The 72,089-nt window shown below is 42.7% G+C and overlaps 1 protein-coding gene across 1 annotated transcript; it reads right to left on the reverse strand.

The window, feature by feature from the left end:
• Positions 1–19,849: 19,849 nt before the first annotated feature.
• Positions 19,850–20,704, reverse strand: LOC126188525 (uncharacterized). Its single transcript, XM_049930161.1, has 2 exons — positions 20,625–20,704; positions 19,850–20,483 (listed from the first exon to the last, which is right to left on the reverse strand). Exons 1-2 carry the CDS (start codon positions 20,702–20,704, stop codon positions 19,850–19,852), a joined length of 714 nt encoding a protein of 237 aa, XP_049786118.1.
• Between the last annotated feature and the right edge of the window lie 51,385 nt (positions 20,705–72,089).

A 72,089-nucleotide genomic window follows, 5' to 3' on the forward strand; every position in this document is an offset into this window, starting at 1 on the left:
AACACTTACAAAATGAAACATATCTACTAAAGAGACTGCTACACTAAGCTTGTCCGTCCTCTTTTGGAGTACTTCATCGTAGTCTGGGATTCTTCCTAGATAGAATTGCCGGAGTACATGAGGAAGTTCATAGAAGAGCAGGTCTTTTTGTATTATCGTGAAGTAGGGGAGATAGTATCACTGTCATGATTCAGAATTTGGCGTGGACATAACTAAAACAAAGGCGTTTTTCGTTGCGGCGTAATCTTGTCACGAAATTTCAATCACCAGCTTTCTCCTCCGAATGCAAAAATATTTTTTTTGAACCCGACATACAGTGAGAGGAACGGGGTCCATATAACAAAATAACGGAAATGAGAACTCACACGGAAAGATATAGGTGTTCGTTTTTTTCCGCGAAGTGTTCGGTATTCGAATAATAGAGAGTTATTGTGAAGGTGGTTCGATGAAGTCTCTGCCAGGCACATTAGTGTGATTTGCAGAGTATGGATGTAAATAACATCCTCATATCCTGTAGTAAGTATGAGAGTAGGAAATCTGAAACAGTAACAAATGCTGCTAAGAAAATGACTGTATTGTAGATAACTGAGACCCACTAATGTATAAGGTGGTGGGCTATTACGTATTAATATTATTACTTGAATAAAGAATTAAAAAAAAAAGTATGCATGTGGATGCAGATGTACCACCACCACCACGGCAAACAGTGAATTGGAATACCATCTGTCTGAGCAGCATCGCGCATCACAAGTGCAGTGGAGGCGCTGATGGTCAAAGACCAGCATATCACAATCGTGACATCAGTTGAAAACTAGAACGTGTGTCATGGATCAGTTTTCTATGACATTTTCAACATGATAAAAGTCGCCGACCACAGTGTTCAGCGACTGCTCACATTTATTCAGAAGTGAGGCAACAGCGGAATTGTTGGAGTTGCAGCATGCCTAACCGACGACGTTTTTAGCCACCTAATCGCCATGGACGAGTGCTGGGTGTGCCACGCTATGGCACCGTAACAGAGGAGCAAAGCAAGCGGTGGATACATGCGGATTCAACGCCGTCTAAAACGTTGAAGAACGACACGTAATCTGGTAAGGTAATGTTGCTTGGTTTTGGGAATGTCATGGTGTGTTATTAACAGATAACGTTCGCAAGGGTCAAACGGTCAAAGGAGCGCCCAACCACCACCTCCTAACGAGATCGCACGAGGCTATCAGGACAAAGCGTCCTGGCAAGCTATCGCAGATGGTGTTCTGTCTCACGAGAATACCCCTTTTGATTTTGCACAGGCAACAGTGACACGGCTATTTCTTTGGGCCGTCGGTTTTTTCTGACCTCCTTAATCTCCTGACATTATACCCTGTTACTTTTCTCCCTTTCCTCAGGTAAAGGAACCATTGCGTAGTAGGCACTTCCACAATGACGAAGAGGTTATTTTCGAGGGCGAACGTTTCACGAGGACGCACAATGCAGGACTCTACAACAAATGTCTCTTCTAAGTACTCTATCGATGGGAAACGTGTCACAGTGAAGGGTGAAAATGTAAAGAACGAGTAACACCACCTCCATTTTTCGTGATCGTAACTTGATTTTTCCAGGTGATAATTAAAATTTTTTGACTACTCCCCATCGCGACTGCGACTGGTCCTGAGCCACGCCGACGTATTGCAGGGAATGCTACGGGTTCACACTTCCATCTCATACAGCTAGTCCAGAATTGTGCACTGTGACTAGAGCACTACCTACCGAGGAACCTCACCATGGCGCAACTGCAGAAAGTCACAGGCGACCCCTTACTCGGGCATCGTTATTAGGATAGCGCACGACTTGTTACGTAAAGAAGCGGTGGCCCCTAGACCGTCTTATCCAGGCACTTGAACTCAACAATTCATCGTAATGTCAAATCCCGATGAGACTGTAATGAGCACCTGATGAATAAACAACCAAATGTAGTCCACAAACCACCAACTAAACAAAATGGAAGGAAAAACTGGAAGGTTGCGTATTTCACCAAAACCGAATGTACGGAAAAAGATTCAGTAAAAATTCCACTCCACTCTCAAAAAATATAGCGTTGCCAGAAAGCGTTAAATGTTCGGGCTGGTGAACGACATCCTGAGTTGTTCTTGAGGATAAATGGGCCGTGGACGGATACGTAACCAGAATGCTGCACGGAGCCAACAAAAAAATTTACTCGAAAGCTCCGGAGAATACGTTTTCTACGTAGAGGTGACTTGCTATATACAAGCTGGTGGATTAAGTATTGATTATAGATGACACTGTTCTCTAATACTGTCACCAAGTGTCTGTAAATAGCGCTCAGAATTTCTACCAACAGTTCAATTGCTCGACGACAGAAATCCATTCCTTAGTCCCGGAGTCGTTTTCTTATCGTTGTGTTAACAGCCTCATTATTGGGAAATCTCTCTCCCTGCAGATGTTCTTTCAGCTTTCGGAAAAGATGGGAATCACATATGCGTGAGCTGGACTGTGTGGCGGATGCTTCCAGACTTCCCTTCGAAAACGGTGAAGCGAAGCTTGTGTCTTGCGCTCCCTGTAGAGTGTTGTATTATCATGCACGAGAGCAATACCTTTGCTTAATTTTCACACCTCTTGCTCTTTCAGGCGTTGTGAAGCAGTGTTCATGTTGCACAACAAGAATCGGCATTAATGGTTGTGCCTTTGTCATAAACTCTTCACAATCGAATAAAACGGTGGCCATGATGTCCTCCGCTGACGGCGTAACATAGTATTTCTTCCACGGAGGCGACGGGGTGTGTCTTCATACGATAACGCTCTTTTTGTTGCAAGTTTCAAATGATGGAGCCATCTCTCATCGTCCTTAGTGATGTCCGTAATGATGTGACCTTCCACAGAGTAACGCTGAAGGAAGTCAAGAGACGCAATAAAGTTTGCGTCTTTGTGTGCAAGTGAGAGTGATCGCAGAACCGCTTCTTGAAATGTGCATCTGCTGAGTCATGTCCGTGATAGTCACCCTGCGACTACTGTGAATCAGTTCATGGTCGATGTCTACGGCCTTCCTTTCATCTCAACATCACTCGCGTCCGTGCGGCCTCGCTCAAATTGTTGGCACCGTTTCACTACGGCTGGATGCTACAATGCGTTTGAGGAGATAAATGTGTGTGCAGTGTAGACGCTTAGCCCACAAAAATTGTACCATCCCCCCTACTTCACCTGTAGCGTAAATTTCAGTTGTCGCGACATTTCTCACACCCACTGATGCTGTTGCCACCGGTGTCGCAACAGAACTGTCCTGCCAGTGAACGTGTACTCTGTTCTGACATTTCATCACTCTTGTTGGGCAATAGACTTAACGTGGAACGACATGAGAAACTTTTTGAAATCCATACGTAATAGATAATTAGTACTACGTTCGTAAAGTGTTGAGAATAATTTTTCCTGTATTTTCGCGATGTTTTCAAGATTAGTATAAATGGGGTTGGACAAAAATTAGAAACACCGCCAGAATCGCTTACTTGAACATAAATGCAGATGCCAGCCAAGCCTGTAGATGGCACTGTTGTCTTTGATAACTAGCGGCACCTGCGCAGTGCCCACAATAGATTGCTAGTGTCCGTCGGGGTCAGAACAGTAGTGTCCTGCGTAGTTGTCCGTGCATTAAGTCGGAGCTAAGTGAACACGAACGTGGGCACATCGTAGGTGTTCGTATGATGGGCGCTTCCCTAACCAACGAACCGAATTGTTTGGTGTTTGAGGAGGCACCGTGTCGAAGGTTTATACCGCATACAGGGAAAGCGAGGAAACATCATCCACTACGTCACAACGCGGACGGAAGTGCGTGTTGAGTGATGGTGACAGACGGTAATTAAAGAGGATTGTGACGAAAAATAAGAGGATGGCAGCTGCAAAATCTCTACAGAACTGAATGTCACACTCGCGAACCCTGTCAGCATCAAAACAACACGAAGTTCCATAAGCAGAGAATTGCGAGGTGAGCTGCCCGTAATAGAAAAACGTGGAGCCGAAGCCAATAAACGTGGACTATGGAGCAATGTAAGAAAGTCATTTAGTCACCTCACTCTTGTTTCACACTCTTTACAACTTCTGGCCAAGTTTACGTACGGTGTACGCCGTCCTAAACCTCCGATGTAGACTGATCGCTGTCAAGAGAAACTTGGCAGTGGTTCGGGTCATGATCTGGACAGCCACGTCGTGGTACTTCTTGGGCTCCATGTGTGCTCTGCAAGGCCGCGTTACTGCCAAGGACTGTTTCAGCATTTTGGGTGATCAAGTCAATCTCATTGCACAATAATTGTTCCCCAGTGGTGCTATCGTAAAATGGCATGAAGCCTACCATTAGAGTGAAGTTGACCGTAAAGTTCAAAAAACGTTTCACGTTAAATACACTACTGGCCATTAAAATTGCTACACCAAGAAGAAATGCAGATGACAAACGAGTATTCATTGGACAAATGTATTATACTAGAACTGACATGTGATTACATTTTCACGCAATTTGGGTGCATAGATCCTGAGAAATCAGTACCCAGAAAAATCACCTCTGGCCGTAATAACGGCCTTGATACGCCTGGGCATTGAGTCAAACAGAGCCTGGATGGCGTGTACAGGTACAGCTGTCCATGCAGCTTCAACACGATTCCACAGTTCATCAAGAGTAGTGACTGGCGTATTGTGACGAGCCGGTTGCTCGGCCACCATTGACCAGACGTTTTCAATTGGTGAGAGATCTGGAGAATGTGCTGGCCAGGGCATCGAACATTTCCTGTATCCAGAAACGCCCGTACAAGACCTGCAACATGCGGTCGTGCATTATCCTACTGAAATGTAGGGTTTCGCTGGGATCGAATGAAGGGTAGAGCCACGGGTCGTAACACATCTGAAATGTAACGTCCACTGTTCAAAGTGCCGTCAATGCGAACAAGAGGTGACCGAGACGTGAAACCAGTGGCACCCCATACCATCACGTCGGGTGATACACCAGTATGGCGATGACGAATACACGCTTCCAATGTGCGTTCACCACGATGTCGCCAAACGTGGATGCGACCATCATGATGCTGTAATAGAACCTGGATTCATCCGAAAAAATGACGTTTTGCCATTCGTGCACCCAGGTTCGTCATTGAGTACACCATCGCACGCGCTCCTGTCTGTGGTGCAGCGTCAAGGTTAACCGCAGCCATGGTCTCCAAGCTGATAGTCCATGCTGCTGCAAATGTCGTCGAACTGTTCGTGTAGATGGTTGTTGTCTTGCAAACGTCCCCATCTGTTGACTCAGGGATCGAGACGTGGCTGCACGATCCGTTACAGCGATGCGGATAAGATGCCTGTCATCTAGACTGCTAGTGATACGAGGCCGTTGGGATCCACCACGGCGTTCCGTAGTATTACCCTCCTGAATCCACCGATTCCATATGTCGTGATACGATGAACCGCAATCGCGATAGGCTACAATCCGAAAGTCGGCAACGTGATGGTACACATTTCTCCTCCTTACACGAGGCATCACAACAACGTTTCACCAGGCAACGCCGTTCAACTGCTGTTTGTATATGAGAAATCGGTTGGAAACCTTCATGTGAGCACGTTGTTGCTGTCGCCACCGGTGCCAACCTAGTGTGAATGCCCTGAAAAGCTAATCATTTGTATATCACGGCATTTTCTTCCTGTCGGTTAAATTTCGCGTCTGTAGCACGTCATGTTCGTGGTGTAGCAATTTTAATGGCCTACAGTGTAACTACATATTGGTGATGAAAATTCTTTTAGTTTCGTTTTTATATTTACTGTTAGAATGTCCTTAATTCCATCGTAATACTAAACGTTTTCAGAGAGACTTCTTTTTTTAACTTTTTAATGAGATAAATCTTTTATTCATGTGACTGACACAAAACAGTTTATGTGTCTGGGTCTTACGTATGTCATGGTTTAACCCTTCACAACGACTACCAGTGCAATAACTATACTCAATCTACTATACTTACCTATTTATCGACACGTAAACAAAACTATAAATTCTGGGTGGAGTCAATGTGAGGATAACCGCCCTTTCTCGAGCTGTGCTTTTGTGAACAGACATTTGTGAATGCATCTGAATGTGACAAAGTCAATGCGTCAACAGTTTTCTGTAAGAGTCTGGCGGTGGTGTGAGAAAATCATTGTTGCAATTGCCTGTATGTTAATTTATGAATTTGTCACCTTGGCCACTACTACGTTTCTTGTATCGTACAGTTGAGATCGTAAGGGTTGTCAATATGAAACTGCCGCGTCTGTACAAAAGTAAATCAGGTGAATAGAGGAAATGTAGCCTGGATGCTTTAGAACTGTGTCTCACAGAAATTTTTAGTGTAAAAGTAAGCTTTAATAACGCTAGTCGAGTGTATAAAATTCCAAAAGGAAACTTAGTGAACATGATTCGCGGTCGTTTTGGTAAACACTAGGTGGTCAGCCAGTTTTGGTGGTAAAGAAGACGAATATGTGTCCCTCTTCGGCATTTCATAAAGCAAAATAGTGATCACATTTTTTTGTCCTTAAACTTTCTTTGTGTGCTACACTGAAATTAATATTAAAATTTAATTATTACGTCAGATTTATCTTTCAGTTAATAATAAAGTTTCAGAACCAAAGCTCCCCTAGAGTCACAAACAATCCACGATTATCAAACAATTGCCTTTAGATAATGCACTGTTTGTTTAAAGATAATCGATTACTCCTCTTACCCGCACACAAGTGTATTTATAAGCAACGAGAAATTGTTGTACCACTGCGAGGCATTCCGAAACTGAAATCAATTCTCTGAAGTTAGTATTTTTGGGGTCACTAATTCCAACAAACACGGAGAAGTAGATATCTGCGTTTCTTAGTTCCTTCATCAATCTCACATCTTCTCCTTTTCTTTTACCGTCCAGCTTGTCACACATGATTTCATTCTTTCTTCTGAATTACTATTAGTTTATCGTTATTTTATCCCATTCGTCTCATATGGGTAAGGAGGGGGGTGGCTGTGAGCGGTACAGTCAAACTGCTCTTCTGTCTAAGGATTTATACATAGGCAAAGACGAAAACAATAAATTGAAAGGTGAAATATTTACAAATGATTAAAAAATTTGTAAAAGGATAAATTTAAGAAACGGCTTCTGTAATAAAAATTTAATCTTCTTCATTTGAAAAAATTTAAACAGGAAAAAGAAAAGAAAAATAAAATCAATAAGACTGTTTTAAAAATGTTGTAGGAACGACGATCTAAAATAAAGAGCACTACAGTTTCACCACAAGCTGAAAGATCTCTACATGGTAAAAACTGTTTTTTGAGGGGAAGGAGTATTTAGTAGGGTAGGAGGGTGTAGGTATACATAAACAGGTCCATGGGTAGTAAGTATGGAGACAGTGTTGAAGTGAATGTTACGAAGAGAGGAGTAGTTAGGTGTGCGGTTAGGTTCATAATATGAAGGGGAAAAGGGATGAGGAGAAATGGAGATGGAAGGTGAAAATTGGGAGCCATGGGGAGCACTGGCGAGGTGGGATATGTGGGGTGAAATTATAATTAGTAGGATGGGGAAATATGAAGACAGATTTCGTTGTCTGGGAGAGGAAGACGATTGAAATTTCGTTGGGAGAGGACGTGGAGAGTGTATAGTTATGGGGTTGATGGTATGTGTCATTACAGGCGTGGAAGCGTACCAGAACCGAAAATTAGAGAGGACACAATAGGATTACTACAATCGAGCTTGCGCGTCATGTAGGTTGTCCGGAGGTGTTCAGTGTGAGTGAGTAGCGGTGAGAATTCGATAAGGTGGTTAGAGATCTGTGTGGATGATGGTAAATAAATGCGGAAAGTGCAGCGGAGTGCATGGCAGCCAAGGATTTAGATGGACTTGTGGAACTCAGAGGTAGCGGACATCTGCGTATGTCAGAGTTAGGCGAATCAAGATTTCGTAGATGTAGAAGATAGTGGATGGGAGTAATCCTCAAGTTCGGCCAGCTAGTAATTTTCGTCGTTCCTTGGACTATCTGTACAACGTGTCTACGGCTTGTCTACATAGAGAAAAATTCTGTATTTATGCTTACGGTTAGAGCGCTTTAGCAAGAGAAGGCAGTGTATAGCTAGATTTTTCTCTACAGTATACAGATGCTTTAAGAGCGTGTGTGTTAAAATGTTTCGTACAGCAGGCAACATTGCTGCGCCGGACGTGTTAAAAGAGAGCGAGAAATAGTTTAAACAACGTTACGGTGAAAGAAAATTAGAATTACTGATAATATGTTGTAATTTTTTGACGTAAGGACAAGAGCCTTACGACAAAGCACGATACCACTTTCAACAATCTGAGTACTAATGTTTACGGAAACCACTACCCGAAAAAAGTAAAAGAAATCGGCTGAAACATGATCTAACGCTGAAAAAAGTACATGATGATACTTGTAAAATTATGTCTACTATGAGGCTGTTGTGTTTTAAGGCACCTTTTAGTCGCAGCTCATATAAAATGGTCATTTATAATTGGAAATCGCTACTCACACCTTCCTATTGTCTCTCCACAAAAACTTCATATTATTGTTTATAAAGCTGTTAAGTGAGAAATCCATGACCCAGAAAAAAGTCGAAATACATTCTGAAGAATGCAGATCTAGCTGATAATAATCGTTTCATCTCCATCGACAGTTGTACGGAAATCGTACAGCAAATATCTTGTCCACTGCCTCTGTTTGTTGCTTCACGAGGTATTTAGGCAAAATTCAGGTGTCATCTATTTTGTGTCTTGTAAAGCGAATTATAGTTTTTAGTTACGTGTTACAAACAATGAATAACATTCACTTACTGCTGCTTCTTGTACCAGGCTGTTGACAGAAAAGTACGTTGCAGGGTAAAACCCTCGACAATTAATGTGAATGTTTTCCGGGATTACTAAATCGCTGACTAGGCTTTGAGCATTTGTCTCGAGTTCTGTGCACTAAAATTTAACAAAAACAGAGAAATTCACGGTGACGAACCCTCGTTATGGAGGAATATCTGTTTCTGGAAGAATGGGACAGACTGATGATGACAGTGAGCCTCTGTGTTCGATAATTCGTCCAAACGCATGAAACAGAACCACGTCTTTTTGCAAGTTTCATCTTCTTGTTACGTAGCATGAGTCTGGATACCGGAAGTTATTACCAATTATCGACACCTAAAATCAGCACAATAAATTACTGATACCTAAAAATGACAGAAAAAGGAAATATATCAGAAATATGTATACTTTTATTCGATCCCAAAAAACTGTAAATAAGAATTTTTTTGAAAAGAAAGTATTCCTGGCCTATTCACAAAGCTAAACAATTTCCTCTTAAAAGCAGTTACGGCGGATCATATACATTAATTTAAAATTAACACAGGAATAAACGAAACGAAATGATCGTACAGTAAAACTGGCCGGGATACCGCGTCTTGGGCTGTTCGGCCGCCTGGTGCAAGCCATATCGCCAACTTGCGCGTCGATGAAGGTGAGGTGAAGTTGTGAGGACTGCAGAAACTTATGTACAATCACACGAAGTGAATATTATCTGACGTACACTGGTCTGTTTCCAGATACTGTAATAATCGTAATCAGACACAGCGCACTCTGAAACGACTGTTCAGATGAATGGGACGTGTAATTCTGCAATATAGTGTTATTAAGACCATGTGTAGAAAATGATTAAGCGAAACGAACAAAAATTAAATCAGTGAATAACACGAGAGGCAGGAAGAGCCGCAAGTCCTTAGTACCACTACTATGCGCTAATCAAATACAAACTAAAAATGTGTTGCAATTTTCATAGAATGATGGAAACAATAATTGACACTTTAAAATATTAAGTATGGTTATCTTATATCGCATGGAACAGAGCTACACGTGGGGGAAACAATTTACTGTTGACGCAAAATTTGGCTAACCGCTTACTTTAATGCATAATAGTCCATACTTCTGATTGGATGACATAAGTATATTTGTGATTTAGTCGTTAATTACAAAAAAAGAACAGTTTGCGATTTTTCAGCAGTGTTTTATTTGTTTCGAGCTTTCATATGAAAGACATACTGAAATATACGATTCAAAATGGAATTCACTGTTAATAACAAAAATTGCGTATGTTTTTACATCTTATTACATATCGCAAACTTTTTGGTAAAGGCATTTTATCACAGCAGTTTAATTCATTTATTTATAACAAAAGGTTAAACAAAACTAAAATATTTGGTGACCATTTACCGCCGATAGCATCCAATCTGACAAATTTCCGGCAGCTATGGGCGATTTTGTTGTACACATTTACGCCCTTTATGGATTTAGATTTCGAGTTACAGATATGAACAGCGTTCACCAAATACGTACGTCAGCTCCTTCACAGTCCTCAGTCCTTTCATTAGTAAGTACGCTCCAAAAAACCATCGCATTTTAGTTTCGAATTTATGAGAATGATGTGCGTAAAACGAAGGTCTGATTCGGACAGTTTTAGCGAAGTAGGTTAGTGGAATGACATTTTAATTTTGATACACTAAAAACGACTTCGAATTAGGATACCTATTTTTTTACAGAAATAATTTTACTTTTGTTAGTTGAATTGAGTTCACGAAGTAGTTATACACTCGAAACTGTAAGTATAATGAATATCCCACAGCAGAAATTCACGTATATTTGATAGAAGAAAGGAAGAGAAGGAAGTTACCTTTTAAAGGGAGGGAGAGTGGAGGATACATCGACAACGAAATAGATTTCGCTAGTGATAAGGAAAATTATATACGGAAAAAGGTTGTTCTGTGCGTTCCATTTCTAAATTTCAGGAATATTTTGCTGTTTTTGCTACTTCTCTGTGGCATCATTTCGTTTGACTACGCAAAATACCGACTACAGTTAACAGTCAACGAAAAAATGTAAACAAAAATACTGGACGAAAATCAGTCCCGGCTTTGAAAACAGGAAATATATGTGAGAAGGAATATAACATCATTTACAAATGGAATGAAAAGTAACGATGCATTCCTGACATTTACCGACCTACCTGATGAACCGGAACTCTGCAACGATCCGCCGGAGACCAAGTGTTCCTAGTACCAAAACACTCAGAAAACATCCCTGAACAACTTCTGTAATTTTGTTGGTAGAGTTCGGGTGCATCATTTAGAGACAGTTGTAGAATACAGAAAGCTGACGAAAGCAAAGTGCAACAAATGAAAGTGCAAATAGAAGGCTGAGAAAAACATGTTGTTACTGATATTTGGTAAAGTTCCATCATACTCCAAAGCTTTTTTAAATTTGTATATCGAATAATCAAAGAACGTGATCATAAAATTTCAAATGGTTCAAATGGCTCTGAGCACTATGGGACTTAACGTCTATGGTCATCAGTCTCCTATAACTTAGAACTACTTAAACCTAACTAAACTAAGGACATCACACGCATCCATGCCCGAGGCAGGATTCGAACCTGCGACCGTAGCAGTCGCGCGGCTCCGGACTGAGCGCCTAGAACCGCTAGACCACCGCGGCCGGCTATAAAATTTCAGATCAGTACAGAAGCGAATAGGGACGATATGCCAATGGTAAGGTTAGACATCGATCTTGTGCCTGGCAGTAACGGCTAGAAGTAACAGCCACTCAAAATTACAAATAATTTTTATATAGAATAAAGAAAACACAAAAACAGGCATTGAGAAACATGCAGAGTAGGTTACCGATTTGACAAACGTCGAAACTGGGAAAGACCGATGTAGAGGTAAATGAATTCTGTGACATAGGAAAAATATGATTATGAAAATATGAAGATTAGATGGGTAGATCACATAACTAATGAAGAGGTATTGAATAGAATTGGGGAGAAGAGGAGTTTGTGGCACAACTTGACGAGAAGAAGGGACCGGTTGGTAGGACGTGTTCTGATGCATCAAGGGATCACAAATTTAGCATTGGAGGGCAGTGTGGAGGGTAAAAATCGTAGAGGGAGACCAAGAGATGAATACACTAAGCAGATTCAGAAGGATGTAGGTTGCAGTAAGTACTGGGAGATGAAGCAGCTTGCACAGGATAGAGTAGCATGGAGAGCTGCATCAAACCAGTCTCAGGACTGAAGACAACAACAACAACAACAACAGCAACAACAACAAGGAAAAATAAATGCCCATAGCTGTCGAAGGGCGAGTATTTCACAGAGTTACGTTGGCAAAGAGAGCTTTGTTAACTAACATTTACTAATATAGGGTGACGGTACTAAAACTGTACTTATGCAGTAAAACGGAGTAGAATAGTGAAACATCAGATATTGGGAAAACGAGAGAAGAGAACAACAACAAAAAATTATTATGTTGATACGGACGAGTATTAGATATTAAGTGGTCAGGCAAAGCAGGAAACGAAAAGTTAAAGAAGAGAATAGGCAAGGAAAGCACTTGTCAATGACTTACCAAAAATAGGGATAAGTCATTTAGGAATATTCACCGTGGCACTGGATAGTGCGCTAGAATGGGAGAAAATGCATTAAAGTTAGACGTGGGAATGGTTCAGAGGCGGGTTGCCATATTTATTACCGGCAGATGCGAACAACATGTAAGTGTTACGGAGATGCTTTGGGAACTCAAATGGGAATCCTGGAGGGAAACCGACGGTCTCTTCAAAGAACACTACTGAAAAAATTTAGAGAACTGGTATTTGAAAATGGGCTCTGAGCACTATGGGAGTTAACTACTGAGGTCATCAGTCCCCTAGAACTTAGAACTACTTAAACCTAACTAACCTAAGGACATCACACACATCCATGCCCGAGGCAGGATTCGAACCTGCGACCGTAGCGGTCACGCGGTTCCAAACTGACGCGCTTAGAACCGCGCGGCCACACCGGCCGGCACTGGTATTTGAAGTTGACTGCCGAGTGTTTCTACTGCCGCCAACAGACAATGCGTGTAAGGATCACGAACATAAGATACGAGAAATTAGGGTTCATACGGTGTCGTATGGATAGTAGTTTTTCCTTCGCTCTATTTGCAAATGGAACAGGAAAGGAAATGACCAGTAGTGGTGCATGGTACCCTTGGCCACGCACCGTACGGTGTGTCTATGTAGATGTACAGTAAATGCAGAACGTAGAATCACGCACGAATTAGTATATGAATGGCAAATTGTCGAGTACGTTTGGTGTGTCAGTCATGTACAGATGTGAGATTTATCAGAATACACGATGAGTCAGAGGACGACAGCAAATTAGCTAAACACTCGTCACTTATAAAAGTTCAGAAGTCTATAAAATATTGTATGGATTGAAATGAGAAAACCTTGTATGTTGTGACTGTTGCAAGGAACCGTACACCAGCACATTCTCACAGAGATGAAAAAAAAATGACCTTCGGGTTTAGTGACAATAGGAAATTTTAGTACTTGTTGCAGAATAGCTAGTCGCAAACGCCTGAATTTGATTATTATCCGACAGATCAAGGCCTTCGGTTTACTTTACGAAGATAGATACTGTTTCTGCACCAACTACGTCGCAACAAAGGAAGATTTGATTTCTTCCTAACGTATCATCCATCACCTTGAAGTAAGTGGCGTTAAGTAGGATTCTTTAGTGGCAATAGGGAATATTAGTACTTGTTTTAAAACAGACAGTCGCAGCCGCCAGAAATTATTAGCCAACAAATCAAGGGTTTGGGTTTACCCCTCGGACAGGGGCAGATAACGTTTCTGCACCAACAACGTCACAGCAAAGGAAGATCTGACTTCTTCCTACTGCATCGTCCAACAACTTGAAGTGAATCGTGGTTGCGTAGAATTTGGATTCGCAAGTTCTACGAAAATAGTGAATGTTAAGAAACAGATAAGGAGATGAAACGGCGACCCACAGAGACTGTATGGGCACACTGCGCGACCCACTACAAAGACCTCATAGTCTGCATAATGGGCAAGACAACCATTGCGATACATTTCGTACCATTAGAATTAAATGAAAGAAAGTAATTTGGAATTTAATTTAATCTGAGACTTTTCGAAATAAATATGTTATTATGTTATGTAACAGGTCACGGTTGCAAAATGTTGGCACGAATTATTTACAGAAGACTGTAAAAACTGGTAGAAGCCGACATCAGGGAAAATCGCGAAAAAATGTAGGAACAAGCGACTCAGTACTGATCCTATTGCTTATCCCAGGAGATAAGTTTTAAGAAGGCAAACCTACGTCTGTAGCACTTATACATATACACAAAGTTTTTGACAATGTTGACTAGACGACATGTTTAGAAATTTTGGCGGTAGCAACAATAAAATACAGAAACCAAAAGGTTATTTACTACAACTTGCACATCAACCACACTGCAGTTATGAGTCGAAAGACATGAAAAGGAAGACGCAATTGAGAAGTGAGTGAGAGACGGTTTAAGGCATGTCGCTGATGTTATTAAGTCTGTAACAATAAAGAAAACCAAGGAGAAATTTGGAACGCAAATTATAGTTCAGGAAGAAGAAATAAAAACTTTAAAGTTTCCCGATGACATTTGTAATTCTGTGGGAGACGGCAAGACTTGGCAGAACAAATGAACAGAATGGATGATGTCTTGAAAAGAGATTGTAAAATAAAAATCAATAAAATTAAAACAAGGGTAATGGAGTGTAATCAATTGAACCGGGCGACACTGAAGGAACTAGATTAGGAAAATGAGAAACTGAAAGTAGTTGATGAGTTTTGTTACTGAGGCAGTAAAATGACTGATGATGGCCAAAGTAGAGAGAATATAAAATTCCGACTGGCAGTAGCGAGGAAAGCGTCTCTGAAAAAGGAATTTGTTAACATCCTATATAAATCTTTTCTGAAAGTATTTGTGTCAAGCGTAGTTTTGTGCGGAAGTGAAAGATCGGCGACGAGTAGTTCAGGCAAGAAGAGAATAGAATGTTTCGAAGTGTGGTGCTATGGAAGACTGCTGAAGATTAGATGGGACAATCGAGTAACAGATAGGGAAGTGTTCAACCGAACTGAGGAGAAAAAAAGATTTATAGCACAACTTGACTAAAAGGAGAAACCGGTTCAGAGAACACATCCCCAGGTGTCAAGGAACTGTCAGATTGGTAACGGAAAGAAATGAGTGTACATGTAGGGGAGAGGGGCAGTAAAAATAGTAGAGGTTAGACTAAGACTCGTATGCAGTAAGCAGGTTAAAAATAATGTAGGTTACGGCAGACACGCAGAGATGAAGAGGCGTGCACAAGATAGATTACGGAGGAGAGCTGCATCAAACCGATCTTCGGAGTGAAAACAACAACGGCAACGGAAACATAATTAACGCATTTTTCCTTCTCTTTCTGACATTTAACTGACCGACTTAGCACTTATACTATTTGCATTTGCTTCTAGGTAGCAAACCAAAGATATAATATCAAATAAGTAAATAAATAGTCACAGACAGAAGTGAATTGAAGTCTGCAAAGGAAATTCGCCTATGGCTCAGAAAAAGATTCAGTTCTGTTGATGTACGAGATGTAACAGCTGTTAGCCACTTCCTTCTTGACACAAGAGAATAGAGCAAAAAATGGTCAAACTATGTCAACAAGAAAGTACACTCACTTTCAGTCTGTCGATCGCTGCTTTTTCATCTGAAAATTGCAGGTTTCAGGCACTGTCGTCTATCTTCACATCATTTTCGTAGCTGCACAGCAGCCCATCCTGCAGAAACACGAGGGTCCTGTCATTCATACCATGTGTAGTATTCATGAAAGTGATAGTGTTTCTGTAACAGGGGCTGCTATTTAATTACGAAATTGATGTGAAGATAAACTACAGTGCCTGAAACCGTTAATCTTGAGATGACAAAACGTCCAGTTTTGAAAAAAATATATATGAATAATATGATTAATACAAGGTGCACTGACACAAAATAACAGTGATGTGTTCAGAGCGACGCCACGGGAAATGACTGGAACGTGTTATAGCAAGCACTGGAAACATTCACATTACGCAGCGCAAGTCAATATCAAGCGATAAGGTCTGGTCTGACGAGAACAGGGTAATCTCAACAGTAGCAGAAAATGGTTCGACAGGTTTAGCATTCGTTACGAATAGGAAGGCAGGACAGAGAGTGAGTTACTGTGAACAGTTCAGTAATAGGGCCTCGCGGGATTAGCCGAGAGGTCTGGGGCGCTGCAGTCATGGACTGTGCGGCTGATCCCGGCCGAGGTTCGAGTCCTCCCTCGGGCATGGGTGTGTGTGTTTGTCCTTCGGATAATTTAGGTTAAGTAGTGTGTAAGCTTAGGGACTGATGACCTTAGCAGTTAAGTCCCATAAGATTTCACACACATTTGAACATTTTTCAGTAATAGGGTTGTTTTCATTAGAATAGAAAGCAAACCAACACCGACATCCATAGTTCATGTATATATGCCAACGACGCAAGCAGAAAACGAAGACAAAGAGAAAGTATATGAGGATATTGAACGAGTAATTCAGTACGTAAAGGGAGATGAAAATCTAATAGTCATGGAGGACGGGAATGCGATTGTAGGGGAAGGAGCAGAAGAAAGGGTTACGGGAGAATATGGGCTTGGAACTAGGAATGAGAGAAGGAAAAGACTAAATGAGTTCTCCAATAAATTTCACCTAGTAATAGTGAATACGCTGTTCAAAAATCACAAGGGATGGAGGTATACTTGGAAAAGGCCGGGAGACATAAGAAGATTCCAGTTAGATTACAACATCAAGAAGATTCCAGTTAGATTACAACATGACCAGCCAGAAAGTCCTAAATCAGATATTGGATTGTAAGGCGTACCAAGGAGACGCTATAAACTCAGATCATAATGTAGTAGTGATGAAGAGTACGCTGAAGTTTAAGAGATTAATCAGGAAGAGCCAATACACAAGGAAGTGGGATACTGAAGTACTAAGGAATAACGAGATACTCTTGAAGTTCCCTAAGGCTGTAGATACTGCGATAATGAATAGCTGAGTAGGCAGTTCAGATGAAAAAGAATGGACATCTCTAAAAAGGGCGATTACAGAAGTTGGAGAGAAAGACGTAGGTAGAAGAAAGGTAACTGCGAAGAAACCATGGGCAACAAAAGAAATACTTCAGTTGATCGATGAAAGAAGGAAGTACAAAAACGTTCAGAGCCATTCAAGAATGTAGCAGTACAAGTCATTTAGGAATGAAACAGGAGGTGCAGGGAAGCTAAGGCGAAATGGTTGCATGCAAAATGTGAAGATATCGAAAAGAAATGATTATCGGAAGGACTCACTTACCGTGTAGAAAAGTCAAAACAACCTTCGTTGAAATTAAAAGCAACGGTGGTAACGTGAAGAGTGCAACGTGAATTCCACTGTTAAGTGCAGAGGACAGAGCATGTGGGTGCAAAAACAGTACAATGAGGGTCCCTATGAGGCGGAGGGCTTGTCTGACGACTAGATAAAAGAAGAAACAGGGGTCGATTTAGGAGAGATAGGGGATCCAGTATTACAATCAGAATTTAGGGGAGCTTTCGAAGGCTTCAAAAGAAATAAACATAGCAGGTGGGACGAATAACGTTCCATTAGAATTTGTAAAATCATTCGAGCAAGTGGCAAGGAAGCGACTGTTCACATTGGTGTGTAGAATGCATGAGACTGACGATATACCATCAGATTTCGGAAAAACATCATCCACAAAATTCCCAAGATTTCAAGAACCGACAAGTGCGGGAATTACCTCACAATCAGCTTAACAGCTCATGCATCCAAATTGCTGATAAGAATAATACACAGAAGAATGGAAAAGAAAACTGAGGATCTCTTAAATGACGATCAGTTTGGCTTTCAGAAAGGTAAAGGCACCAGAGAGGCAATAATGACGTTGCGGTTGATAATGGAAGCGAGACTAAAGAAAAATCAAGACACGTTCATAGGATTTGTCGACATGAAAAAGCGTTAGATAGTGTTAAGTAGTGCATTACGTCCGAAATTATGAGAAATATAGGGGTAAGCTATAGGGAGAGAAGGGTAGTATGCAGCATGTACCAGAACTAAGAAGGAACAGTAAGAGTGGAAGATCAAGAACGAAGTGCACGGATTAAAAAGGCTGTAAGGCAGGGATGCAGGCTCTCCCCCCTGCTGTTCAATCTACACGTAGAAGAAGCAATAATGGAAATAAAAGAAAGGTTCAAGAGCGGGATTAAAATTCGAGGTGAAAGAATATCAATGTTAAGAGTCGTTGCCGACATTACTATACTCAGTCAAAGTGAAGAAAAATTACAGGTTCGGTTGACTGGAATGAACAGTCTAACGAGTATAGGATATGGATTGAGAGTAAATCGAAGAATGACAAAAGTAATGAGAAGTAGCCGAAGCGAGAAGAACGACAGACTTAACATTATAATTGGTTATCACGAAGTAGATGAAGTTGAGGAACTCTGCTACCTAGGCAGCAAAATAACGCTTGATGGACGGAGCGGGGAGGACATCAAAAGCAGAATAGCACTGGCCAAAAGAGCATTTCTGGCCAAGAGAAGTGTACTGGTATCAAACATTGTCTTTCATATAAGGAATAAATTTCTGAGAATGTTCGTTTGGAGAACAGCATTCTATGGCAGTGACACTGTGGGAAAACCGGGACAAAAGAGAGTAGAAGCATTTGAGGTGTGAGGATGAGAGGTGGTCTGTTAAGTCATCAGGGAATAATCACCGTGGTACTATATGGAGCTGTAGAGGGTAAAAACTACAGATGAAAACAGAGATTGGCATACATCCAGCGAATAATTGAGGACGTAGGTTGCAAGTGCTACTCTGAGATGGAGAGGTTGGCACTAGAGAGAAGAAGACTGATGACTCACCAAAAAAAAGTGAATAGTGACGAGAAACATAACAACGAATACATGCTTATTGTGAACGAGTATTGTGTGGAAAACAAAAAGGAAGCCTATCGTTTGGATTCTGATGTTCAGAATGTGACCACGTTTGGGATCTACAAACAGACTAGTCTGAGCATCTAGTTTTGGTGGTACATAAAACTTTACTATGCAATTTTTGAGGCAAGGAATTGATGTGATTGAAAAGGAAAAGATTTGAAGTCATTAAGATATTCAACACGGTTTATTAACATCGCTGTGGAAAACTATGTAAAAAAAAGATTTAAAAAGTTTAAAATTCTGTCCATACAAAACGTAGTGTCTCAATAAAAATAATTGTAACTACAAAAAAATGTGTTTGCTAGATATATGCCAGACAGCAAAAGTAATGCAACGAAAATGTAAAATCGTAGTGTGTTTAACTCATCGTCAACGAATACATCTATGTGAAAATGTTTGTACCTGCCGTCAGGCGCCAAGAAAAAGCGATTGTCAATAGCAAGCAAAAAGTTAAATGAATCCTGGCTCGAATGGAATGTACCGAGGAATTCGCCTTCCCGTAAAATCGAACTCTTAAAACAGCCAAAATTCCGTTAACCATACCTTTGAAAGCCTTGGCAGTTTTCTCGACTGAAGTGCCACACATTTGAATGGTCGCCAACGGATGCGAGGGAGAGTCGGGTTTGGGAGGTGATTGCTGGTTTAATTCGTATCAGCTGTCAGCGGAAAATTCAGCCCAACAAACCGATATGAAGTTATTACGTCTACGCCTTTTGCAACTGTAAGAGGGTCCACTCCACATTACTGCGTTAAAATTCCGCGACGTTTCGACGAGTGTCACTCTCGTCATTCTCTGGCGCCAGAAGTGAAGGTGATGAGAATGACACTCATCGAAACGTCGCCACCTGGACGGAGTTCCAGGAAGATTTCATCAGTGAAAATGTGATTTCCGCAGTGGTGAGGCTGAACCACACAGTCAATCCGTTTGTGCCGGACAATAAAGTATTTTCATAAACGGAAGTGTTGAGAGAGTAGAGTCACGAATCACTGAGGCAGCTAGCAGAGTCGCAGTCGGGTGCCAGGGACGGCAGGTAGATGTGCAGCTGGCGGCGGCGTGGGTTGCAGCAGCGCTCTTCCGACTCCTCCTCCAGGTCCACCTCCAGCGACGGTGGCGGCGTGGGCGACGCGGGCGGCGTCGGAGAAACTGGTGGCGGAGGCGGTGGCTGGCGGCAGCGTGAGCCCCAGGGTGCCAGCGCGCGCCCCGACACCGCAGAGGGCGGCAGCGGCGGCGGCTCCAGTTCCAGGCTCGCCGCGCGCAGGATACGCCGCGGAGGCCGGAGGCGGCCGGTGGGGTGGGCCGCCGCCGGGGGCGGAGGTGTCGGGGGCGGCGTCGGGCCGCGCGACAGCTCCAGCCAGCCTAGCACGCGCTCCGACAGCGGGCCCAGCAGCTCGTCCGCCGCCGGCCCGTCCTCGCAGCAGTCGCTGCCGCTGCTGGTCGACGGAGGCGGCAGGCAGGGATAGCCGCAGCACCCCAGCCGCTGCGGCGCCGCCTCCCGCCGGCTGTGCGGCTTCCTGCGCTGTCGCAGACGCCGGCGCACCGGGGGCGAAACGTCCGCAGTTCTGCCGGCGACGGGATCGGCGTCGACGACTCTTCCCGTGGGCAAGCTCAGCCTGCGGACGCAGGGTGAGGGCTCCACGGTGCCTACGGTGGGCGAGCAGCGCACGGCGGCCTTCCGCGGCTGCGGGGGCGGGGGCGGAGGTCGGCGGTAGCGGCGGCTGTGGGGGGCGGCCGCCGCGGGGTCGTCCGCGGACAGGATGGCGTGCCGCGCGCCGCGCACCCACACCGTGCGAACCACCAGCGGCCGCTGCGACGACGCCCAGTGCGTCGGCATCACTGACGCTGCTCACGTTCCTCTCCACATGCTGCACGTCCAGAACTGAGGCAGGAGCAGGAAATGTCACGAGTAGTTCGTAGCAGACTAAACGATAACAGTAGAGCGAGGTACTGCGACTGGTCGCCGGAGGAGCGGGTGGTTAGCAAAGACGCGTGCGCGGCGCCCGCTGCTACTGGAAGCGGCTGCCGGCCGGTGCCCGCTGCCCGCCACGCGCTGCCGCCACTGCGCATGCGCGCGTCTGCCTCTTCTCAGCTCTGCGAACTTCGACGTCACCGCCGCTGGGGTTTGTAGCAGCTGTCAGTGTACAATGTGGAGATTTGACGGACATAGTTTCTCAGGTATCCTCGGCGTGACTGTCTAATAATGTGCTCCTTATCTACATCTACATGGTTACTCTGCAATTCACACTTAAGTGCCTGGCAGAGGGCTCATCGAACCATTTTCATACTACTTCTCTACCATTCCACTCTCGAATGACGCGTGGGAAAAAGGAACACCTAAATCCTTCCGTTCGAGCTCTGAGTTCTCTTATTTTTTTATGATGATCATTTCTCCCTACGTAGGTGCGTGTCAACAAAATATTTTCGCATTCGGAAGTGAAAGTTGGTGATTCAAAACTCGTAAATCGATCTCGCTGCAACTCCAACTCACATATCATATCAGTGACATACTCACCCCTATTGCGCGATAACACGAAACGGACTGCCCCTCTTTGCACTCTTTCGATGTCCTCCGCCAATCCTACCTGGTAAGCATCCCACACCGCGCAGCAATATTCCAGCAGAGAACGTACAAGTGTAATGTAGGCTCTCTGTTTAGTGGGTTCGTCGCATCTTCTAAGTGTTCTGCCAACAAAGCGCAATCTTTGTTTCGCCTTCCCCACAATATTATCCGTGTGGTCTTTCCAATTTAAGTTGCTCGTAATTGTCATTCCTAGGCATTTTGTCCAATTGACAGCCCTTAGATTTGTGCGACTTATCGTACACCCAAAATTGTACCCACCCCTATTGCGCGATAACACATAACGGACTGCGGATTTCTTTTAGTACCCATGTGGATGACCTCGCACTTTCTTTGCTTAGTGCCAATTGCCACTTTTCGCACCATACAGAAATTCTCTCTAGAACATTTTGTAATTGGAACTGATCGTCTGATGATTTTGTTAGACGGTAAATTACACCATCATCTGCAAACAATCTAAGGGGGCTGCTCAGATTATCATCTAGATCATTTATGTAAATCAGGAACAGCAGAGGGCCTATAACACTACCTTGTGGAACGCCAGATACCACTTCTGTTCTACTCGATGATTTACCGTCTATCATTACAAACTGTGACCTCTCTGAGAGGAAATCACGAATCCAGCCGCACAACTGAGACGATACTCCATATGCACGCAATTTGATTAATATTCGCTTGTGAGGAACGGCATCAAAAGCCTTCCGAAAATCTAGGAACACGGAATCGATCTGAGATCCCTTGTCGACAGCATTCATTACTACATGGGAATAAACAGCTAGCTGTGTTGCACAAGAACGATATTTTCTGAATCAGTGTTGGTTATATATCAATAAGTCGTTTTCTTCAAGGTGATTCATAATGTTCGAGTATAGTATATGCTCCAAAATTCTGCTGCAAATTGAAGTCAGTGATATGGGTCTTTAATTCAATGGGTTACTCCTATTTACATTCTTGAATATTGGTGTGACCTGTGCTAATTTCGAGTCTTTAGGAAGAGACCTTTCGTCAAGTGAGCGGTTGTATATGATTGCTAAGAAAGGCGCTATTGTGTCTGCATACTCTGAAAGGAACCTGATTGGTATACCACCTGGACCGGAAGACTTACCTTTGTTAAATAATTTGTGTTGTTTCGCAACACCTAAGATATCTACTTTCATGTTACTCATGTTAACAACTGGTCTGGTTTAGAATTCGGGAATATTTACTTCATTTTCTTTCGTGAAGGAATTGCGGAAAACTGTATTTAGTAACTCCACTTTAGTTGTTGATTCAATTTTATGCACATTGGTTCTGCCAAGCCAGTTTTTTCATGTGCTCGAGACACATCACCAGTCACAAACAAACTACATGGTCCACAGAGCTCAAACTAAGTCATCAAGGCTGGATATACGCATAAGCCAGGCAGTCCGGGCTTAGGGGGTAGAGAGGAAAGGGGTGGCCGATAGACCTCGATCGGAGCAAGCATTTTCGGCATACCTGATAATAAATAATAATGGTTCAAATGGCTCTGAGCACTATGGGACTTTACATCTGTGGTCATCAGTCCCCTAGAACTTAGAACTACTTAAACCTGTAGCCCTGTGTTCACTAATGCCTACATCTGTTTTGATGCTCGTTATTAGCTCAGTAGCCCATGTAGCTAATCATTTCGTGTATTGTATAAATTCACATCGTCATCGTTTAGCCAGTTAACTGTAAATCAGTGTCAGAAATGTGCTGTCAAGAAGATTATGGAACGTCCTCTCCTCAACTTTGTCAAAGTGAACTAGTGAGAAGGGGGATGGGATCATAAAAACGGTTCAAATGGCTCTGAGCACTTAACTTCTGAGGTCATCAGTCCCCTATAACTTAGAACTACTTAAACCTAACTAACCTAAGGACATCACACACATCCATGCCCGAGGCAGGATTCGAACCTGCGACCGTAGCGGTCACGCGGTCCCTGACTGAAGCGCCTAGAACCGCACGGCCATACCGGCCGGCCATAAATAATAATAATGACAGTAATGATAATGATAAGGATAACAGTTGTATGTAATATGAAAATCAGGAACACTGTCGCTAGCACAGCGTTTGGACTGTTGTTCATTTTGGTTATACAGCGACTGTTAATGCCGCTGGTCATAAGTGCTTTATAGTTATGGTGCGCATCGACTCGTGTGCAACTTGAAATTGCTTTGGTTTTCAGTTGTCATCAATGCACATGTCTCCAACTAGACTTTTTTCTATTTTTAAAGTCGCGGTGACTGGCGTGAATGAACAAAATGGTGCAAAAAATAGGAAAGAAACTATTCAACGAAATAAAGATTAATGTTGTTCAAGCTAAAATGTTCAGCGTAGATTTTTGTAAGCGTGATTCTGGACTACTCGACCGGATTTAGGAATGAATTGAAATTTCATCACCATTTAACGAAAGCACTGGTGACGGTGAAATGTGTTTCAACAGACATGCTAAGAGTCAGGAGGGGAAGCTACATAGTCCTTAGCGTTGATGCTGAAGAGGGATTAAAGAAGGGAACTTGTGATGACAGCATGGTGCAGAAAGGGGGGGGGTGGAGGAGGAGGAGTATGGGGAAGAGAAGAAGGGGCGTTGCCGTCAGTAAATCCGACCCTGACTCTGCAGTGCCGTGCAAAATTATATGCACACTCCTGACACGAAAACCTTACATTTGCGTTAAGCTTGGTGAGTTATCAGCATGAGCAAGCCGCGTCTACCCACACGTCAGGCAAGGTACCACCCCGCGCACATATGTCTCGCGAAATAATCACGACGAGGAAATCAGGTTAAGAGTTGGTACGGAGTGTCAGTCGTTCTTTCCACGTATCACTCGCGAATGGAAAAGCGAACAGGTAATAAGGTGGTCGTACCAGAAGTACCCTCCAACGCAACGTAAAGTAGCTAAGGGAGTACAGATGCAGACTGGCCGACTGAGTGATTTAACGGGAACATTTCAATTAATGAATTCATCATTCTATAGAAATGATTTTTCAAATAATTTAAAAAAATTATGTTGCCCATAAATCTAGATAATTTAAAATAATGATAATGCATTTTATAAAGTCAACTATAGCGGCTATTTCTTAATGATTACCGGTTTCTTTTAGCTACTTTCAATCAATAGTAGTTGCAGAGCAACCAGTCAGTTTCAGCACCTGTACACGGCGGTCACAAATCACCTTGGTAACGGTGTGTATAGTAGCGCCAGTTCATTGGTTGCTCCGTAAATCATATGACTCACTTTACTCTACAAGCCAAGGGAATATCATGTCTTTATATTGCTTGTTACTAACAGTCTGGTGGCATGTGTTACCACATGTGGATAAACCGAAAGACATTGATTCCCTCCGAAGAACTGCCGAGTTAGCCGCCAACGACGACTTCGGGCAAACGTATCAGTAATTTCAAGAGAGCTGAGTAGAAATGTGTATCTACACCATAACAATTTAGATTGATAATAGGTTAAAAATTTACATTCCTTTGTTACTCCAATGACTACCCTTGTTTTCTGGAACTTGATTTGCCACTCCACACGTATATACTACTCCCAAGTGGTCTTAAAGTCTATATGACACTCAAAATTTTCAACTGATTTACACAGAGAGACAAAACAACAGTTGTCTAACCCGCTGTTGCCCGCACCGAAACTGAGTTTATTGTGCGGTTTCTCTCCCTTTCGTTCTAGTAAAGACAGTCAGCAGCCTGAAACAGTCGTGGGAGACCCTTTACTATTTCTTTGTCAGACACAATTTCTGCAACCCTCACGATATTCTCCCGCCGTACACTTTAGAAAAGAGTTGCCGTAGGTCACTGAGATACTCAATTCACCTGTCAATCACACATTGCGATATTTATGTTCATGAAATTCGCGCTACTCGCTAGACTGAATGAAGTTTCGCACGTACCACATATTAGGTTTTTTACTCCGTCGTTGCGTGTGTGGCAAGCCGCTGCACAACGTGAAGAGCCATACGCTGGACATCGTCAGTTTATTATTCCACAGCTCGTTGTTGTTTTCTCAGATTGCTGCATTTCCAACGTTAATTTGCTTATATTTTTGTCGCTTCATCAGTTCCAAAAAGAAGTCATGTCAATTCTATAACAATTCACACTTTCCACTTCCCTTAATGTCTGGTCTGTCGCTTAGTAGTCTTGTTTTTATGAAACTACATCTACATGACTATTCTCCAAATCATAGTTAAGTGCCTGGTAGAGGATTCATCGAACCACCTTCACACTAATTCCCCATTATTCTAGTCTGTAACAGAGAGCGGAAAGAACCAACACTTATGTCTTTCCGTGCGAGTTCTCATTTTCCTTATTTTATTATGACGATCGTTTCTCCCTATATAGGTCGACGTCAACTAAATACTTTCACATTCGGAGGAGAAAGTTGGTGATTGAAACTTCGTGAAAAGATCCCGCCGCAACAAAAATCGCCATTGCGTTAATGATCTCCACGCCAAATCCTGTATCACGTCCATGACACTCTGTCCCTTATTTCTGTTGCATATTCTAAGCGTCCTGTCAATAAAACGCAGCTTTGGTTCTTCCGCACAACGTTTTCTATACGTTATTTCGAATTAAAGGTGTCCGTAATTGCACTTTCTGGGTATTTAGTAGTATTTACAGCCTTTATGGATTGATTGTGTAATCGAAGTTAAAGAATTCGTTTTAACACTCATGTGGATGACCTCACGCTTTTCATCATTTAGGTTCAATTGCCAATTTTCGCACCAAACATATATCTTATGTAAATCGTTTTGCAGTTTGTTCCGAACTTCTGATGACTTTACTAGATGATGGACGACAGCATCATCTGCAAATAACCAAAGACGGCTGCTCAGATTGTCTCCTAAATCGTTTGTATAGCTACGGAACCGCAGAAGGCCTATAACACTACCTAGGGGAATGCGAGAAATCACTTCTGTTTTACTCGATGACTTTCCGTCAGTTACTTCAAATGGTTCAAATGGCTCTGAGCACTATGGGGCTTAACGTCTATGGTCATCAGTCCCCTAGAACTTAGAACTACTTAAACCTAACTAACCTAAGTACATCACACAAGACCCAGTCATCACGAGGCAGAGAAAATCCCTGACCTCGCCGGGAATCGAACCCGGGAACCCGGGCGTGGGAAGCGAGAACGCTACCGCACTACCACGAGCTGCGGACCCGTTAGTTACTACCAACTATGATTGCTCTCACAGGAAATCACGAATCCATTCGCATAATTGAGACTATATTCCATAAGCACGCAATTTGATTATTAGCCGCTTGTGAGGTACGGTGTCAAAAGCCATTTGGAAATGTAGAAACACGGAACCAGTTTTAAATCCCTTTCGATAGCCCTCAGCACTTCGTGCGACTAAAGAGCTAATTGTGTTTCACAAGAACGATGTTTCCTAATCCGTGTGCCGGCCGCGGTGGCCGTGCGGTTCTGGCGCTGCAGTCCGAAACCGCGGGACTGCTAGGTCGCAGGTTCGAATCCTGCCTCGGGCATGGGTGTGTGTGATGTCCTTAGGTTAGTTAGGTTCAAGTAGTTCTAGGTTCTAGGGGACTTATGACCTAAGATGTTGAGTCCCATAGTGCTCAGAGCCATTTGAACCATTTTTGAACCTAATCCGTGTTGACTGTATGTCAATAGACCGTTCTCTTCGACATAATTCATAAATTTCGAACACAATATAGGTTTCAAAATTCTACAGCATTTCGACGTTAATGATATGGGCGTCTAATTTATTGGGTTACTCCTGTTGCTTGTGTTGAACATTGGTGTGGCCTGAGCAGCTTTCCAATCTTTGGGTACGGATCTTTCGTCGAGCTACCGGCTGTATATGATTGTTAAGTATGGAGCTATTGCATAAGCATACTCTGAAAGAAACCAAGTTGGTATTCAGTATGGACCGGAAGACTTGCATTTGTTAAGTGATTTAAGCTGCTTCACTACTCCGAGGCTATCTGCTTCTAAGTTACTCATGTTGGCAGCTGTCCTTGATTCGAATTCTGGAACGTTTGCTTCGCCTTCTTTGGTGAAGGTATTTCGGAAGGCCGAGTTTAGTAACTCTGCTGTGGTAGTCCTGTCATCGATACTGTTTCCATTGCTATAGCGCATTGAAAGCATTGATTGTGTCATAACAGTAGCGTACTTTACATACGACCGGAATCTCTCTGGAATTTCTCGCAGGCACCGAGGCAAATCTTCGTTGGGGAAAATATTATAAGCATCTCGCGTTGAAGCCCGAGCAAAATTTCGAGCTTCTGTAAAAGGTCGCCTGTCTTGTGAATACTAGGTTCTTTCAGATTTGGCATCCTTTTTTCATTGTTTATGCAATGGTTTTCGACCTTTTTTTAGTACCATGGGGAATCAGCTCCGTCTTCTGTTAGTTTATTTGATATAAGTCTCTCAGTTGCTGTCCATAGTATTTCTTTGAATTCAAGCGACATCTGCTCTACACTTATATTGTTAATTTGGAAGGCGTAAATCGAATTTTTATCTGCTTTTTTGAGTATATGTATTTTTCGTTTATTTTAGTTGGATTTGGGAGTTATGGTATTCAGGCCGGTGTCTTCACCAGACTGCGAGGTCGCAAGCTGAAGCAGTGCTATTTTTATGATTATTTAGATGTCGACAAGACGAAGAGAAAAGAAAAAATTGGAATATTTCTACCAGTTAATTTTATCTCATTTCAAAATCGATATATAAGATCAAGTTATGGGATCTCCTTTTAATAGATTAGTCAAACGTATGCTTAAGTTATAGAACAAGCCGTGTAACGATAATACTACAGAACATTTATAGTAATATCAAAGAATATGCAATCCTGGGTGCAGCATCTTCATACCCCCATGACGTTTTCACTATTCAACCGCTATATCATTAGCCTAAAGAAGACTATACTATCTGAAGCACAACGATTGACCGTCACTTTTGCTACTGACAGTTCCAGAAATAAATAATAGTGCAAAACGTTCTTTCATTTCGTAACAATGTATATTTTCATTATACAAACAATAATGATTTCTAGAACTGTACTGTCTAAGGTGTTTCACACTGTTTATGTAGAAGAAACTTGGAAAAGAACTACGACATTCCGCTGTTATTGTTAGTAAAATATATAATTTATTGCATTCATTTGCAGCTGAGTTGTTAGAACGCAGGTAACTTGTATTCGTCCCTCCTCACCTAGCCGGCCGGTGTGGCCGAGCGGTTCTAGGCGCTTCAGTTCGGAACCGTGCGACCGCTATGGTGGCGGGTTCGAATCCTGCCTGGGGCATGGATATGTGAGCTGTCCTTACATTAGTTAGATTTACGTAGTTCTAAGTTCTAGGGGACTGATGACCTCGGACGTTAAGTCCCATAGTGCTCAGAGCCATTTGAGCCATTTGAACCTCTTCACCTACATTAAAAGTTTTCCTTACAAAAGGTAAATTTCTCATAATGACCTTCTCATATCACTCTGGATCTCACTACGGTGTTATTCTGCGCGATTCTTCGTAACCAGGTGCCACTGGCATCGGTATTTGTTTTTCAGGAAAGGGAAAGAACAAGTACCGAATCTTGTAATCTGTTTGCGGTAATCACACAGAAGAAAAAAATGTGCTCTGCTGGAATTTTACAGTAGCCGCTTATTATGCCTTTGCCCTTACATTCCGGCCCCGAACTGAGCTCCACAGTACTAGGTATTTTCTATCGTTCCCAGTTACTACATTACTTGAAACAACAGATCAAACGACACCAACACTTCTACTTTTAATACTTCGCAGTAACGGAAAATGTTAGTGGTAGTCTGTACATCTATAGTCCGCTTTCCTCCGGGGAGAATGCAAGCAAACACAAGCGCATTGGCAGACAATTCACCGATATTCGCAACCATTCGCTTGTATCTGTGAACAAGCGGTTACGCTAGAGGGTACGGAAGAGAACACGACGTAATGAACAGAGCTATGAGCGCTGCTTTATTGTTTTTTGGTGCTAATAATTAGCACACAGAATACGACACTGTATATAAGGGGCAGTCAAATGAAAACGAGACATATGAAAAATAATAAGTAAACTGTTTATTGTTTCAAAAGTAAACGCCATAGCCGTTAACACATTTTGCCCACTGTGAGGCAACACTTATGAGCGTGCCCACAGGTTGCGTAGGTTGTTTAGAACGCTGCAGAGGTTTCCCTAGGAAGCCCTTACTCATCCTCCATACAGTCCATCTCTCCCAATGCGATTTTCATAGTTTTGGAGCCCTGAAGAAAGACATTCGTGATCATTGATTTACGACGGACGAAGAAATGCACATCTGGGTGCAATCACGGTTCCATAGGCAACTGCAAGCATTTTCCCATGAAGGCACTGACCGTCTTGTCTCACAATGGGATAAGCGTATTAAACCCTACTGGGGTTACTTTTGAAATAATAAAGAATTCACTTACTTTTTTTTATCTGCCTCGTTTTCATTTGACTCCCCTTGAAGTTATAGCCACAGTGCAAAACTTTGACATTCAGAGACGATTATTTTGCATGGGCAGTGCACAGGTTTTGACGAAGTCAGAAAATGGAGTAGGACAGGAAGAATTTAGGTGTCTCAGGTCATGCGTAAACGTGGAATACATGGAGGTAATTCACTTAACACTGAATTTCAGCTCCAACTTTTCATAGATATATTCCAGTTCTTTGCATACACATCGGTTGACGCATATCGGTAGATTCTCGTTATAACTGAGGAGGAGATTTAAAAGTTTAAGACCAATTACGCACAACCAACGTAACCTGAACAAAGGCTAGCATTTACTCCGGTTATTTGCAACTGGAGACAATTACGTTAGTTATTGTTTCGCATTTCAGTGTCTGCTACACATCAGATACTTTCTTATGTTTGCAGTGACATATGAGAAGAACTTCAAGGGTTTTATTTAAGCACGTGGAGGAAAAATAATGTGGATAAAATATAATTAATGAACTGTCAAATTAGGTACGACCTGTCACATTGGCCACTTGATAAAATCGGCTATATACGAATTGTTGGTTCGGGTCAGATAGTATGGCCCTGCGTAAACCGTTTTTAATTATCATCAAACGTCTCTGACACAGCAGTGATACATCAGCCATATAATTACAGATATTATGAACGTAGTCAATGAGAATGATCATGTCTTTAGTATATTTTTAATTTCAATCGTCATAATAGGTATATTTTCTCACTTTCTTACTTTCAAGGAAATTTATTGTACCTTTCACTTTTAGAAAAAAGAATTACGAAGCTTGTACTTATTCACTCCACTCCCTGCCTGATGCCAGAAGTTAAATAATTTATCCTCTTACTCATGCTCTCATTAGGATCTTTGAGTGCTTCAAAAATTTTCAACCAATCATACTTATTTTCCTTCGGTATTTGTGATATGGATCTCTTGGATCCCACAAGCACCTATGATCTATGTATTCTTCTGTCAGCTTCATTACACATACCACACCATCGCGAACGCAACTGATTTCAATAAGAACGGAAGTAGACGAGATAGTACAGGAAACATCTGTGTACTGCTACAGCCGAAGCGGAGACGACAAGAACTTTCGTTTGACCGTTCGCTAAGGGATCGAGGACCAACAGTACTAGAGTGTACAAAAGTGAATGCGATCGAACATGACCGAATACCGTTTGTTCACGTGCGCCTAGCGTTTACACCAGAGAAAAGCGTAATTCGCTGTCGCACGTTCGCTTCTGTCCACTTCCTCTCAAGCGGGCCTTGTCAGCGAAAATGTGTTTTCGATTGCATAGTTATAATCCACATCGAGCGATAAACGATCAGATAGTTAGGTCTTCTAAATCCCTAGTTAAGTAATGGACACCAGATTCTAGGACTTGGATAGTTCCTTTTGCTTTCCTGTTCCTCACAATCCATTTTACAATTCCTGATAGTGAAAAAAGTATATCACCCCCTACCTGCTTCTGAATGTAATTAAACAAAGTTAATTTATTTTTTTTCGGAAAGCCATTCGTCTCTCACTAAATGTGTTAGTGTGTGGCAGCTTATAAAGTGCCACGGGGAACTGTGACTGTTTTGATAACTTCTTGTTACAAGGAAAATTGTCAACATACTCGCACAAAGCACAGAACTCTAACCTCCCACCGCAGACGACGGAAGTCATGTAGTATCCAGACGTGCGTGCCTCCCGCGTATGACGTACACATGAGCTCGGCCAGGGCGGCAGCAGGAAAACGCCCGTCGTTAGAGTTTGTCCACAGCACCATTAACCTCCCACCGTTAATCTAGAGTTGGCAACTTCGCAGCGCTGCGCCTCTGCTGTAGCCCCTAATTTGCGATACTAGGGCGTTGTGGTCCCCTAGGCTTGAGGAACAGCAGAATGTGCTGAGTCAGAGTTTAGGGCTGACAGTCAATACTCGCCATATAACAAACGGTGTCTCCTTGGTCTGTAAAGACATACTGTGGCGAAAAATCAAAAATATCCTAAATGAGTGAAATTTTATTGACATACTAGCTCTGTACCCGTCTTTGCGTGGTTATTATTTATCCGAGTCTTAAACTGGATTGAACAAGAAGTAAAATTATCTTCAGTTCGTTTTCGATTAGTTTCACCCGTCATCCTCTACGCTCGCACTTCTTCGCTATGGTCGCTAAGCAGACTCTGCCTCTGTTCCCTCGGTGGCTCAGATGGATATAGCCTCTGTCACGTAAGCAGGAGACCCCGGGTTCGAGTCCCGGCCGGGACACACATTATCACCTGTCCCCGTTGATATATATCAACGCCCGTCAGCAGCTGAAGGTATTAATACATAATTCTAATTTCGTTCTAGACGGCTGCAGGTCACCAATGGTGTCTGTTCTTATGTCCGAAAGAACAGACACCATATCCACATAAGTATATCTTATTTTCTAGATTGAAAGTCATATACGTATCAAGTTCGATTCATATCACTCAAAGCATTCAAGGTCTTTGTTGCCGACCGAGTGACCGAGCAGTTCTAGGCGCTTCAGTCTGGAACCGCACTGCTGCAACGGTCGCAGTTTCGAATCCTGCCTCGGGCATGGATGTGTGTTGTGATGTGCTTAGGTTAGTTCGGTTTAATTAGGGGACTGATGACCTCAGATGTTAAGTCTCACAGTGCTTAGAGCCATTTAAGGTCTTTGCTTACATGTCCTCTCCACGTCTATACATAGGGATGCCATGAGCGTCTTACCAGTAGAGTATTTTTTCTAGATTTTAAGGCATATGTGTACCAAGATGGCTTGAACATTCTCTGTTCATTCGCTAGATGTACTTACATGGTAACATCTTCCCTCTCACAACCCCTTCTCTTAGCCGCAACACCTCTACTAGGGGCCATAGTCTCGACCTTTTCTTTTTTTCAGATGTTGGGTCAAATATGTGCCTACATTGGTTTAAGTTAGTATAAATGTACCAGAACTCAGACTTCCACGTCGTCCTTTCCTATTGCGACATCTACATCTACTTCTACATCTACATGGATACGCTGCAAATCTCACTTAAATGCCTGCTAGTGCATTCACTGAAACACCTCCACAATAATTCTCTACCATTCCACTCTCGAACAGCTTGCGGAAGAAACGAACACCTATATACTTCCGTGCGAGTTCTCATTTCCCTTATTTTAATATGATGATCGTTTCTTCCTATATAGGTCGGCGTCAGCAAAATACACTCCTGGAAATGGAAAAAAGAACACATTGACACCGGTGTGTCAGACCCACCATACTTGCTCCGGACACTGCGAGAGGGCTGTACAAGCAATGATCACACGCACGGCACAGCGGACACACCAGGAACCGCGGTGTTGGCCGTCGAATGGCGCTAGCTGCGCAGCATTTGTGCACCGCCGCTGTCAGTGTCAGCCAGTTTGCCGTGGCATACGGAGCTCCATCGCAGTCTTTAACACTGGTAGCATGCCGCGACAGCGTGGACGTGAACCGTATGTGCAGTTGACGGACTTTGAGCGAGGGCGTATAGTGGGCATGCGGGAGGCCGGGTGGACGTACCGCCGAATTGCTCAACACGTCGGGCGTGAGGTCTCCACAGTACATCGATGTTGTCGCCAGTGGTCGGCGGAAGGTGCACGTGGCCGTCGACCTGGGACCGGACCGCAGCGACGCACGGATGCACGCCCAGCTCGTAGGATCCTACGCAGTGCCGTAGGGGACCGCACCGCCACTTCCCAGCAAATTAGGGACACTGTTGCTCCTGGGGTATCGGCGAGGACCATTCGCAACCGTCTCCATGAAGCTGGGCTACGGTCCCGCACACCGTTAGGCCGTCTTCCGCTCACGCCCCAACATCGTGCAGCCCGCCTCCAGTGGTGTCGCGACAGGCGTGAATGGAGGGACGAATGGAGACGTGTCGTCTTCAGCGATGAGAGTCGCTTCTGCCTTGGTGCCAATGATGGTCGTATGCGCGTTTGGCGCCGTGCAGGTGAGCGCCACAATCAGGATTGCATACGACCGAGGCACACAGGGCCAACACCCGGCATCATGGTGTGGGGAGCGATCTCCTACACTGGCCGTACACCACTGGTGATCATCGAGGGGACACTGAATAGTGCACGGTACATCCAAACCGTCATCGAACCCATCGTTCTACCATTCCTAGACCGGCAAGGGAACTTGCTGTTCCAACAGGACAATGCACGTCCGCATGTATCCCGTGCTACCCAACGTGCTCTAGAAGGTGTAAGTCAACTACCCTGGCCAGAAAGATCTCCGGATCTGTCCCCCATTGAGCATGTTTGGGACTGGATGAAGCGTCGTGTCTCGTGGTCTGCACGTCCAGCACGAACACTGGTCCAACTGAGGCGCCAGGTGGAAATGGCATGGCAAGCCGTTCCACAGGACTACATCCAGCATCTCTACGATCGTCTCCATGGGAGAATAGCAGCCTGCATTGCTGCGAAAGGTGGATATACACTGTACTAGTGCCGACATTGTGCATGCTCTGTTGCCTGTGTCTATGTGCCTGTGGTTCTGTCAGTGTGATCATGTGATGTATCTGACCCCAGGAATGTGTCAATAAAGTTTCCCCTTCCTGGGACAATGAATTCACGGTGTTCTTATTTCAATTTCCAGGAGTGTATTTTCGCATTCGGAGGAGAAATCTGCTGATTGAAATTTCGTGAGAAGATCCCACTGCAACGAGAAACGCCTTTGTTTTAATGATTCCATCTCTACCCTGTATCATGTCAGTGCCAGTCTCACCTCTATTTCACTATAATACAAAACGTGGTGCTCTTCTTTGAGCTCTCTCGATGTACTCTGTTAATCCTATCTGGTATGGATCCGAGACCTCCCAGCAGTACTCTAAAAGAGGACGGACAAACTTATTGTAGGCAGCCTCTTTAGTGAAGCTGTTGCATCTTCCGAGTCTTCTGCTAATAAAACGCAGTCTTTGGTTCGCTTTCCCCACAACATTTTCTATGTGTTCTTTCCAAGTTAAGTTGTTCGTAAATCTTATTCAGAGGTATTCAATTGAATTTATGACCTTCAGATTTTTCATATTTATCGTATATCCGACATTTGACCGATTCCTTTTAGCACCGATCCGGATGACCTCACACTTTTCATTATTTAGGGTCAATTGTCAATTTCCACACCATACAGATATCTTTTCTAAACCGTTTAGCAATTTTTTTTGACCTTCTGATGACTTTACTGGACGATAAACGACAGCATCATCTGCAAACAACCTAAGACGTATGCTTAGATTGTCTCCTAAATCGTTTATATAGAAAATGAACAGCGAGGGCCTATAGTACTACCATGGGGAACACCAAAAATCACTTCTGTTTTACTCGATGACTTTCCGTCAATTACTACGGACTGTGTCCTCTCTGAAACGAATTCACGGATCCAGTCGCATAACTGAGATGATATGCTGTTCTAACTTTGAATCTTCTATTCAAAGAACACCAGTTTAAAAACTGTCTGGGCACATAATTCACTGTATTTTTTGCAACATTTTTCAATATTTGCTCGAAATTTATTTGAAAACAATGTATAATTAGTGTGATTCCGTGAAAATAAATACAATGTGTGTTTTTATGGCACTATCCATGCCATTATTTTTTTCTGAATTCCATGTTATTCAGGTTTTCGATAAGTCCATGCAAACGAGATTACACTGCACTTCTTCTCTACATTTCAGTATCATAAATGCATATGTACTGCACGCCCATCAGTTTCAGACTTATGCGAGTGTTTTACTCTGTTTGTATTTTCTCCTACTTGCTTGCAAGAAGGCATGACCTCTGGCTTCTTAATATACTTATTAAGGGCCTCAAACCAGCTTTGCATCTCTAAACTCTGAATTTGCATACAGGCAGATTAGTGTCATTTCGCTGCGTATTGCACTGTCATGTAAAGTAGGTAATCAGATACTATGTACCGGCATGTTCGGAACATTTGGTCTGTAAGGTGGTCAACAACTCGCAATAGCAGCAAACGGTCTGAAGGCGAGGGGAGCATCCAGTCACTGGGAACTGCGGACAGTGTCCTTACCTGTGGCTGATGACTTTCTCTTTTTATGTCGGGTCTCAGTGGCCAGAGCGACGGGCGCTGGCTATTTTTACAATGGTTTATTTCAGTTTTCTTACGGAAGCCTCATACACTGAAGAGCCAAAGAAACTGGTACACCTGACTAATATCGTGTAGAGCACGCAGAAGTGCTGCAGCATAGACTCGACTAATGTCTGAAGTAGTGCTGGAGGAAATTGACACCATGAATCCTGCAGGGCTGTCTATAAATCCGAAAGAGTACGAGGGGGTGGAGATCTCTTCTGAACAGCACGTTGCAAGGCATCCCAGATACGCTCAATTATGTTCATATCTGCGGAGTTTGGTGGCCAGCGGAAGTGTTTAAACTCAGAAGAGTGTTCGTGGAGCCACTCTGTAGCAATTCTGGACATGTGGGGTATCGCATTGTCCTGCTGGAATTGCCCAAGGCTGTCGGAACGATCAATGGACATAAATGGATGCAGATGATGCTTTGTCCAAATTAAAATCGTTATCTCTATTTATTACATTATTAGCTAATCTAAACTCTATAGCTTCCTTGAAGACAGAATCCCAAAAGGAGGAGGTGGATGTTAAAAAAAAATCTTCACATCACTGTAGCTCACGGAATGCCCTGTATCAGTACCACAGTCGACTTGTCTGGCTGTGATAAGCGTGTGTATCTTCGATGCTCCAGACATCTCTGTAGAACGGTGCGCCTGTTTGACCGATGTATGACTTCTCGCAATTTCCAAAAGGAATCTGTTACACACCCGCTTTACGAAGGAGTAAATCGTCCTTTACAGAGCCGAATAAAGCTGCAGTCTTCATGCGAGTCCGTAAGATCACCTTAACACAGTGTTTCTCAAGAATATGGCCTATCTTGGAGGAAAGAGCACCCACGTAGGGCAGAAACGCACAAGATCTGTAGGAATTACTATCTTCTTCCCCATCACATACCTGCATTCTAGGTTTTACAGTGAATACTCTACGAATTTGTTGCGGAGAAAATCTATTTGCTTTAAAAATGTTTTTGAGCTGTGTGAGCTCTTCTTGCAAATTATATTTATCGGATATACAGTGCGCCCTATGCACCGAGGTCTTAAGGACACCTATGGTCTGTGAAGGGTGATGGCAGCTACTGGCATGTAGATATAGATTTGTGTGTGTTGATTTACGATGTACGACATGTCCTAATGTGCCATCAAACTTACGGCACATGATATGATGTTTCGTTGAATGGTTCGCATGCTGACACTTGTTGATTGCCCAGCACTGCAATCTGCAGCAATTTGAGGAAGGATTGCACTTCTGTCACGTTGAACGATTCTCTTCAGTCGTCATTGGTCCTGTTCTTGTAGGATCTTTTTCGGCCGCAGCGATGTCGGAGATTTTATGTTTTACCAGATTCCTGATATTCACGGTACACTCGTCAAATGGTCGTACGAGAAAATCCCCACTTCATCGCTGCCTCGGCGTTGCTGTGTCCCATCGCTCGTGAGCCGACTACAACACCACGTTCAAACTCAAATCTTGATAACCTGTCACTATAGCAGCAGTAACCGATCTAATAACTAAGCTAGAAACTTGCTGTCTTATAGAGCGCGTATTCTGCCTGTTAACACATTTCTGTATTTGAGTACGCATACTTATACCAGCTTCTTTGCCTGGCGCCACGCCTGTGCTATTGAGACGTTACAGATAAATGACCGCCGTGGTCGACGGAAAAGCCGACAGAACGACACCACACGTAGCAACCCAATTATCATATTCCATTGGCGTCCGTCTCATTAAAGTTTCCGGCGCATAGTCCTGACGAAGGCTATAATTAAAAAGAAATGGCTCTGAGCACTATGGGACTTAACATCTGAGGTCATCAGTCCCCTAGAACTTAGAACTATTTAAACCTAACTAACCTAAGAACATCACTCACATCCATGACCGATGCAGGGTTCGAACATGCGACCGTAGCGGTTGCGCGATTCCAGACTGAAGCGCCTAGAACCACTCGGCCACACAAGCCGGCAAGGCTATAATAGACTGCTCGACTGTTACGACAGCATACTTTTCAGTCACCATCGGAAATTGGCGGAAAGGTATGGTACTGGCGCCTAGGTAAGCAGAGTACGCTAGGGGGAGTCTATACAAATTTGTTTTAAGGCCGCAGTTGGCAAAAGCTTTGTTTATCGGCGACGACTGGCCGAGTTCTGGCATGCGGAGCGGTCGCTCTCTGTGCGCAGAGCACCAGAGAATTTGAGAGGTTGGTTCCTGGCCGCCACTGGAGTCGACCGCGTACTTTGCCGGCGCTGCTGCACAGTAATTTCATTCGTAGTTTCATTCATCCGGACAATCAGACGAACACTTTTTTTCGCGCTCGCACTTCGATAGGTCTCCAAGGTGGAGCCCGTCTCCATGCAGCGGAGGCGAGCACGAGTAGAGCCGTCATCAGCACGCCGCCTTGCGCCGTGTTGTCGGTAATTTACGTAGCTCCGATCTGTAGTGTTTCAGTTGATCTTTCAGCTGCCCAAAATTCGAACCGAGGTTTCTCAATGGTGCCATCCGTACCATCACTTTGCATCCGTAGGTGATATCTGGTACTGCAGACTGTTATCCATTACTTTATCCATATTACACATTTCACTTTTTCTCTTCGCTTCAACTTCTCATATTAGAGATGCACACCAGATACTATGCAGTGTCGTTTGTGGTAGGTTCTTCCCAACATGTCTATCAAGTAATGAATATTTATATGTTTGGTTTACTTTAAGAGACGTGATTGTTTCTTGTACAAATTCATGATCAATTCACACTCACTAGAACTCTTTCCCGTCAACATTTCTGGAGTGCAACTTTGATCAGTTAATTTAACAAATAAATTATATGAGAGACTAGCCACCCCAAGCGGGATTTACATCAGGGCCATTATACGACTGAGGTACACACTTTTTGCAGATTCAATGTAAACCCACTGGAGTGTGATTGGCGCAACTTCGTGATTCTTCCCCATAACTTGCATATGAGTTAGGAGTCCCACGATAGCGAACATGCGGCTGGTTTCCAAGCTGAAAGAGACCATGAAAGAGACAGCCGTTTCTGAGACTTTGAAACGTCCCCTTAGAACAAATTATGCATATGAAATGTCCACTTAGAACAATTGTACAAGACTGTGCTTAACCTGACACACAATGTTTTTAGCGCAACGCAATCTGACTATCAAAAATCCCTGCAAAAGAATGGCCCTGACAAACATTAAACTATACCTTTCACAAATCACTTACCTCACAAAAATCTTCGTTGCTCGAACTACTGCAATACGGCGAGCGCCACTACTGCCAGCTAAATAAAAGATACAAACTACGGAAGGCACTAACTACTGATAGTCTTAGCAAATGAAAGATTCTAATAGAGAACAAACAATGTATTTACCTCAAGATTCATAATATATACAGCAGTTCATGACATTTTTCAAAACTCCGCCATCTCTCTCCCCACATCCACCACTGCTGGCGGCTCACCTCCAACTGCCCAGCGCTACGCGCTGTTCGCATCCAGCTATAGCAGTTCATGACAACAATGGCAGACAACAATGCAAACTAGCCACATACTGCACACAGCAGAGCCAGTGATTTTCATACAGAGTGCTACGTAACGTTGCCAATAAAAAAACATAAACAGCAAACTTACATAAAGAAAACATAAACAGCCTACTTACATAGCCCCCATGCTCCCCACAAAAAATTTTACAAATTTTTTTGGGCAGTGGCCAATACAGATTTGAAAAAATTTTTCATAATTACAATAACAAAGATATCAAATGCACACACTTATTAATACAATGTTGGTCAAAAGCTAAAATTTTCTCACAGTCAATAAAGACAGTCCTGATCATTCACCACAGTAAAACTGCCGTTTCTTTTATCAAAGTCTGAGCAATAAAAGGCAATGCACACGGAAGTAGTAGATGTCCATGCAGTCTTGAAGAAGTAGTGTTGTCCTTCTAACAGAAAGACAGTGCTGACTCTTGACATGCTGACAGGTAATGCGCCACAATGGAGCAAACCCACAGCAGAGTCAGTCGACGTGTTGAAGAAGATTGGTAGGTAGGTCATCACAGAGCAGACCCACTGCAGTCCTGGTAGAGAGTATTGGTGGGCCACCAGAGGTGCAGACCCACTGTAGTCCTTGTAGAAATAATTATATTGGTGGGCCATCGAAGGTGCAGACCCACTGTAATCCTTGTAGAAATTGTGGTATAGGTGGGCCACCAGAGATGCAGACCCACTGTAGTCCTTGTAGAGACGGCCAGCAGCAATCTGTTGCGACTGTGCGGGTGCACAATCACCAGTGAAGAGTCTTGCAGTTAATATAACAAGTCCATAACCACCACTTGTGCACTCACAAAGTTTTTGGAATTGTCCTTAGAACCAGCAATGCTGTTATCCAGTCCCTTGCTGAATTAGTAACACACGTGCAAACACTAACAGTCCCTACTTCTCACATATTGTCCATATACTATGACCAACAGAAATGTGTGCAGTGAAATGAATGCTTACAAATTACTTAATTTGATTAACTGGCGTCAATTACAATTATATAACATAAGAATACAATTACAAAGGTACAAAATACATCATTAAAAACATAACAATACAGATAATATTTGTAGTAATATTGGCTTTACAAAAGAATTGAACTAACATATACATCAGTGTTACAGGAATTATAACATGAGTACATACATAAAAGATCAGAATCACTTTTGAAACGTCAACTTCACACATGAGCATTAAAACAGAATAAATAATGTCTAAACATCTTTACAAGGTAAATAACAGAGTATTAGAAAAATTCTACAACATAGCTGTCATCAGCTAAACACATAAGGACAGGAAAAACACAAATACACAAGGGTACACAAACACATAGTGGGAAAACACAAAAGGAAAGGACAACACACAATTACATATTGGGAAAAAGCAGCAAAGAGGAAAGGACAGGGTTTGTTTTACTGCAGTATTTTGCTCGGAGATCTCCCTTCATTCCATAGATTGTTCGTCTTATTTCAACCTTTGCTTCCACCAAAAAAAAAAAATCCTATCTAAGCATGCTTTCTGTATTTATATGTTCACACATTGCTTACCTCATCATTTATTTCCAAGAAAATCCTACCTATACCTCGTTCCTGTATTCTATTCATATTTCTTTCAAAATAATTATTTCTGATTGTACAATACTCATTGGGGCCCAAATCTCTCTTCGCAATGCATTCTTTACCTATTCTCCATAGTCAGTTTCTTATATAGTCTACCCCCTCTTAAGCTAACTTAAATCTACTGAGCTCAGATGCTAAACTAAGGGACGAGGCAATGCAGCAAAAAAAAATAATTAACACAAACATCAATGACAAAAAATAGAAATGGCAAAGCAAGCAGCATAAATTAGCAAAGCAAGTGCAATATTACAACTAATATAAGGCAATGCAGGAAACAAGAAAAACTAGCTTAGAAGAGTAACACAAAGTCAAATTCAGTAACACTATGCCTGACAAACAGCAGCAACTTATACCTAAACATGACATAGCTCAAGCAGAAAAAATATTACAGTAAAAACAACAATGCAGACAAGGGAAATGCATATTCACATCTTAATGTCTATGTAATTAAAGTGGTGCACCATAACAACTTATTGTAAAAAAAATATTACCATGTACTTGAAAAGAAAACTATGTGTCCAGTTACTAGTTCCTTCTTATTGTTCTTTCCTTTCCAAGTGCTCCTTTTTTAAAGAATGTGGATCATAAAATAATTATTTAATAGATCTGTTGACAGAAAGAGTTCACATTATCAAATGCATTTTATTTTATCAAAGCAATGCTGTAACACAGCTGGAAACCAGATATCAAATGAAATAAGCAACTACGAAAAGCAAAGCATAAAAATATCATTCAATAGTCATGTGGCATTTCGCTTCATAAGTTAATTGCTCTCAACTCTCGTAAAAAGACACTTGTCATAATCAGGTGTGCAGATGTATGAATATTTCCCATCAATTCATAAGCATTTCAGTAATTAGCACAAAGTGCGAGTAATCATATGTTTTTAAGTAACGAGGGTGTCGCATTAGCGATGAAAGGCACTCCCTAATGGCTTGTTCTCCAGGTGTTTGACACAGCTGTGTGCCCACAACGCATTACAAAAATCATATGTTTTCAAGTAACGAGCGTGTCGCATTAGCGATGCCCTCTACAAAGAATTGTCAACAGCGAGTTTAATGGCCTCCTTTTGTCCTTCTCTTCCACCTGTGCCTCTGGCACACCCTAATGGCTTTCTTTTCTACCTGAGCGTCTGAAAAGGCTTGTTCTCCAGGTGTCTGACACACCTGGGTGCCCACGTCGCATTATGTGTAGGTGGTCACTTAACTTTCTTACGGAAATATTTACGACAGCAGTTTCCGCTACAGTGACAGTCTCATATAAAAACATTTCACAGGTCAAGAATTTTATTGACATAAACATACCTCAACAGCATAATACACATCGTCGTCGTAAAAATAACATCATAAAACCTCAGTCAAATCTCAAAATCGTCGTAGCTTCCTCCAATAATTTCAAAACCTAACAAAATTCTCTGCTCATGTCAAAAGTGTCATCTGCCTCCAACGTACTTTAAAATCATACTCCCTTACCAAATACATCATTCAAAGTTCTTATAGTATCACAATGGTTTCAAAAAAAATTATGAACAGTTCACAAAGTGCAGACAAAGTACAATTTCTTAAGTGTGAAGTTAACCAACGGTGTAATCACGTAATCATCTGTCACTGACGAAATAAACAAGTTTGTCTCTCTCCGTTAAATGATCAGATAGCTGTGTAATTTATGTGTTAGAGAAATATGGTACCGATGTGTTAAATTGTATAAGCAAATACCATATTAGCTAGGGCTCCTTGTGCTTGCCAAACACATGGTACACAAAGTAGGCGTGTACCCCCCTGAGGTTTATTGTAATTATACCCTCAGGTGTTACAGATTACAGCAATGGAATGAAATGTATCACGAAAAACTTTCTTTGTAATTCAAAAATCTTTAAAAATAAATGTTTTAAGTACAAAATTAATCACTTAAATACGTGTCCTGTAGCGCTAAATGTGCGTCTTGCTGTAAGATAATCTCTGGGAAGTGTCGTAGTCATTGTCCTCCGAAAGCTAAGTTCTGCAGAAGTCAATGTACTTACCTCATGATAAACAAAGTGAAATGCTTTGCGTATAGATAACTTAGTTATTACGCTTATTGCCGTGATGAGGAAAGTACTGTGCTGTAACGTATTGTTGTCCTACGGAAAAGGCTGTCTCCTTGTAGCAATAGCACAAAAGTCACCACTAAAACATGTCTCACTTTATAGAAGAATTCAGAAAAAACTGTGCAGATATAAAACAGATACACCTCAAAAGCAACATTGTAAATTGTCACTCATTAGTAACATCGTGATATAATCGTGTAGCTGTCAAAGAAACCAAATACTAAGTCATCTTGAATCTCACAGAAAGTACTTCAAATCCTGAATCCACTCTCAAGCAAACCAAAATGTTGCATGTTAACAGTTTCTCAGTGTGACAAATTGTACAAGTAGCGTGAAGTGAAAATTGCAAAGACTAAGTTAAAAAGCAGATTATCTGTCAATAAATGGTTTTACATGAGAAATGTGGTGTAAACCTTTACTCTTCCTAGTACGAAGAGTTTCAACTTCAACGCAATTATCATGTGGTATACGTCGGATTCTGTAAGGTCCATTGTAAACTAGAAAGAATTTGTGACTCAAGTGTTTCTTCTTATGTGACAATGAATGAGCTTTAATGAGAACTTTCTGACCAATATATAATTTCTTTGCATTTGCTTTACCGTGTAGTTTTCTCCTTTTGTCTGCTGCAGATTTTATATTTTTTAGAGCCAAATCAATTATGTCTTTGTGTCGAAGTTTACGTGTATTCGGGAAAGGTACAAGCTCTCTGATTCTGTTCGGAGGTTCTTCATTCTTCAGTACAAGAGTAGGTGGTAAAGCAGTGGAATCATGAGGCATTTCATTCAGCACATTTTGAAATAAGTGTAAATATCTGTCCCAATGCTGATGCTTTCTGTGACAATAAAGTCTGCAAAGCTTATTGATTTCTTTCATAATCCGTTCAGACGGGTTACAATGTGGTGAATACAATGAAATAAAAACAGGTTTGATTTTATGATTCCGAAGCATGCGTGACCAAACAGCAGATCTGAATTGCGGTCCGTTATCTGAAATGACTTTACTAACGTGTCCAACTTCACGTAAAAAATTTTTAACAAAGGCGTTGGATACAGACCGTCCAGTGGCTTTACGTAACGGAGTGAAAGAAACAAATTTTGAAGTAAGTTCAACAGCGACTAGAACGTACGAAAATCCATTCGATGTTCTGACAAGGGGTCCCAAGAGATCAACAGCAGCAAATTCTTTTAATTTAGAAGGAATAATAGGAAATAACGGAGCACGATGTGAGATAGTAGATGGTTTCGCCTTTTGACAAAGTTTACAAATAGACAAGACTCTTCGAATTCTCTTTTCCATATTGTTAAAATAACAAGTCGTTCGAAGAATATGATAACATTTTCGTGGGCCAAAATGTGCGTAGCTGAAATGAATGTACCAAATGAGCTTATTAACAAAATCGTCTGGAATGCAAAGTACCCATAGCTTGTCATCAACAGTGCAGCGTTTGAAGAGTATGTTGTTTCTAACCAGGTAATAATGCCGAATCTGAGTGTGTGTCTTTTCATGCCATTTACTTTTGATATCTTTCCAAATCGGATCTTTATCTTGTTCATGAGCAATGTCCTTTAAAGATGTGGTGATGAAGTTTTCAAAGGCGACTTTCTGAATGTAAAGAATACTGAAATTTTTCTCGAGGTTGCCTTCTGTGTTACTTTTCTCAAGCCCAGCCGGTGCGCGTGACAGCGCGTCCGCAACAATGTTCTCCTTGCCGGGAATGTAGACTATTGTGAAGCGGAATTCTTGCAGAAACAATGCCCAACGTTTTAACCTATCATGATTTAATTTTGAAGACATAAGAAATTGTAATGCACGGTGATCACTGTATACTTTTACGTGCTTACCAGAAAGAAAGAAACGGAATTTGTTAAATGCCCAAACGATAGCTAAAGCTTCTAATTCAGTAACGGAATAATTTTTTTCAGATTTTGTTAGCACTCGGCTAGCAAAAGCAATGGTTTTCTGAACAGTAATGTCATCTTCTATGGCTTCTTGAAATAAATGGGCACCAAGACCAACTTTGGAAGAATCAGTGCTAAGGCAGAAATCTTGTGACAGATCTGGATGAGCTAGTATTGGCGCGTGAAGTAACGCTTCTTTCAAAGAATTGAATTCCAACTGTGCTTGTTCGTCCCAGTTCCAAATAGTATTTTTTCCAGTGAGAGAACAAAGTTTTGGTGTAACTAGAATTTGCATATTCAGAAAACGACGGTAAAAATTTACGAGACCTAGAAAACTGCGGACTTGTCTTTTTGTGGATGGAACAGGAATGGCTCTGATTGCTTCTAACTTTTCTGGATCCGGCTGAATGCCTTCAGAAGAAATAATATGTCCCAAAAACTTCACCTTTGACCTACCGAATTCAGACTTTTCCAAGTTAACTGTAATTCCAGATTCTGCAAAAATACGTAACAAACTGTTGAGGATGCGGTTATGTTGTTCCCATGAAGCTTCTGCTATTAGAATATCGTCCACATATAAAGTGATGTGACGTTTTAAGAACTCAGGTAATATGGAATTTAACCCACGAATGAATGCTGCTGAAGAAATGTTCAAACCAAAAGGAAGTTTCCGAAACTGATAACAAACGCCGAAACAAAGGAAAGCTGTGTATTTTCTGCATTCTGGATGAAGTTCGATCTGATAAAAGCTGGATCTGAGATCAATGGAAGACAACACTTTTACACCATTAAAATTTTGAAGAAGTTCTTCCATCGTCTGCGGCCTGTCTGTTTCAGGAATAATGATAGTATTGATTTGTCTCGAATCTAAAACAAGCCTGATCGATCCATTTTTCTTCTCAACAACATGTAATGGATTGTTGTATGAGCTTACTGCAGGCTCAATAATGCCCTCGTCAAGCATAGATTGTATTTCTGTTCTAACACGGTCCCTATAATGTGCCGGAATTACGTATGGTCTAACACAAAATTTAGTATGCTCACGAACACGAAATTGGTATTGAAATCCCTTGATTGTTCCTGTTTTGTGAGTAAAAACTGTGGAATGTGCTTGTAAAATCTCAAAAAGGTCCTGCCTATCAGTGTCATTACAATTCTCAATTGTTTGAATTTTAGTCTGAATTAACTCATTAATTTCAAATATGCCGTCGATATCATCCCTTTCAGTACTTGCAGAGTGATTGTTGGTGTCTAGTTCCGTAGAAAATTCCGAACTGTTATCTAACAGAAGGTAAAGCCGATTAATTTCCTCATCATGGTTTGAGAGCCAGTCTTCAAATTTCAAAGCTATTGACTTACCTTCTTTCTCTAAACTTATTTCAGCATCGTGAAAGCTTAAGATTGCTTTGTATTCATTCAAAAAGTCTACTCCCAGTATAATTTCCGTCGACAATAATGGAACAATAAGGAAGTTCATAGAGAAGCTGTGGCTTTGACAAAAGAATTCTAAGTTGGTTTGTTGGCGTACATCTACACTTTTTCCAAAGATTGCACCTTGTAATTTAATCTTACGTAACGGAAGTGTGGGGCAATCGTTCGCTTTGTTGCATTCGCTAAAAGCTGTTTCGCTAATTACTGAAATGGGACTGCCAGAGTCAAGTACTGCCGTAAATTTTACGTCATTTACAGTAATATGAATCACAGGATATGCAATGTTGTTATGTTTTACGTCGTGTTCCTGGAGTAAGATGTCCCTAATGTCTTCCATTTTTACGTAATTACAAGCTACGGCAGCTGCGTCGTCAGTTTCATAAGTACGTCTTGTGGCTGCCAGTGGTGTGAGTCATCGCCTATTGTCTCTTTGTTGGCGCGCGTCGTTATTGGGATTTGGAGACCTAACTTCTACAAATTCATCATGACGAGAGTGCTCTGCTCTGTTTAAATCTCGCCAGTTCTGATGCAATTCAGGTCTGTCGTTACGATCATATCGTCTGTCGTCATGTCGGTAGTTTCCATAGTTTCTTTCTTGTCGGTCACATGGTGAAGAATTTCTCCTTGAATCGTAACTACGCGCTGGACCGTTGCGTCTAAAGTTATTCTGTCTCCCTTGATAATAGTTATTTTGGTTCCCATATTGTCTGTTTCTCTGATTGTCTCTGTGATAGTCATTACCGCGGAAAGGTGATCTTTCCCTGTAACTATTACTCTGCCAGTGGTTATCATATGGGTGGTGTCTGTTTTGGTCACGATTTACGTTGTAAGAATAGGTTTGCCGTGGCCATTTATTGTTTCTGTCGTCACGGAATTGTGACAGATGTGACCTGTAATGATTGTTTTCCTGTTTTCGCATCCCGCGACTATCTGTGTCAATTTCCAGTTCTTGTAACAGTCCCTGAAAAGCTTCAATGTCGTCTTTGCAACGTCCTGCTAAAATAATATGCCGTAAGTGTTCAGGTAATTTGATTAAGCAAATGCGGATGAGTTCTGAGGGGCTGTATGGGTTTGACAGGTATTGATTCTTGTGCAACATGTCTTCAAAATATTTCACAAGACTGGAAAATTCAGATTGCTCGAAGTGTTTCATCATTATGATGCTATGTTTTACGCGGTCTTGTGTGGCTTGAGACCAATATGCTGAGAGGAAGGCATGGTAAAATTCTCCTTCACTGTGGCAATCGTGAATGACCGATCGCATTCTTACAGCTGGTTCATTCTCCAAGTAGCCACACATAAATTCTAATCTGTGTTCTAATGACCAGTTGGGAGGAAAACAATGAGAGAATTGATGGAGCCACGCTTGTGGATGAATGTCGTTGGCAGAATTCTTGAATGTTTTGAATTTACGTGTAGTAATGAACAGCTTATAGTCAAAGTCATCATGTCGGCGAGTCACATATCGCTCATTGTTACGTCGTGTCGGCGGTTCCATCTCAAAATTCGGTGCACCTTGCCAATTCCTTTCATAATTACCGAAATGCCCTGTGTTATTATTTTGTGGCTTTTCCGTGTTTATATGCCCCTCTTCCCTTATTGGGGCGCGAGTGTCCTCTGAAATACGTAATTCTTGTATTACCTGTGTCAGCTGATCTTGTACTTCCCGCATTTCTCTTTTGTATTGCGTATTAATTTGATTCTGATTTTGTTTGAATTTTCTTATTTGTTCATACTCTTCTGTGTCAGTGAAGGCTACGGGTCTTGTGTCATTCAGATCATCATCTACCTTTGTAGATAAGTTAGTGACCTGATCCGAAAGTTCAGCTACTTTCTCCGATAGTGAACACATTTCCTCAGTGTGTTTTTCTGAACCAAGTTTCAGAGTGTCCATTTGTGTTGAAATCGAATCTACTGTGTTCTTTAAGTTTTCCTGAGTTTTTGCCAGTTGCGTAACCGAATCGGTAGATGCAACTGAGTCAATTTTAGCTTGCAAAGTGTCGTGATTTTCATGAACAATAGTTTGCAGCTCTTTTATGGCTGCTTCGTGATTCTGTAATGCATTTTCATGCCGCGAAACAATAGGCTGAAAATGCTCACAAATTTGTGTTTTTACGTCATTACAGACTTTCTGACATTTCGATTCAATGTTATGTAATTCAGTAGTTAAATCTTCACGTGTTTGTTCAAGTGTGGTGTCTAACTTTTGAAGCTTTTGCTGTGTTTGTCTCTGATTTTGTTCCATTGTGTGTAACTGTTGCTGTGTTTGTTTCTGGTGTTGTTCCATTGTGTCTAACTTTTGAAGATTTTGTCCCATTTGTTGCATTAATTGTAATAACAATGCATTAGTGTCTGGAATCTGTTCCTCTACGCTTTTCGGCAGTGCATTTGCACCAGCAACATTCATATTTTGACAAGCAGAAAATGTGTCTTGACTCATTTGAGAAAACGGTGAGGACGCAAAACCTGAATCTACAGTATTTGCAAAATTGTGTCCTATCATTTCGGATTCCTGAGGCGAGCTGTTGCCGACCGATCGATCGATAATGCTTCCCTGTTCACTACCTGTTTGACTGTCTACGCCATTGTTTGACGCCCGCTCCATTTCCCTATGCACAGTTACCAAATTACTACTTTGAACATTAGTTAACTCATTACACAGTGGCGCTAACACATTGCTTTCGTCTTCACTGTCGTTTCTCATTTTACTTTGGAGCCGAGTGTTACGTTTTTCACACGCCATTATTGTGACAATATTTCACACGATAACACAGAAAAGCACAATTTGAATAGCAAAAATAAGAGAACACATTAACATAGCACTGAAAATAATATGTAGTTAATTACAAGCGCAGCTGCGAAATACTTGTTGCAAATCTACATGCATGCCACAACTGTTTTACATTACAACAATGAAAGACTGCAACTACAAAGGAGATTCTCTCTACAATTACGCGCTAGCAATAAACAAAAGCTACACTAAATACACAAACTACAAGAAAAAATCAGAAGATTCCAGTGAGGTATCCTAGGCTAAGGGTCGACATATGAAACGTCCCCTTAGAACAAATTATGCATATGAAATGTCCACTTAGAACAATTGTACAAGACTGTGCTTAACCTGACACACAATGTTTTTAGCGCAACGCAATCTGACTATCAAAAATCCCTGCAAAAGAATGGCCCTGACAAACATTAAACTATACCTTTCACAAATCACTTACCTCACAAAAATCTTCGTTGCTCGAACTACTGCAATACGGCGAGCGCCACTACTGCCAGCTAAATAAAAGATACAAACTACGGAAGGCACTAACTACTGATAGTCTTAGCAAATGAAAGATTCTAATAGAGAACAAACAATGTATTTACCTCAAGATTCATAATATATACAGCAGTTCATGACATTTTTCAAAACTCCGCCATCTCTCTCCCCACATCCACCACTGCTGGCGGCTCACCTCCAACTGCCCAGCGCTACGCGCTGTTCGCATCCAGCTATAGCAGTTCATGACAACAATGGCAGACAACAATGCAAACTAGCCACATACTGCACACAGCAGAGCCAGTGATTTTCATACAGAGTGCTACGTAACGTTGCCAATAAAAAAACATAAACAGCAAACTTACATAAAGAAAACATAAACAGCCTACTTACAACTTAAACGTTCACCTGCCAGACTGACGGGCTTTCCCGTGAAGAATCGTCGGGTGGGAGTAGGAGCCCTCAGCTTACGCTTTCGGCCTGCGTGGTGAGGTGAGGTGAGGGACGGCCCGCGGCTAATGGCGTGGCAGTAATGGCCGTGCTAGGGCGAGCCGTACCGGCCGCGCTCCCACAATTTAATTACGCGGCGAGCCGGCCTTTCCGGGCTAATTAATTCCCGGCAGTGGAGGCGGCAGCGGCGTTAGTTGATTGCGGCCCAGACGGCGGCCACGTTCCTGCGCAGGCGAGGCTCCATTTCCATAATTGCCATTCGGAGACGTGGGTCGGCTTCATTCAAGTCGGGCGCTCACCAGGCGTGACCTGCGGCGAGGTCGTGCTCCACACGTGACTCACTGGTTTTTGTGGCGTCCGAAGCTGCCGCACTCACGTTTACATCCTGTTAGCGGTTCTTCGGAATACGCCGCCATTCTCTTGCGACGAAAACAATGGAGACATTCTGAGTATCATATGTTTGGCCGTTGCTTTCCTGGAATGTAGCGTCAAAACTTAAAAGACGAAAGGTAAGCGTTTAGCATCTTTTCAAGGGATATATCAGGACAGAATATTAGAGGCAGATGCAGCACTTATGGTGTTTACGGAGTTTCAGAAGTTATTGTTTTAAAACAGAATGAAGTGATTTAGGCAAATCTATGAAAATTTAAATGAAGATTGCCGGATGGTAGCTCGAAGGCCCGCATCTCCACGATATTCGTAACATGTATAACTAATCAGTTCGTCACTTTCGCTCAGTAGATGGTGCTGAAACACAGACCCAGCGGTTCATATTTTTTATGTGTGGGTAGCTGTCCGTAAAAGGGTCCCCTCTGTCCCTTCCCTAGAAATTGTAAAGAAGAAAAATTCACAAAAAGAAGACTTTCTAGAGATACAAACTACAGTACAATTCAAAATTATTCTTCAATTATTATTTATTTATTTAAATGCTATTCACCTACAAAAATCAGTGGCACATTTGAAAAAAAATATTTTTATAAAATTTTACTATTTCATCGACATCTATATACAGGATGCCCTAGAGTGAATTTTTCAAACCATTTAAAAAATTCCGTTGGATCTTTGTGCAGTCGACTTGAGTTAGGCAACCAATTGAAGAGTGGAAGTGCAAAATCTCACACACAACACAACGTATCTCGTTAATAACTTATTTGTATAAAAGAAATTGAGAATGTGTTCTGATACCACAGAATTATGCTCACCACCTCATTACTGAAAAAATAGAAATTACAAAATAAATAATTTGTGGGGAACGTTCTAAGTGCGATACCAGGAAAATAACAGGTTTTAAGTGCCGATAAGTAAGACACCGTCCCAACTGCCACTAATGCAGAGGCACTAAGTTTTATTTGTGGTAATACAAGTACAAATATACAGCATAATATTTTACCTAGTAGAACTGTAATCAACAAAAATCATTTCTCATTTCTTTTCTATGTTTTTTATTCATCTCTCGGTACTGTATTGACTTCTGCTTCTCATATAAATCCTCTTGCGATCAGCTCTTGCAAAGTTTACTGTAAAGTTCCCCGTGCTGTTGATGAAGAAATGGCAGTATCATCAACAGGTCTTTCTGTTTTTCAACTGATATACACACGTACAGCTTGTGTTTAGTCTTTTGAATACCCTGAGGTTTTTCCATTCTTGTGTTTCATTGTAAGGATTTTCAATAGTTATTTGATATGGTTGAGTGTGAGACACTTTGATGTTTCAAATGGTTCAAATGGGTCTAAGCACTATGGGACTTAACATCTGAGGTCATCAGTCCCCTAGAACTACTTAAACCTAACTAACCTAAGGACATCACACACATGCATGCCCGAGGCAGGATTCGAACCTGCGACTGTAGCAGCAGCGTGGTTCCGGACTGAAGCGCCTAGAACCGATCGGCCACCGCGGCCGGCTCTGATGTTTCAACTGCATCTTTAAAGACAAAACTGTTTCACCAGCATCTTTAAAATCAAAAAAGTCAGTTGCCTGCATTGTAATTATATGGAATGGGTTCATAGTTTTACGTAACTCAACAATCTTTTGTGAATCTTGCGGAACAAAGACTTTGACGCATCTACATCTACATCTACATTTATACTCCGCAAGCCACCCAACGGTGTGTGGCGGAGGGCACTTTACGTGCCACTGTCATTACCTCCCTTTCCTGTTCCAGTCGCGTATGGTTCGCGGGAAGAACGACTGTCTGAAGGCCTCTGTGCGCGCTCTAATCTCTCTAATTTTACTTTCGTGATCTCCTCGGGAGGTATAAGTAGGGGGAAGCAATATATTCGATACCTCATCCAGAAACGCACTCTCTCGAAACCTGGCGAGCAAGCTACACCGCGATGCAGAGCGCCTCTCTTGCAGAGTCTTCCACTTGAGTTTGTTAAACATCTCCGTAACGCTATCACGGTTACCAAATAACCCTGTGACGAAACGCGCCGCTCTTCTTTGAATCTTCTCTATCTCCTCCGTCAACCCGATCTGGTACGGATCCCACACTGATGAGCAATAGTCAAGTATAGGTCGAACGAGTGTTTTGTAAGCCACCTCCTTTTTTGATGGACTACATTTTCTAAGGACTCTCCCAATGAATCTCAACCTGGTACCCGCCGTACCAACAATTAATTTTATATGATCATTCCACTTCATATCGTTCCGCACGCATACTCCCAGATATTTTACAGAAGTAACTGCTACCAGTGTTTGTTCCGCTATCATATAATCATACAATAAAGGATCCTTCTTTCTATGTATTCGCAATACATCACATTTGTCTATGTTAAGGGTCAGTTGCCACTCCCTGCACCAAGTGCCTATCCGCTGCAGATCTTCCTGCATTTCGCTACAATTTTCTAATGCTGCAACTTCTCTGTATACTACAGCATCATCCGCGAAAAGCCGCATGGAACTTCCGACACTATCTACTAGGTCATTTATATATATATTGTGAAAAGCAGTGGTCCCATAACACTCCCCTGTGGCACACCAGAGGTTACTTTAACGTCTGTAGACGTCTCTTCGTTGATAATAACATGCTGTGTTCCTGTTTGCTAAAAACTCTTCAATCCAGCCACACAGCTGGTCTGATATTCCGTAGGCTCTTACTTTGTTTATCAGGCGACAGTGCGGAACTGTATCGAACGCCTTCCGGAAGTCAAGAAAAATAGCATCTACCTGGGAGCCTGTATCTAATATTTTCTGGGTCTCATGAACAAATAAAGCGAGTTGGGTCTCACACGATCGCTGTTTCCGGAATCCATGTTGATTCCTACATAGTAGATTCTGAGTTTCCAAAAACGACATGATATTCGAGCAAAAAAATGTTCTAAAATTCTACAACAGATCGATGTCAGAGATATAGGTCTATAGTTTTGCGCATCTGCTCGACGACCCTTCTTGAAGACTGGGACTACCTGTGCTCTTTTCCAATCATTTGGAACCTTCTGTTCCTCTAGAGACTTGCGGTACACGGCTGTTAGAAGGGGGGCAAGTTCTTTCGCGTACTCTGTGTAGAATCGAATTGGTATCCCGTCAGGTCCAGTGGACTTTCCTCTATTGAGTGATTCCAGTTGCTTTTCTATTCCTTGGACACTTATTTCGATGTCAGCCATTTTTTCGTTTGTGCGAGGATTTAGAGAAGGAACTGCAGTGCGGTCTTCCTCTGTGAAACAGCTTTGGAAAAAGGTGTTTAGTATTTCAGCTTTACGCTTGTCATCCTCTGTTTCAATGCCATCATCATCCCGGAGTGTCTGGATATGCTGTTTCGAGCCACTTACTGATTTAACGTAAGACCAGAACTTCCTAGGATTTTCTGTCAAGTCGGTACATAGAATTTTACTTTCGAATTCACTGAACGCTTCACGCATAGCCCTCCTTACGCTAACTTTGACATCGTTTAGCTTCTGTTGGTCTGAGAGGTTTTGGCTGCGTTTGAACTTGCAGTGAAGCTCTCTTTGCTTTCGCAGTAGTTTCCTAACTTCGTTGTTGTACCACGGTGGGTTTTTCCCGTCCCTCACAGTTTTACTCGGCACGTACCTGTCTAAAACGCATTTTACGATTGCCTAGAACTTTTTCCATAAACATTCAATATTGTCAGTGTCAGAACAGAAGTTTTCGTTTTGATCTGTTAGGTAGTCCGAAATCTGCCTTCTATTACTCTTGCTAAACAGATAAACCTTCCGCCCTTTTTTTATATTCCTATTAACTTCCATATTCAGGGATGCTGCAACGGCCTTATGATCACTGATTCCCTGTTCTGCACTTACAGAGTCGAAAAGTTCGGGTCTGTTTGTTACCAGTAGGTCCAAGATGTTATCTCCACGAGTCGGTTCTCTGTTTAATTGCTCGAGGTAATTATCGGATAGTGCACTCAGTATAATGTCACTCGATGCTCTGTCCCTACCACCCGTCCTAAACATCTGAGTGTCCCAGTCTATATCTGGTAAATTGAAATCTCCATCTAAGACTATAACATGCTGAGAAAATTTATGTGAAATGTATTCCAAATTTTCTCTCAGTTGTTCTGCCACTAATGCTGCTGAGTCGGGGGTCGGTAAAAGGAGCCAATTATTAACCTAGCTCGGTTGTTGAGTGTAACCTCCACCCATAATAATTCACAGGAACTATCCACCAGGAACTCCTGAGATAAGCACAGCTTGGCACAGAGGCGATTCACTTTCTAGTGGTGAATATCTGAAACATTTTTTCATTGCTTGACACTTGAAAATAGTCTATGGATATGCAACAGAGCTCAGAGCTCTGAGAAAATAGAAGCACTGAAAACGTGGTGCTTTAAACACTTTCCATTTTCATTGTGTAGTTGCTCAGAAACTTCAAAATACGATTTCCTGAAAAATTCTTGAGGTGTTTTGATTCTGACGTATTCATTGCTGGTAACACTTTTCCAGTTCCATTCTACGCGACCAGATTAGGATTATGAGCATTTTTTTTAATGCACAAACAATGCTCAACGGAGACTTTGCCAGATATGTTTGATGTCCTGTCATTACATTGGCCTCGGGCTTTTGAGAGTGGTAGCTTGTGAAGGACTAAATATCTATGACAAGGTCAAAAGAGCTTTCTACTGAAGTGTTATCCGTGAAATAAAATTCGACAAAATACTCATTCGCTGTCAGATCTCCAGAGACTAGTCTGAGGCGCAGTCTTGATCGGTTTGGGACACATCACAAGTGTCATCCAATAATACACTCCTGGAAATTGAAATACGAACACCGTGAATTCATTGTCCCAGGAAGGGGAAACTTTATTGACACATTCCTGGGGTCAGATACATCACATGATCACACTGTAAGAACCACAGGCACATAGACACAGGCAACAGAGCATGCACAATGTCGGCACTAGTACAGTGTATATCCACCTTTCGCAGCAATGCAGGCTGCTATTCTCCCATGGAGACGATCGTAGAGATGCTGGATGTAGTCCTGTGGAACGGCTTGCCATGCCATTTCCACCTGGCGCCTCAGTTGGACCAGCGTTCGTGCTGGACGTGCAGACCGCGTGAGACGACGCTTCATCCAGTCCCAAACATGCTCAATGGGGGACAGATCCGGAGATCTTGCTGGCCAGGGTAGTTGACTTACACCTTCTAGAGCACGTTGGGTGGCACGGGATACATGCGGACGTGCATTGTCCTGTTGGAACAGCACGTTCCCTTGCCGGTCTAGGAATGGTAGAACGATGGGTTCGATGACGGTTTGGATGTACCGTGCACTATTCAGTGTCCCCTCGACGATCACCAGTGGTGTACGGCCAGTGTAGGAGATCGCTCCCCACACCATGATGCCGGGTGTTGGCCCTGTGTGCCTCGGTCGTATGCAGTCCTGATTGTGGCGCTCACCTGCACGGCGCCAAACACGCATACGACCATCATTGGCACCAAGGCAGAAGCGACTCTCATCGCTGAAGACGACACGTCTCCATTCGTCCCTCCATTCACGCCTGTCGCGACACCACTGGAGGCGGGCTGCACGATGTTGGGGCGTGAGCGGAAGACGGCCTAACGGTGTGCGGGACCGTAGCCCAGCTTCATGGAGACGGTTGCGAATGGTCCTCGCCGATACCCCAGGAGCAACAGTGTCCCTAATTTGCTGGGAAGTGGCGGTGCGGTCCCCTACGGCACTGCGTAGGATTCTACGGTCTTGGCGTGCATCCGTGCGTCGCTGCGGTCCGGTCCCAGGTCGACGGGCACGTGCACCTTCCGCCGACCACTGGCGACAACATCGATGTACTGTGGAGACCTCACGCCCCATGTGTTGAGCAATTCGGCGGTACGTCCACCCGGCCTCCCGCATGCCCACTATACGCCCTCGCTCAAAGTCCGTCAACTGCACATACGGTTCACGTCCACGCTGTCGCGGCATGCTACCAGTGTTAAAGAATGCGATGGAGCTCCGTATGCCATGGCAAACTGGCTGACACTGACGGCGGCGGTGCACAAATGCTGCGCAGCTAGCGCCATTCGACGGCCAACACCGCGGTTCCTGGTGTGTCCACTGTGCCGTGCGTGTGATCATTGCTTGTACAGCCCTCTCGCAGTGTCCGGAGCAAGTATGGTGGGTCTGACACACCGGTGTCAATGTGTTCTTTTTTCCGTTTACAGGAGTGTATTTAAAAATTCATCCATTATTCTGGACAAGATTGTAGTTGTCAACAGCTCAATAATTTCATTTGCATTATCATGGCGAAGCCATTTCTAACAATTTGTTGCATATATGAAGTCTTCACGGTTTGTCACCCGAGTAGCGTCGTCGTCTTCGTCGTCGTCGTCTTCGCCTGAAGATGATGGAGCCGCATTCCATCGAAACGTTGCTACGAGACGACGACGCTACTCGGGTGACAACCTGTGAAGTCTTCATATATGAAATTCGCCGAGAAAGCCTGCACTCACTATTTGTTGCATGCCAACATTGCATAGGACAGTGAAGCGGGTAAAATTTTCAAAGTCCCATAGCGAAGCTATCACGTTACATTATGGCAATGTTGACACAAGCTGGCTGCAATGAAAACATTTCGTCACCGAGACTGGGTCGGGGCAAAACACATCAGCGTTTCTGGCGGGCGAGACAGAATGTAGTAGGTCACAGAGTCACATCACCTTCATTACTTGACAAAAGAGAGGCTAAGGTGAATGCAACAAACGGTACCAAGAGCTTCAAAAACCAGTTCCATGCTATAACAAACTCGTTCAGCAATTACAGCAGAAAGAAAACGCCTCATACCGTTGTAATAGAAAGCCCTATGTGGTCATGACGAATGATGTCATGTAAACATTAGCCTTTACTACGCTCCATAAACATCAACAGTTTAGCTGGTAAGACAGTCGGTCAGACGGATCGATGGTGAATATGACGTTCGCACTCGAGTCCCTTATTGCAGTGAAGTTACGTCTGGCACAAGTCTGTTACAGATTTCCTGCACGCTATGGACAATAACAACCACCACTGGGAGATAAGGCTACCTCGCCATAATCACCAGTTGCAGAATTCAACACCATAGTCTGCCTCTGTCACAGATGGGAGGACCTGGAGCTTTATCTGTGCTACCAAGATCAGGACCCCAGCATTTCTGACATTCCGGCGCACTGAATAGGGCCTACCTGGATGGCAGGCCAGTACTGCCCAACTCCATGGCTACACGGCAACCGTCATCGCAGTACAATGGATGACAGAGAAGGGTCGTGAGCGGGAGGGGACAGAGGAACTCCCAAATCGGCGTGTGTAAGTTCGGTACACGCGCCGCCGTCACTGCCGCGGCGCCACAGTACAGCCGGAACCGCGGCCACCGCAAACAGCGAACCGCCAGTGCAGCAGCCAGCTGGAACTAAGTGTGCGGTGTCAGTTGCCGCGAGCGGGCCGAAGGAAATAAATAACTAATTCTGAATCTTATTTTACTGCAGCTACCGGCGACCACAGATCACCGCCATCCTTTCGTGGAAAACTGGCAAGGAGCGAACTGGGAGAGTGCCTCATGACACAGAACCAACTCTACTTACACCATCCAATAGCCACTTCTTGCAAATCTCTTTGTAAGCAAGATTTTGATTCTGGCACAGTTCCTGCTCGAGTTCTTAAAAATTAGTTTGTTTCATCTAACATTAGGGAGTGAAAAACAAAGCAGATATATGTCTAAAAAATGCGAAAACTTCTGAAGAATTCCCTGCCTCTCTGAACAACACGTAACACCATGTAACCACACGGATAGAGAAGTTAAATATAAGAAATTATGACTAGCATCAGTTCCTTGTAGCGTGAACTTTGAAAAAGTAGACGTTGCGGTATATTAAAAGTTGGACACAAAGTCAAAAACATTAAAGCAATCACTTTTTGTGTAGATGAGAACCTAGAAGCATGTGGTTGTAAGTTGTTACTGTAGAATATTTCTCTTGTAATTACAACAGTCTACATGTCCCCTCTAGGAAACTTTCAGCTATTTATGAGAAATCTAGATGCATTGTTGAGCTATCTGTCACACAAGAAGAGACAGTTACTAATGTGTAGACATTTCAATGTAAATTTCTTAAAAGATTCTGACAGGAAAAATGATCTGGAATCATTATTTGGCTGCTTCTACTTGACTTCACTGCCAAATTTTCCATCCCGCTTGGAGTAACTTTCTTCGCCATCTCGCGTGCTCCTAACCAACCTTCCTTCCTGCTATGTTAATCACTTGTTATCTGTTCCACGCATCCTCTGCATTTGAGTTCATTCGGACCATTCCTTTTGAGTGCAACGTTATCGCTAACTTCATCTTAAAGGTATACGCACTGAAACCCTCTTTTTGCAGTTTCTTGTTGCAGTTTCAGAACGGACACGCTTCTCTATTGAAGACTCCCCTGAACTTCGGAGCGCAGCACGCTGCACAAGCTTCCTGCCGTCTCAGACGTGAGACCACATTACGCACGACACCCACGATATCAGATACCGCGTGCCAAGTCGATAGCCGTCATCCTGGTGTTTACCGCGCTGAAAGCTTCCTGCCGGCGACTGTGATAAAACGCAGTGCGTATGACGTCGCATTCTGCCCGCTGGCTACCGCCTCGCGTCTTCCCAAAATACCCCAACGCTCGCGTACTAAAGATTCCTCTGCACACGCCACACGAGTTGTCATTACAGTGGAGACTGAAACAGTGTTCAAATAACGTAAAGGTATAACTGCAGCAAGGAAGTGCTGTGCTGGGGAATTTAATACCTTGGTTTTCAGAGAAATTCCGGAAAGATAATACTCACACACGCTGTAAACACTAGCGCCGACGGCAGAGGTAATCGATACTGAAATTGATAACCAACAGGTGAGGTAGCGTTAATTCTGTCCGGTTTTTTGACATGAGAGAGAGCTGGATTCCATGCAGAATTTAAACAAAAACCACCATCTCTGTTTCTGAGGTTATTACCTAATTTATATGGCTGTCTTCCCCTCCTTGATTTTTTCGTCAGCAGGAAGGTTGACAGTACACTGTGACCGTTTATAGGAAGCCCACTCACACTGACTTGTGTCTGCAGGCCGGTAGTTGTCAGCGCACAGCTCAATGTAAAGGCATACTTCATACTTTGGTTCACAGGCCTATGTAACCTCGCTCCATCAGAGTTTGTCAGCTGACTTAGCCCATCTCGAAGTCGCCTTTCGTCAGAATGGTTGTAGTGAAAGACATATCAGACGTGCCTTGCGGTATCGAACCACTGTGTACTGGGTGAGTGATGATAATACCGAGCTGGCATCAAAGTCTTTTTGCCTTACGAAGGAAGCATTTCGAACAGGATTGATCGTATTTTTGGAAATATGAAGTGAAGTGTGTTTTTCGACCACTATCTAAGATCAGATTCCTTATAGGTTCCGTAAGGCATTGTCTTCGTTGCACAAGCCAAGTGTCTACTGTATTCCTTCCTTTTATGGCATGTCATATGTTGGTCAGACTACCAGATCTGTGGAGGACCAGTGTTCTGAGCATAAGCGTCACACACAATTACAACAACCGAGCAAACCACCATTGCAGACCATTGTCCTGGCACCGGTCATCCTATGGAATATAACACGGAGATTGCCGAATGAACTTCTAGGTATTAGGCTAAAGTTATTAAGGAAGCTGTTCAAATTAAATTAGCAAGTAGCCTTTTAAACAGAGGCGGTGGTTTTCTTTAAATTCTACATGAAATCCAGTTCTCTTCCTTGTCGTAAGCAGAGGGACAGAGTTAAGGTTACCTCACCTATTGATTATTAATTTCACTATCGATAATTTCTGACGTCGGTCATCTTCGGTTTGTGATGCCTGTAGTGGTTACAATGGGTGTGTGAGTGTTATCTTCCGGAGTTTCTCTGAAAACCGAGGTATTAAATTCTCTTGTACTGCCCTTACTTGCTGCAATCATGCCTTGAAAATAGCGGGCTGTGTTCCTGTCGAAATACCGGCGGTTGTCGACGACGTCTCCCGGCTACATTCCAGTAAGTTGTTTGAACATTGTATACCCTGGGGAAACTCAGGTCTCAAATTGAAACGCTGTATATCATAATTCTGCTCATTCTCTACTTACGGTATATTTTCATTATTTGCGCAGCTACCTTTCGATCTTGCATTAAAATATTGTAGTTACTAGAGCTATATGTCTTACTCTGTGAACAATTCATAAGCTAATAAGAAAGTGAAAAAGGACAGCATTCAGCTGCCCATCCATGTCACGGACAGTAGTGATCATCAACTGGAGGAAGTTGCGAAGGAATTCGACTTAGACCACGCTGAAACGACCAGCCCAACATAGCTTAAAGTGATTTAGGAAAACCATACGAAAACTTTATCACAATGACCAGCGGTTATTTTAAACACTCTCCATTCTAAAATGAGTGAGTGTCCTAAAAATGACGCCATCTTGCTCAGTTTGTAAGCGCGAAAAAAATTGAGATTTTTAGAAGTATAGAATATTTTTTGTTAGTTTTCAAACGGAAGTGGTTCATGGTGTGGGTTCCTGTAGTCATGTCCTAGTTCATGAACCACGGGCAACGTATGAGTGGCCAAGTAAGTGGTCCCGACAGTCGGGATACCAGTTACTTTGGAATAAGGCTGGGCATTTCGGACATATTCTGAGTCGTGGTCACCTTTGTGCTCATACGGCAAAGACTACCAAATCCACCGGTTAGTCCCTCAGCCGTTAGGGGTAAAACTCAATGGGACTCGGGGCAAGTAAGGCTAGCAACCTGCTTCCCTGGTACTTTAAATATGATGCTGGCAACAATCAGAGCAAAATGCCTCGGACGTTTGGAGGTGACGGAGTCCCACTTCTAACTGACAAACCAGGGACTCCTAAGATACGACTTGGCAAACAAATGGTAATGAGATGGGGAGCTATTAATATCAATGGGGGCTACTCTGGGAAGAAGGTAGAGCTGGCAGAGGCTGCAAGTAAGATGGGGCTGAACGTTTTAGCTGTTAGTGACATTCGGGTAAGGGGTGAGAAAGAAGAGGAAGTGGGAGAATACAAGGTCTACCTGTCAGGAGTCAAAGCAGGAATAGCACAATCGGGTGTAGGGCTTTACATCAGGAAAGAAATGGAACCCAGCGTAGTTGCAATAAGGTATGTAAACGAACGACTGATGTGGATAGATTTGACAGTGTCTAGCAAGAAAATTAGGATTGTGTCAGTATATTCGCATTGTGAAGGGACAGATCAAGATAAGATGGGTAGTTTTTATGAGGCACTCAGTGATGTAGTTGTTAGAGTAAAGGACAAGGACAGTGATCTGCTCATGGGTGATTTTAACGCCAGGATTGGAAATCGAACAGAAGGGTATGAAAAGGTTATGGGTAAATTTGGAGAGGATATGGAGGCCAACAGGAACGGGAAACAACTCTTGGATTTCTGTGCCAGTATGGGCTTAGTAATCACAAACTCCTTTTTTAAACATAAGAACGTTCACCGGTATACTTGGGAAGGCAGGGGAACCAGATCTGTCATTGACTATATAATAACAGATCAGGAATTCAGGAAGGCTGTGAGGGACACACGTGTATTCAGGGGATTCTTTGATGACACTGATCATTATTTAATCTGCAGTGAAATTGGGATTGTGAGGCCGAAAGTACAGGAGGTCAGGTCCATATGTAGGAGGATAAGAGTGGAGAAACTTCAGGATAAGGAAATCAGGCACAAGTACATAACAGCGATCTCAGAAAGGTACCAGTTAGTTGAATGTAGTCAATTACACCCATTGGAAAAGGAATGGACAAGGTACAGGGACACAGTACTAGAAGTGGCTAAAGAATGTCTTGGAACAGTAGTGTGTAAAAGTAGGATGAAGCAAACAGCTTGGTGGAATGATACACTCAAGGCAGCCTGTAAAAGGAAAAAGAAGGCGTATCAAAAATGGCTACATACCAGAACCCAGGTAGACAGAGAAAGTTATGTTGAAGAAAGAAAGAAATCCAAACAGATAATTGCAGCATCCAAGAAGAAATCGTGGGAAGACTTTGGAAACAGGTTGGAGACTATGGGTCAAGCTGCTGGAAAACCATTCTGGAGTGTAATTAGCAGTCTTCGAAAAGGAGGTAAGAAGGAAATGACAAGTATTTTGGACAGGTCAGGAAAACTGCTGGTGAATCCTGTGGATGCCTTGGGCAGATGGAGGGAATATTTTGAAGAGTTGCTCAATGTAGGTGAATATGCGATCAGTAATGTTTCAGATTTCGAGGTAGAATGGGATAGGAATGATGATGGAAATAGGATCACATTTGAGGAAGTGGAAAAAATGGTCAATAGATTGCAGTGCAATAAAGCGGCTGGGGTGGATGAAATTAAGTCGGAACTCATCAAATACAATAGAATGTCAGGTCTTAAATGGCTACACAGGATAATTGAAATGGCCTGGGAGTCGGGACAGGTTCCATCAGACTGGACAAAAGCAGTAATCACACCAATCTTTAAACATGGAAACAGAAAAGATTGTAACAACTACAGAGGTATCTCTTTAATCAGCGTTGTGGGTAAAATCTTCTCAGGTATTGTTGAAAGGAAAGTGCGAGTATTAGTTGAGGACCAATTGGATGAAAATCAGTGTGGGTTTAGGCCTCTTAGAGGTTGTCAGGACCAGATCTTTAGCTTACGGCAAATAATGGAGAAGTGTTATGAGTGGAACAGGGAATTGTATCTATGCTTTATAGATCTAGAAAAGGCATATGGCCGGGTTCCTAGGAGGCAGTTATTGTCTGTTCTACAAGATTATGGAATGGGAGGCAAACTTTTGCAAGCAATTAAAGGTCTTTACATGGATAGTCAGGCAGCAGTTAGAGTTGACGGTAAATTGAGTTCATGGTTCAGAGTAGTTTCAGGGGTAAGACAAGGCTGCAACCTGTCTCCACTGTTGTTCATATTATTTATTGATCATATGTTGAAAACAATAGACTGGCTGGGTGAGATTAAGATATGTGAACACAAAATAAGCAGTCTTGCATATGCGGATGACTTAGTTGTGATGGCAGATTCGATTGAAAGTTTGCAAAGTAATATTTCAGAGCTAGATCAGAAATGTAAGGACTATGGTATGAAGATTAGCATCTCCAAAACGAAAGTAATGTCAGTGGGAAAGAAATACAAACGGATTGAGTGCCAAATAGGAGGAACAAAGTTAGAATAGGTGGACGGTTTCAAGTACTTAGGATGCATATTCTCACAGGATGGCAACATAGTGAAAGAACTGGAAGCGAGGTGTAGCAAAGCTAATGCAGTGAGCGCTCAGCTACGATCTACTCTCTTCTGCAAGAAGGAAGTCAGTACCAAGACTAAGTTATCTGTGCACCGTTCAATTTTTCGACCAACTTTGTTGTATGGGAGCGAAAGCTGGGTGGATTCAGGTTACCTTATCAACAAGGTTGAGGTTACGGATATGAAAGTAGCTAGGATGATTGCAGGTACTAGTAGATGGGAACAATGGCAGGATGGTGTCCACAATAAGGAAATCAAAGAAAAACTGGGAATGAACTCTATAGATGTAGCAGTCAGGGCGAACAGGCTTAGATGGTGGGGTCATGTTACACGCATGGGAGAAGCAAGGATACCCAAGAGACTCATGGATTCAGCAGTAGAGGGTAGGAGGAGTCGGGGCAGACCGAGGAGAAGTTACCTGGATTCGGTTAAGAATGATTTTGAAGTAATAGGTTTAACATCAGAAGAGGCACCAATGTTAGCACTGAATAGGGGATCATGGAGGAACTGTATAAGGGGGGGCTATGCTCCAGACTGAACGCTGAAAGGCATAATCAGTTTTAAATGATGATGATGATGATGATGATTTCAAACGGAAGAAAATTCACTTTTTCCTGTTTAACATTGACTCCTCTAAAATATTCTCTAAAGCGGTTATTTTCAGTACAAGGTTATAACAAACGATACAAGCGATATCACACATTTGCTGTAGCTATGTTATATGATATATAGGCATAAGGCTTTGCACACACATACAAAACTCAAAAAGATTTTTGCGGAGATGTTAACCTTCTGCACGGAAAACCTTTATATATTTCAAGACACGCAGATTGGGAACTAACGTTATTTTACGAAGTTAGGAACAGTTTTATGTGGGTCATTATTACAACACTTTGACCCATCCATGCATAAGGCGTAAAACAAAAAGAAACAGAAAAATATAACTAAGGAAAAAACATTAAAAATATCAAAACAATTTAGACGAAAAATTCATTTCACAAGAACACGTCAAGTGAATGAATGCTTGAATTATGTTATTATTTTAACACACATTCCTTGCATATTTTCATTGAGCACTCAAAGCAATTAGAAGTGTTACACTGCACGCACTTGTGATTAGTCTTCCCCTCCACCTGGCAAGGGCAACATCGGCACGTTTTTCTGTTATCAGTACGATCCGTCCTTGACTGACTCGATGAAGATGCATCGTCCTCTCCAGGATTGGTGATTGTTAGGCAATTTTTTACTGTTGTTGTTAGACCCGCTCAGTGGCGTGTCAACGGGGTGTGGAACAGGAGGGGTAGTTGTCCCTCCACTTGAAACTCTCATGGGTGACATACAGTTTCTACCTCCCCCCGCCCCCCAATTCACTTGAAGTTTTATTTGACCTATAGGCAGAGCCAGTGAACAAGCTGTGCTGTCATCAAGAAATATGGGATCAGTATTTTTGTTGGCAGCGATTTTTGCTTTTAATTGGAGCATCTTATAGCACCTACTACATTCTGTCCTCTCCCTACGTCCCATTTGTCAGTGTGTGACTCCTAATGGGGGACAGCCTTTGTACGCATGTGTAACTAATTCTGCATAGGACTTTCGAACAGTAGCTGAGTCTGACCGGGCCCTCAGGGTCGGCAATGTACAGAGTGGCCAGTGCGCCGAATTTGAGGGAGGAGCGCCACACTTAAGGCAAAAATATTCAAAATGGTTCAAATGGCTCTGAGCGCTATGGGACTTAACATCTGTGGTCATCAGTCCCCTAGAACTTAGAACTACTAAAACCTAACTAACCTAAGGACATCACACACATCCATGCCCGAGGCAGGATTCGAACCTGCGACCGTAGCAGCAGCGCGGTTCCAGATTGAAGCGCCTATAACCGCTCGGCCACCAACGGCCGGCGCAGAAATATTGACTGTAAGAAATTGGTTTTGCTGTCACTTGTGGGTGGAGCTTCGTTTCAAAAAATATAGCCCGTTGTGTTTTCGTGTGAGAATGGGGCGTCTGCATGCTTTGACAGTCCTATGCCACAACTTTTATGTCCATCGCCTCTACCTAAATCGTTGTGAATAAAAACGTGCTACATGATGTGTCTCGCACACAGTCCATTAACACAAAAATAGCTTCCAACCAGTAAAGTACACTCCTGGAAATTGAAATAAGAACACCGTGAATTCATTGTCCCAGGAAGGGGAAACTTTATTGACACATTCCTGGGGTCAGATACATCACATGATCACACTGACAGAACCACAGGCACATAGACACAGGCAACAGAGCATGCACAATGTCGGCACTAGTACAGTGTATATCCACCTTTCGCAGCAATGCAGGCTGCTATTCTCCCATGGAGACGATCGTAGAGATGCTGGATGTAGTCCTGTGGAACGGCTTGCCATGCCATTTCCACCTGGCGCCTCAGTTGGACCAGCGTTCGTGCTGGACGTGCAGACCGCGTGAGACGACGCTTCATCCAGTCCCAAACATGCTCAATGGGGGACAGATCCGGAGAACTTGCTGGCCAGGGTAGTTGACTTTCACCTTCTAGAGCACGTTGGGTGGCACGGGATACATGCGGACGTGCATTGTCCTGTTGGAACAGCAAGTTCCCTTGCCGGTCTAGAAATGGTACAACGATGGGTTCGATGACGGTTTGGATGTACCGTGCACCATTCAGTGTCCCCCCGACGATCACCAGTGGTGTACGGCCAGTGTAGGAGATCGCTCCCCACACCATGAAGCCGGGTGTTGGCCCTGTGTGCCTCGGTCGTATGCAGTCCTGATTGTGGCGCTCACCTGCACGGCGCCAAACACGCATACGACCATCATTGGCACCAAGGCAGAAGCGACTCTCATCGCTGAAGACGACACGTCTCCATTCGTCCCTCCATTCACGCCTGTCGCGACACCACTGGAGGCGGGCTGCACGATGTTGGGGCGTGAGCGGAAGACGGCCTAACGGTGTGCGGGACCGTAGCCCAGCTTCATGGAGACGGTTGCGAATGGTCCTCGCCGATACCCCAGGAGCAACAGTGTCCCTAATTTGCTGGGAAGTGGCGGTGCGGTCCCCTACGGCACTGCGTAGGATCCTACGGTCTTGGCGTGCATCCTTGCGTCGCTGCGGTCCGGTCCCAGGTCGACGGGCACGTGCACCTTCCGCCGACCACTGGCGACAACATCGATGTACTGTGGAGACCTCACGCCCCACGTGTTGAGCAAACTGGCGGTACGTCCACCCGGCCTCCCGCATGCCCACTATACGCCCTCACTCAAAGTCCGTCAACTGCACATACGGTTCACGTCCACGCTGTCGCGGCATGCTACCAGTGTTAAAGACTGCGATGGAGCTCCGTATGTCACGGCAAACTGGCTGACACTGACGGCGGCGGTGCACAAATGCTGCGCAGCTAGCGCCATTCGACGGCCAACAGCGCTGTTCCTGGTGTGTCCGCTGTGCCGTGCGTGTGATCATTGCTTGTACAGCCCTCTCGCAGTGTCCGGAGCAAGTATGGTGGGTCTGACACACCGGTGTCAATGTGTTCTTTTTTCCATTTCCAGGAGTGTATGTTTATGGTGAACACATGCTATAATAGCATAAGCATACGAAGAAACACTCATAAGGGACCGATGACCAAACAGTTTGGTCCCTTTCCCCCCTTTTAAACCAACCAAACACTCATAGTTGACCATAAAATATTTAGCTTACCGTTATCAGTGCTTGTGCTTTCTTGTAAGTATCTTCGACTAGTATTACTGCTATTAGAGAGACAGGTCACTATCATGGGTAACGCTAGTACGAACGACCTGAGTTTTTCTAGTGCTACTACTACCTCCAAAAAATTCTTTGATAGATTTTTGTGACATTATGCAGTACCACACCTAAAATAACAAAATAGTAATTTTGTCTGTTAGATGGAGGGATACTTCACTGCCCAGCTGGGAAAACGCTACGGAAAATTTCTAGAACAGGAGAACAGTCTTTTTCATCAAGAGCCTCTCGCAGTTATTCAGCAACATGAAAATACCACACCCTTAATTTGCCAAGTTGCGCGACATCTGCTGACAGATCAGGAGAAAGCTAGAACCGCTTTACTAGTATTTATCAGTTCACTCAGGTTCCTGGGTCGAACAGGAAACGTAATGAGAGATCATGCTCTGGCAACCTCATGACACTTCTTGATGAGAGGAAGAATGACGCGCCAGAACTGAAGATACGGCTAAAACGTCGTGACACTTGGTTGGCATCAGCGATACAAAACGAAGTTCTGAACATTATGGCTCACATGAGCCAGCGAGAAATTGTGTAGCCAATAAAAAATTGACCATTTTACGGAATTGTGGAAGATTCGACGACGGACGTGGCTGGTCAGGACCAGTTCACTCTTTGTGAAAGTTGTGTTGATCCTGAGATGCTCGAAATAAAAGAAGTTTTTCTGGGTTTATATAATCCGCCGGACTCCAAGACGCAAACGCTGGCAACTACCATTAAAGACATCCTTCTAAGGCCGTCACTGGAAATTAAGTTTCTACACGTCCACTATTTCGACGGTGCAGCTAATGTGTCCGGGCGGAACAAAGGTTTGCAGGAAATCCTTCTTCAAGCCCAGTCAAAGAGTTGTTACGTCCACTGCAGCTATCATTGTTTGGATCTGACACTACAGGAAGTTACAAGAAGCTGTGATCCATTGTGCCGTGTATGGTAACTGTGAAATACATCTCAAATATAATTCTAGAATTCGCAAAAAGAAGAAAGATGTATGCAGATGTTGTGCTATCATGTGGTGTCGATGAGAGTAATCCAAACCCCAAAGCTCAACGACTGATTCCAATGTGCCCCACCCGACGGGCTGTAAGAGTAACAAGGGAAAGCTGTGAGCGGGTCCAGAAACGGGTGATCGAAACATTGAATGTACCGAACTCAGTTAGAGGCGAAAGGATATCAGTCTTGTGGGACTACGCGAAGCGGCCGGAAAAGTTTGAAACTGTTTTTTATGTATCAGTAGCAACTGAAGTGTTTGGACTGAGTGATGAACTGGCCAGATCCCAAAAGACTCCAAGTTCTAATGCAGCCGGAGTGGGACATTCTGTAGAGGTTCTAAAAGTAGTTCTTGCAAATCTTAAGACTACGGAACATTTAATATGCTGTTAGGGAAATCCAGAGATCATTCTATCAACCCAAATATGAAAGACCCAAATATCTCACGACCAAGAAAAATACCAGCGACACACAGAAACGCCGTCTGTTCCCAAAGAATTGTCTCAAGAATGAAAATTTAGGAAAGATTTGTTCGAAATTCTTGACCTCCTTCTGAATGAGATTGATCGAAAGTTCAACCAGGAGGATCTAAAGCAACTACACCATGCTGAAGGGATACTTACTACATCCTCCCAAACACATCCTCCATCTACACGACGTTTGAAGGAATTACTTGGAGTACATACAACAGACTTTAACTTGGACAGACTTCATGTACAACTCAAAATGGTGCAAACCATTAGGACTGGTGTACAACCATGTAATGTATGTCCTATTGGAAGAAAATTTATTGCTAAACCTGGTAGGGTTAAAAAACTCTTTCAGGAAGTTATTCGCTCATCATTCTGATTCTGACAGTTCCAGCATCGTCAGCATCCTCTGAGAGGTCATTCAGCGTCTTGAGGTGACATAAATCTTGCCTCAGATCAACAGTGACTCAGTCGAGACTCACCCATCTACTCCTCCGCCATATTAATCAAGGCAGGGCTAGAAAAAATAATCTTATGGATGTCATGAAAGAATGTGTTTCCCGAGCTGTCGAAAGGAAAACTAATTTGGAAATTGTATGTAAATTTTTTAGTATAAATAAAAACAAAGTAAATGCTTTCTTCAAAATTATGTATTTCTTTTTTCATTAAGATATGTTGCACAGTGTTTGTAAAATAGTAATAATAACAAAATGTTTCTCTATGGCCGATCGATATTGCAGTCTACAATAATATGAACTCCTTTTCGTAAATGGTCTCAAAACGAAGTAGGGGCAATTTCTTCCCAGATAAATGATGTCTTTTTAAAAATTAAACCAACGAAATTGTTTTCAAGAACACGATCTATAAAACTGGGACTATATTAGTATTAGCGAGTTGCTCCTCTCTGTAGGACAACATAGCGCTGATTACCTAACAGACCTTGCCACACTATTGGTATGCATGTATTCTTAACGATTTTGCTGAAAGACGAAATCAGCAAATGGTTTTGCTTGACCCCTCTCTAAAGAAATAGTACTCCATTGGACCCGCTGGAAGTCCTGATCGGTTATCCGTCGACGAAATTGGTTTACCCTCGGTGACTCTCAGATATTGCTTTACTCTCATGCAAATCGATGTAGGTTTCTGGTTTAGTCATATGTTTTGTAGACGCATTTCCGTTGCTGCATGTAATGGATTTCAAATGCTAAAAAAGTGCCGAAGGGCATCTCGTGGTTTTTCTGTTGACCGAATACACACACGCTGCACTTCAACTTTCATGCAATTATAAAATGATATTATCTGCGGCTTGTTATTGTTATTACCTTGTAGGAAACACTGGTCCAGAAGACCCAGTAGGTGTCGGATAGGCGGGAATGGGAGACCATGTGGCTCAAAGATCCGGACGCTGAGAGACCCTACACTGTATTCGGGGATCTACTCAGACCCATGTAAAGAAAGGGCCAGCGATCTTTATTGTCATAAAATTATTTAAAAACATTCTTGATCGCAGCCAAGCAAGACTGTTTTTAAATAATTCTTTACTTTTGGATAGCAAGGACAGTCTGAGTGGTATTAACGTCACAGAGCCTTCTATTGGACTTCCTGCTGCGCTAACACCTGAGTGAACTTGCCGTTTAAGCACACCAGAAATGATTAAACATACAGTGTTTGTATTGGAGTAGATACTGCATACTCATAACGGAAAAAAGTCTCAGAAAGTTCCAAGGGTGTTTTGAACTTAATTATTGTTCAAAGTCGAAATAGTGGAACAACCTACACAACGAAAACTATTTTCTACTCTACTTCACTAACAGTAACGTTAAGTACCCTTTCTGTGCAGTGCATAACAAAATCTTACATCACTCAGGGAGACATATTATAGCTTAATGCCTCGTATTGGAATCTCAACTGACGTAAAAATCCTGCTCGCAATAAAGACGAGTCTTTAAAAATTCTAGTTAACTCCTAAAAATCTTAACCTTGCATTACCTTAGGCGAAAATTACTTCTAAAATGATACTTTTAAGAAGTCTTCTTATGATCCTAATAAATCGCCATCACTTGTTCAATGCGATAAATTTCCTCATGTCCACCGGCAATATCTTTGAATGCTGCTACTGAGATATTAGGCTTACTCGTCAGTAATTAAGTACAGAAATAGTTACAAATTATCAATAAATCTCCTTTCTTTGTTTCCTGAGAAGTAGTTAAACGTAGTGGATATATATGAATCCCTTTTGCTTTCTAGCTGCTTTTCCACTTAAACACTACGTCAATATCAGAATTTTAGATAGCTTGTCAGTTGATCGTAATGTATAGCGGAGATAACACAACGTCAACGTAATTACTACTAAACTTCGTTACCAACAGATATTTGCTCCAAAGAAACTCTCAAAATACTAATGTTACCTTTTTCTCTAATTTTTACGTTAACTAGCCGAAAATATCAAATAGAGTCCCAATTACGTATTTAATTTCATTAAAACCCGAATTTACGACGAACGAGCAATTTATATTTTACGTTAAAAGTAAATATCTTACCTTTGCTTTCTTTAGCACTCGCAGATTGCTATATTCTTTATAGGAACCTTTATCTTTAAGCGAATTCAGTTAGCAATTCTGATAACTATATCCGATTTAGGTACATCCTAAAATATTAGCTCCCTTTCTAGCTAACTTTATCTACGTCAGCCTAGCACATTTAATGCAAATTCTGTGATACTGAATTCGAAACTACCACATCTGTCTCTAATAACTACAATTCAGAACACAATCTTTCTTATATTTCAATCACGTAGTATAATTTTACTTGAACCTTTTAATGTAATTCAGTACAGTTTTCTCGACGTAATTCATCGAGTGCCA

This window comes from Schistocerca cancellata, chromosome 1 (assembly GCF_023864275.1).
Source record: "Schistocerca cancellata isolate TAMUIC-IGC-003103 chromosome 1, iqSchCanc2.1, whole genome shotgun sequence".
NCBI lineage: Eukaryota > Metazoa > Arthropoda > Insecta > Orthoptera > Acrididae > Schistocerca > Schistocerca cancellata.

What these genes read in the sequence shown, in the direction of transcription:
- LOC126188525 (XM_049930161.1), bottom strand. Translation starts at nt 20,704, where the DNA reads ATGCCGACGCACTGGGCGTCGTCGCAGCGGCCGCTGGTGGTTCGCACG. An exon ending in GGCGCGCGGCACGCCATCCT is followed by an intron (nt 20,484 to 20,624) that starts GTCCGCGGACGA and finishes CTGCGTCCGCAG; the next exon opens with GCTGAGCTTGCCCACGGGAA.